The 55895-nt window shown below is 38.0% G+C and overlaps 1 protein-coding gene across 2 annotated transcripts; it reads left to right on the plus strand.

Moving 5' to 3' along the window:
* The first annotated feature begins 8900 nt into the window (after positions 1–8900).
* On the plus strand, positions 8901–46982 carry chico. Of its 2 annotated transcripts, none has more exons than XM_053486750.1 (7): positions 8901–9620; positions 29542–29639; positions 31916–31979; positions 38719–38763; positions 40240–40302; positions 41527–41601; positions 41967–46982. In XM_053486750.1, the coding sequence occupies exons 1-7, from the start codon at positions 9594–9596 to the stop codon at positions 42213–42215; spliced, it is 621 nt and encodes a 206-aa protein (XP_053342725.1). In that variant the 5' UTR covers positions 8901–9593; the 3' UTR covers positions 42216–46982. The 2 variants fall into 2 exon arrangements, with proteins under 2 accessions (XP_053342725.1, XP_053342726.1); XM_053486751.1 differs by having other exon boundaries at positions 41970–46982.
* The last annotated feature ends 8913 nt before the right edge of the window (positions 46983–55895 follow it).

A 55895-nucleotide genomic window follows, 5' to 3' on the forward strand; every position in this document is an offset into this window, starting at 1 on the left:
ACTTCAGCAGTGCACTCAGTAATACTCTGGATTATCCGATATCACCACAAAGTAGTGGCCTGACGCACACATTATCGCATATGTTTACTTTTTTTTTCTTTTTTTTTTTTTACGCAGAGACATCTTGTGAAATAAGACTTTGTGGAGACACATACATTAATTTAGCTTCGTTTGGGGTCAGGAGCAAGTGAAGGGGGGAACAGGAAGTCGCAAGTTAATTGCTTGTGTATATTTATATTTGTAAATACGTATACACTTTATTGCTTATGTAAAAAAAAAGTCTGTGGTACAGTATCTTTGGCAAAAAGGAAAAAACTTCGTAATTGTGTACGGTTTCGGTTGGTTTCTTATGAATTACAATATTATTGATACTGTGATATTTTTTTTTTCTTTCTTTCTTTAATATGATTATTCAGAACAGGGAAGCGGTTATGAGCAATAGTGTGAGAAAATTTAAAGAACAGAAAAAAAAAAAAAAGATTTTCGCGATTTTCTCGGGTTTAAACGAAAAAGAGTACGGCCCCTGAATGTTATTATTCTCAGTATATAAAGATACCTAAAGATTAACTAAAGTAAATAAAGAAGTGTTTATTTATCTAATTTATGGACCAGTTTTGAAGTCGTTGGGGTCTTTTTCTGCTGTACAAAAGTCTATGGATATATTAGCATTTATTGCGGGTTTTTTTTTTTTGTACCTTTTTTCCCCTTAAAAATATGACACATGATTTGCTTCCATATTTTTTTGTAAACTTTGCAATCGTCCAATTTTCATGTTCAATTTTTTTTTTAAGTCTTTATTGACCGATAGAACATCCAATCATCCATTTTTTTGTTTGTTTTTTTTAAGATATGTGTTTACACCATTGTACGAATGATGAACTGGTGGAGGTTGGGGGGGGGGGGGAGGTTACCGGGTTTCTACAGGTTTCCTTTCATAGTTTATCATCAAGGGCTAAATAAAAAATAAATGCATAAAACTCACACCAAATCAGGACAGGTGACGAGGCTTCACGAGCAAAGTGCAGTTCGATATACGAAGGATGGAGGATCAGACTATTTATTTATAATAGTTTTACGGTTCAACCGCACGCCCCATCACATTACATGTGCTGCCCTCCATTTTTACACCAGTATGTAAGGCACATATATGTTTGGGCTTTCTTTAAGAAGCAAATAAATTAGTACGTAATAATGCAAGATGAACAACTAAAACACTACGGTCCTGATTTACTAAAATGCCACCCTAATTTTCCTGCAGGTTGTTTAAAGCAACAAGTCAAAGGAGCAGAACTATACAGTGTTTGTGTGAAAAAATATACTCGCTTTTCATATAATAATAAATCTGCGTTTTGATCGAGTCTTGGAAATTAACGCAAGATGCATCCTGCATATAGCGGTAGGGACAGTGTAGTAGACAGGCACATTTAAAATGGTGTAAAGTTTCGATCAGATCTGCGATAAGCGCCATCAGTATGGTGTGTCTTTATCGCTACCCAGTGACACACATGCACGTCAGAACGGATGGTTGGAGACAAGTACATTGACATGGAAGCTAAACTCAAGTGTCACCATGATTGTTTACTTCATGCAAAAAAAAACAAAAAAAACGTATTAAATTCTCCGGCGTGCCCCCTACTGGAACAGTCCGGTTACACACATAGTATACAGGCAACAATATGCTCACGAAGTGATGCTTCACACCTTTTGCACCTTCTTTAACCCCTTGCTTTATCGTTACTGGACACACCTTAAAAACTATGCTTTTTTTTTTCTTTCTTTCAGCTAAAGGGCGGTTTATGCATTGTTCACATACTATACATTTGAAGAATTAATAGCAAGATATATTAGATGGAGGATTTTGGGTAAAATTTTCCTGTCTGTCTGGCTTCCTGGTAAAAGTTAAACACACTAAGTAGCTCTGTTTCTTCTTAAAACCGTCTGCCGTGTTTGTCATCATCAGCTGTTTAAAAGACTTAGTGTTTAAGTGTATTAAATCGTTTATCATTTACAATAATCTGATTTTAAATACGTCTCTGCTAGGCAAGCTGGTCATTTTCTATTAAACAAGAAAGACCTCAAATCTCCCTCGAGTGACTATCGATAATCCATTTGACAATTTTAAAAACTAAAACGCGCTCCCATTTAGCACGGCAGTATTTGCTCTGTCTTTACAAAGCCTAACAGTATTTACAGTCAGTCGCGAAACGGATTACCCAAAATGTACAAATTCAGATTCTGCATCAGTCACGACCTCGGTGTCTCAGTCCGTATAGTGTATATCTGTGATTTCAGTTTTTCGATTCACGGATCTAGATACTGAATTGACGTCAATTGCAATATGGACGGAAGTCTCAGTATAACAACACTATTAACATGTATTTGTTGAAAAAAAAAAAATAGTAATTGCAACGGATGTACATGCTTGATTATTTTATATGCACTCTTTTTATTTTTGTTGTTCTTTACATGCCACACCCACAAGCCCCTTCTATGAGCAAGTCAGGTAGTTACTCCTTTTATATATTGAATTAATGGAACGGACTCAGTTTGTCATAATTATAGCAGCGGTATTTATATGCGTATTCACATTTTTAAGTTTATTTGCCAGGCGTTTTTAGGAAAATGTCTACCTCGATGAGAATTTGTGCTGTTTTGGGGCATTTTCAGTATCAGGAGCGACACTAGAAGCACATGAAATGGTATTGCTGAAGATTAAAGCGGATTACTGATTGAGTATGTGTTTCTGGTAATTTGTTTTTAATTCCTGGTCTATAATCCTAAACAGTATGCAGTGTTGGCCATCATCACAGTAACCTTGCAGTTATTTAGCTATTTTTCTGTATTGTGCTGAGATTTCACATGAATCACGGTTTACACCTGGTTATACAAGATGAAAAACACATTAGCACAAGTGTACTTGGCGAAGCAAGCGGTACAGTGTGAGTGATTCATGGACTGTAAGTAATTCTATATGGAGAGGAATGAGTCAGTAACGCTTTGTAGTGGCAGGAGAGGATAGTGCTTTAAAATTCTGGTTCGGGGAGTCGATTATAGATGTATTCGGCTCATATTCCATCTCAAAGGATCACAGTAACGGATGACCGTTTTAACGGTGGGGTAATTACAGTTTGTGACGATTTATAGTTAAATTATAGTTAAAACGATTGTGTATATATGGCATGACAAATCCGAAACAAAATAAACGCATTAAAATGTAGTGTATCGTTAATGCAGAGTTAATTTCAGGGGCAATTTGATTTTTAACACCCTTCCAGTGTGTGTAAATTAATTTGCCACAGTGCAAATGCTACGTACAAACAAGTCATGCACTAAAAAATTAGACTTTCCTAAATCAGCATCGCATCAGTCTTTACAGTCACTAAAAAGCATTTTATACATCTTGTTTCTTTGTTTTTTTTTTAAACAATTTTCCCATTTCACAATAGGAATGATGCAGATTGGTGTGTGAAATATCAATTTCTCTTGATTTTTATTTTATTACTATTATTATTATTTTATTTTTTCCATCATACCAGATGTACATGTTGTATTATATCATGTGCCAATGCCCTCCATGGAGACTGACTTTATATAAGTGCCAACTGTTGTCCAAATCACAGGTACTTAAGGATGAGACATGGTGCCCTTTTTTTTAAAACTCAACCGAAACACTAAAAAAGATAAAAACCCAATGACTTTATTCTGTATTTAAGATTTGAGAAAAACTGCTGTTTTTTTGTTTTTTTTTTTTAGTTTTGTTAATTTTTAATAAATTGTAATTTTTAAACTGCATGTGCTCTGTGTTGGGGTTGGAGTTTATGGGATAAGAAAATATTAATATTAAAGCCCTCGAGGCGAGGGATCATATTGGATATTGATTTACATCGTTCTCACCATATTCTTTTTTTTTCTTCTCTTTATTTGTATCGATTCATTTCAACCACTGTTGCCTGAACCTCATTCGAACATGGAAAAGATTTTCATAACCGCCTTCTAAAAAAATCTATTAAAAAAAATAAAAAATAAAGTATCTGTTTTAAATTTAAATAAATTTGTTCCTATACTTGCTGCCTGTCTTGACTGTTTTCTTTGATCTCATTGCAGACTGGAGACCTGTGAGATTTCCATCAATTACTTATTTATTTTAACTTTTAATAATAGTAAGGAGTTGAATCTGGCTCAAAATTCAATTTGTTGGTCTACGCACTAAGCTCTACATTGAGCAGAAACTCACTGTAGCACTTATCATCTGTAGCACAGAGAAGCATGGTGGTGGTAGCTTTTTATCAGCTAGAACTAAGATTGAGGATAAGATGGACAGAGACAAACTATATCAGTAGAATTTTGACCAGAGCAAAAGTTCATCAACTTTAACACACTGTCAAAGCTACACTGGACACTCAAGTGATTGCATGAGAACCAAGTTGAATATGTTCGCAAACTGAATCTTTGGCAGTTCTTCTCCACTAACAGTCTCCACAATCGCTTGTGCAGTTTTGCCAAACAGAGTTCATCCAAAAATAGATCCAGGTTCAAGATCTGCAACTAAAATGTGACCTGAAGCCAAAGACAATAATGGAGCCAGAGTGTTGTTCTACCAAGTATTAACCGAAATGGTGAAAACTTGCACAACCGGCATTATTGCTCTTGGTTTTAGCAAAGTTAAATGTTGGCGTTACAGTTCCATTTATGGACATTTCAGCTTCAAGATTGTAATATAAAACTGAAACATTCAACAGGGGTGAATATAAAAAAAAAATGGTTACGTAATACACTGGGTGTTCAAGTCAAACCGGGACTTGTGGTGACACTTCAGAATTCATCCACAGTACACCGATGATCCTCTTAGCCGAAGTAAAACAATTGATGGTGCAAACATTTTAAAGAGCGCTGTACTTCCGTGAATGACGATCCTGGATGAGGTGTCTCAGAGCTCTCTCTCTGCAGTCGTTCGTCTAGGGAACTCCTGATACTTAAAAATCACCAAATAACTTTTCACCAGTTTGCAGTAGAGAAGTATCTGTGTGTGGGAACTGTACACACATTACAGGAACTCAGCTGTGCCACATCCCCTGTACAGTCCTGACCTCGCGCTGAGCCATTAAAGGAGTTCCTGGGAGGCCAATCCAATCATGGCTTTGACAGACTGAACAACCTTTCTACTTTATTGTTATCCAAGCACTAGGGAAACGCTGGGGAAAAGTCCCTGGTTGACTTGAATGCACCTCGTTGATGATAATACAGCGTAGTCTCCTGTACAGTATATTGAAAGATGTGACTGATATGTGTTCCTTGTTGCCCATGTATGCCCCATCATCAGAATGTAGGTAAAAGAGATTACATTACTGGGCAGAAAACCTGCAAAGTATTATGGGTATTACACTTTTGGTATGACGGTAACCTTACTTGATTAAAAGACAAATTTGTATAATATATTTTATAAAGTTTATGTTTGGAAATCAATTGTGATTAATATTAAATGCAGAACTAGAACTTTCTTCACTTATTACATTTACATATTTTTTTCTCAGTTGTATCATATTAACTCTCACTCATCGCCTATACCGCCTTATCTGCCTGGGTCACAAGGCGGGGAACACCCTGGATGGGGTTCCAGTCCCTCAGAGGGCTCTTACATATACACACACACACATGCTTATTCACAAACTACGGGCAGTTTGGTAATGCCATTTAACCTAATCTGCCTGTTTTTGCGCTATTGGAGGTAACCTACGAAGCACGGGGAGAACATGCCGAGACGGGAATTGAACACTGGGGGTGCAAGGCGACAGTGCTAACCACTACGAATCTGTGCCGCCTATAACGTTAAATACAAATATAATTATGTAATAAAATAGTTTTTTTTTTAAACTCATATGTAATATTTAGGCATTTGGCAGACGCTCTTATCCAGAGCGACTTACATTTGTATCTCATTACACATCTGAGCAGTTGAGGGTTAAGGGCCGCGCTCAAGGGCCCAACAGTGGCAACTTGGTGGTCGTGGGGTTTGAACCTGGGATCTTCCGAACCGTAGTCCAATGCCCTTAACCACTGAGCTACCTTTGGCCTAATATATATGTCGACCTGAGATTTTGTACATTTTAAAATCGAACATGTTAGAAGATGTCTCGCCTGCTCACCCTGGTCACCCTCTGTTGGAACTGTTACCGTCAGGCAGACCATACAGAACAATCAAAACCAGAACAAACAGACCGAAGAACAGTTTTTACCCAAGAGCCACACAAGCATTAAGCACTCTGTGAAATTTTCAGTACAATTATTTTTTTTGCGTGCATTTTGGTGAAATAGGCCTAACTGTTAATTGTGTTATTTGTATAAAGTGTGTGTAAAGGTTAATTTGCGTCTCCTGTAATATGTCTAAAGCACCTAATATCACAATGCTCCAATAACCAAAATATTCTATTCTATTTTTTTCAATTCTACTCTAAAAGACAGTATTGCCTGCATAATGTCTACAGAAATATGATCCAGGGTTGGGGGTTCAAATCCCAGCTCTGGTCTGTGTGGGTGGAGTTTGCACATTCTCCTCATGCCTGGTAGGTTTCCTCCCACAGCCCAAAGACATGCTGTAGGCCGACTGGCATTTCCAACTTGCCCTTAGAGAATGGATGGAAGTGTGTCTGTGCATGTGCTTGTGCCCTGTGATGAGTTGGCGCCCCACCTAGAATATACCCTATCTTGTGAATAAGTTTATTTAAAAAAAAAAAAAAAAGAATATTTTAACATTTTAAAACAAACAATAATTATTTGTTATAATATCACCTACATCTACACCTTACTTTATATTTAATCTATTTATTAACAATACAATCTGCCTGAAATACCCTGAACGGTGTAGGAAACGAGTGAACAACAGGTGTTCACTTCACCGGAAATGGGAATGAAAAATTTCCCATCAGTCATTGCGTCTCGCTGGAGCGTGAAAAAAATGGAACTCGAAAAAGGATTTATATATGCATTATCATTATTATCAAGGACGATATCTTGTTAAAAGGACACAAAAATTTACATTTTAATTTAATCAGGAAATCCTTAGTATTATATAGGCTAGTAATCTGTAAAAAAAAAAAAAAATAAATAAATATCCGTACATCTTTAATAAATTATTATTATAATTAACCATTAATTTATTTACAAGTTATAAACGTTTCAAAAGTATGCTTTATATGGGTATCAGATTTTGTTTTAATAAATATTAAATGTCTATAGTGTGAAATTTTCACGGCTACAGCCACAGTATCCGGGAGGCTTATGTTACCATGGTAACGCACAGAGGAAGTGACGTCAGCGCTGGCGAGTTCGCTGAGTGTTCCAAATGGTGCAATTTTGTCGAGGAATGTTCCCTTCAACGACATTTCCTGCAAACGGAGGAGGGAGTAGGGAGCACCCTGTGAAGTGCGCTTCGAAATGGAACGCAGCCAATGAGTCTTTCACATTTCTGTGGAGGAGTTTTGGCCCGGTTTTCTTTTTTTAATGATTTTAAAGGGTTTAACCTGTGTAAGGTCATCCCACAGCATCTTAATCGATTTATTCCAATTTCAAAAGAAGGAAGCAATAGTAGTCATAATAATGCAAAAACATTTAATTTTCTCATAAAAGCATGGGTGGTTAGCACTGTATAGACAACGAGTGAGAGTTAGTGGATATGGGTGTCTATTTATTTCTTGCATGTCTATGTACTGTATGTAAGTGTATGGTGCTCAGACGGACTGTGCATTTCCCATCTCACACAGAAAAAAAAATCTATAAAAAAATATAATAGGTACCTTAATTGGGTATTGCTTGTTATATCATTACAATAAACCAAATCTAAACTTATTAAACTCATTGCCAGCTTTTTATTTATTTTGAAACAATTTGAAACAGAAAATTTTCTGAATATTCTGCCTTTATTAGCAGTAAATGTGTAAACATCAGGTCAATTTTATTTATTTTTTTACCACTTTATGAAATCAAGATTTAGTTGATAAATAAATTGTTTCTAAAAGAAAAAAAAAGGAAAAGAAAATGTCAAATAGAAAAAAAGAGGGAGCTGCTGAAATTAAAGTGTTTAGCCAGAAGGGGGCAGCAGGAGATTGTACAATGATACAAGTCAGCTGCTAAACTTTTAACACAAAAGAAAACAGATCTTCATCTTTCCCATTTATTTTTGAACATGCATTCAAGTTTATTTGTAAGAAGAGTGTGCAGAATGTTTCTTAATAATTATTTACAGCTTCTTACAATTGGCACGTTTGGAAACAGTATTATTGTACCATACTACTACTGGAAGGTGTAGTAGCTTAAGAATAAAAGCCTATACTGCTTTATCCTGTATATTATTGTGTATCCTGCTCTATCCTTCTTAAATTATTATTATTTTTATTATTATTATTATTTACGACTACTACTAATATTAATAATATCATCATCAATATTAAACATGACTGGCAGAACATGGTGACATGGTGGTGAAGTGGTTAGCACTGTGGCCTCGTACCTCCAGGGTCCAGGTTCGATTCCTACCTTGGGGTCTGTTTGCATGGAGTTTGCATGTCCTCCCCAGGCTTAGGTTTCCTCCAGGTACTCTGGTTTCCTCCCACAATCCAAATACATTTAGGTCTAATTGACGTGTGTGCTCTGTGCTGGATTGGCACCCCATCTAGGGTGTGCCCTAAATCTCCTGGGATGGGCTCCAGACCCCACCACGACCCTGTAAACGGAATAAAGTGGCATAGACCATGAATGAAGATTGCCAACATTAATTATTATTATTATTATTAATCTATACTATTATTAGAGCTGGTTAAAGATGAACGTTAAGCACTTCCGGGCGAATCCGAGTACAGGGGGCTGAGCGTAGGGGCGGAGTTTGTGTAGAATGGGCGGGGCCGAACACGGCGGCACTTCCGCACGCTGAAATCTAATCCGTTTGACATCTAAACTGGGCCTTCAGACTCCGAGCGCCGCGTCCGTCCCGCGTCTCACGCTTACACACAGGAGAACCGCGTAAAGGCACGCAGCTCAGGAGCGGAAGCGGATAAACCAGCGGTTCGTCAACTTTTATCCGTGATTTCCGGTGTGAGCGCTTTTGCCGCGGGTTTGTTTTCCTTTCGTTGGCAGGCTGTTTTTGTGTGTGTTAACTTCCCCGGCAGCTGGATTCTGCTTAAAAAAACACAAACACATCGTGATTAGGATCGCTGCTTTGTCCGGACTGTGTACTGTGTTTTGTATTTCGCTGTCGGTTCTGAGCTAAATCTTAATCTTATCCTATCCTAGCTTATCTTAGCCGAAGTTAGTTTTCGATGCTAGCTGTAGCTGCGGGTTTTAGCTAGCAGAGTGAGCACGCGCTGATTTCGTTTCCATAGCATTGGCCTTTTTTTTTCTCCTGTTCCAGTCCTTAAGGAGAGAGGGAGCGCGCGCGTGAGAGATCGGGGTGCACACAGCCTCCATATAGATATAGGTATATATATATATATACAGAAAGAGAGATATATTTATTTACCCCCTACTCCTACCCCTACCCCGTGATCACAAAGGATTCGGGTTGAATTCCACTTGCAGAAGAAAGAATCAAGAAGAAACCTGACATGATGTTTCCACAAGCCAGACACTCGGTAAGCCTGCACTTACTACTCTACCATTTTATCCTTTCACACACTCGCTTTCTTTTTGTCCTAAATCCTCATTGTACATTTTCATATCTGCATGCATGCATTTGCATGCTTTTGGCTAAGCTTTGGGTGCATTACCTGGATTTTATTTCTTCCTCCATGCAGTTGTGCACCTATTCATTCTTTCTTTCATTCTTTTTTTTTTTATTCATTGATGTGGATCCATTGTATAACAGGTGTGTATGATTTCTCTGGAGGAAAACATCCATTGTCTATGCTGTTATTGTTGTTTTTTGTTTTTCAATCCATAATTTTGAGAAGAAGAAAAATTCAGAGAATTGCATGATTTATACACACTGGTTATACATGTGAATGTCGGGCGTGAAGTAGGAATACATGTCAGTACATTACAGGGCACCGTTCGTACGCTTTCAGACACTTGTTAGCCGTTACACTGGTGTGTTTTTCCGGAGAAACCAGTGAACCCTGAGGAAACCCCCTATTGGACCCTATTTAGGTGTTGAGAAAAACCTAACACCTAAACAGTTACACCCGGCTTTCCTAAGAGCTTAAAGGATAGAAAAGCGATTACGCTGATACCTTTACTCAGATGTATCATTTACTCAGATGTAAACACTGTTTACATTTACTCCGATGTATATTCGTTCAGATGTTACAAGATCAAAGATCAAATAAAGATGTTTACAAGATCAAATAACATTTGAATTACTAAAAAAAAAAGATTTTTCCTCAGTTTATTTATATCTATTTATTACAAGTACGATGCTGTTACCTTCTTACAATAGTCTGTGTCTGTATTGCACTGACTGCTGATATTTGTATACAAACTTTCTATATTGCATCGACAGTGTAAGCACTTAATGAAAGAGAAGAGAAACAGTATTTTGATTCCTCTGTAGGTCTGCACATATAGTGGCATCGACAAATAAACACCATGAACCTTGAAGGAAAAGCCGTAACCAGCTTAAGAATTGAAATTGTGCAAGAAATTTTCCAAGCATTTTCAAAATTTGTTTGCGAAACCCAAGGGAAGTAAGTTTACATGTTTTTACAAATTATTTTCTTTTGCATTTTGTGTGAGATTTGGTGAAGACATAGCACTATGGCTCGCAAGAAGAAAAATGATCCACTTAGTGGAAATTCAAAAAGAAATCATCGGTAAAAAAGCACCCGGTGCCGAAAGGAGTCATAAATTAAGGTTAAGTGAGGTTTAATGTCTACTTATTACGCATTTTACCCCATTTACATGTCTTTTCTAAATATTTTGTTTTTAGATGCAAAAATTGCATTTTAGCGTTGGAAATTTGGTAATTTTGGTCATATTTCTGCATTGCTGGAACGTCTGCATTTACGTTATTTCTAATAAGAAAATGAGTTTCGCAATAGGAATTTTCACCTTAAGAAATCAGTATTTGCTGAGGTACCTCTGTGCTTAGGTTTATAAAACCAGGAAGTGAGTACAAGATGCTTTTTTATTCATCTGGAGGTTAGTCTGAGAAAAATAAATAAATAAAGCACTTACAATGGAAAATAATTTTGAACAAAATAATTGATTTTACAAAAGAATGTATCATTTATCAGATTTTTCTGATAAAGATGAAATACTTCACTACTACTTTTAATTTTTTATCTTGCACAGACAAAGATACAGTTTAATGGCTGAAAAGGTCAAGTCTTTTTTTTTCTTCCTTTTATTATTTCCTTGCATGCTTCCCTTCCATCGCAGAGGCTCCCTGCACGCAGCACCGTGTTCTTTAATGAGTCCCCTGATGTTGGTTTGGTAGGTTTTCGAGCTCTCGTGGGGTCTCTAGCCGGCAACACAGACAGAGCTTTGTATACAAACACAAGGTCATTAAAGAGACTCGTAATTAATGAGGGGATCGTCTTGAGCTGCACCTGCAAACACGGTTCATTTCAGGCCACCCAAGATATGCCTTGGAATTTCATTTGCATTTTAAATTCGCTCCGTCTTTCAGGAGAGGGTTTTTTTTTTTTTCTTTTTCTTTTCCAAGTAGTAATAAATTGTCCTCCTGAATTCACATTGTTCAGAATTTCTAAAAGAATCTGCCATACTGACTTAAGTTTTCAAGATAAGTGTCGGTCTGGGATTATGTTCCACTTTTGCATAAAAGCACACTCTTTTTATCCTGGACAGCTTTTGAGACATGATCTGATCCACACTGAGACTTTGAAAGAGCTTTTATGCTGTGCGGCGATGCGAGTGTCGCAAGATTTACACATAAGAGACGAGTACAGAATAGTCGTAGATACAGTAATAATGCATCACTTCTTTAGTAAATGAAGACCGTTTTAATGGGAGGCATTTTCCAGACATGTTTGTCAAGTATAGCCCTATTCGGACGGGAGTAGTTTTCCAAACGACGTTTGAGTTAGAATTTTTTTCAGATGACATCTGTCAATTCATGTATGCATTTAGACGGGACCAACATCTCCATTACCCCTTTTCCACTGCTCTGGTTCCCGTGCCGGTTCCCAATTTTGGAACCAGTGCCGCGCTTTTCTACAGAAAAAAATTGGTGCCAGTGCCCTAAAATAAGCACCAAAACGGCCCCTACACTCTGCTGGTCTAGTTGCGAGAACCCGTGACGTCATGAGCGGTGGGCGGAGTGGTCGTTTCTGTTTAGTGGACGTGGCCTGTGATGTATTATCATGCAGCTCCCGCTGAGCTCCTGTTTAGTGTAAATGCAGGCCACTTCTCGGTGGTTCCCAGTCCAGCACCGTCCGAGCACCAGAACTGGCACCTGGCACCAGCACCAATGTAGTGGAAATGGGGTACGTGTTTATTACAGAGGTAGGAGTGTCTGTGTTTTACATGTGGCCGTTGTACAAGACAACATGGCCAGGATGCGTGGATTCTACATCCATCATTGGTGCGCAAACTTGAATACCGGCGCGCTAGAGATTACCGTGGTTCACGTTCACCAAAACACAAAAGAAAATGCGCTTTGGAAATAAACATTTTTTGCAATCACAGACATTCGCATTCGTACGGGATTAGATTTCTCAGAGGACCTCTGAGTTTGCTGAAAAACAGTAGGTAATTTGCTCTGGTATTTTTACAGAGGTCGTGTGAGAGAAAGACAGACATGGCAGATTCAGACGGGATTAAAGTCATAAAGCATGTCTGTGAAACAGAAATTTCTCTAACGATCCCCTGTAAAACTAGTCCCATCCGAATAGGGCTTATTATGTCTTGTGTTTTGGCTTCAACTGATCAGGTGCAAAAGTGGTAACCGTATATTAGAGATGGTGGAAAGAATCGTTTCGGTTATGAATCGCGATTCTTTCGTGTGATTCACGTATCACCACACTGACCCAAAAGTCCTACGTGTTAAAACCTCTGGTCTGCCTTTTTCTCCCAACTTTGTGAGCAAAGTAGTCACAAACCCACTCATTACACACTTATTAACCAGTCACAATTAGTTGAAAATCGCAACGTTAGAAGCATGCACATAAAAAAGCATGAGACTTTGGTGGTGCTTAAGGAGGTAAAACGTTGCTGAACTATTTACATATTTTCATCCTGTGAATTATTTGCAAAATGTATTTATATATGCGCTGCTTTGTAAAAATTTCGCTTTTTTGCTTAATTTAATTTGAAGTTAAATGTTAAACGCTTGTAATTAACATTAGTTTGTATTGTTTTTACAATTTAGTTTTGTACTTTCTTTAAGGTTTAGAAGTGTAACAAAATGGGGGTAAAATGGAATATCGAATTGGGATATTTATAAAATGGTGACGCTTATAGAATCGTGATGTTAATCAAATATTTTCTTCTTAAAACACACATTGAGTTTGTTTGTTTTTTCTTGATTTTTTCCCCCCTTAATTCATCTAAACGTGGCTGGTAGGGTCACTGTTATAGGTACGTGCTGTTACGTTTGAATAAATCGATGAACGAACCGCGAGATCTGTCTGCTGTGCTTCGGATCGGGAAAAAGACAATCATACACATAATGGAGCGTCGGAATTTTCTCTGTTTTATCCAACGAACAAAAAGGTATACAAGTTTAAAGCCAAACGCCCTGAGTAAACACAAAGTACATGCATATCACGTACATCCGCTACTTTATCAAAGAGCGCGAGCCGTTCTCATGTTCTGTAGAAATCAGAGAATCGAATAGAGACATTTTATAGATACCTGGCGGAAGTATTGCCATATAGGAAAGAAGGAAGGAAAAAAGAGAGAGGGAAGCATGTGAAAGTCAACAGACAAAGGAAATTAATTAGAAAACACTTGTATGTGCCATCTGCCCTTTTCCTCATACATGAGCGTTCAGATTTCCCTTTATTTGCCTAATAACGGCGTGATTGACAGGAGACCTATGAGATTTAATCAATTATTCATTTGCAATTTAATAGATCTTTTGTTAGTCGAGTCAGTTAGGTCACTTCTCGTAGAATTCACACTTGGGTAAACTTAGAAATGTCAAACGGTCCACTATTGATGAGTTTTGAAAAATATACCACAGCTTTTACTGTAAATACAAACTGCTTGCATCGTTTTTTTAAATACAGGTCTTTCCCGACTTACAAGCAAGTTCTGTTCCAGAAGCACGTTCATAAGTCGAATTTCTTCGTAAGTCAGACAGAGCGAGACTGGTACGCCTTTGACTCGATTATACAATATAAATCATACTCATCCACTTGACTAAATAAATCTGTCCCCTTTTCACACACTGCAATCATGTGGCTAAAAACCATAATCATGTCTAAGAAATTGAATCTGACATGTGAAATGTAACAGTGTTGTCTCTGCACCTTTAAATCACAAGAGGAATCCCTGGACGCCATTTTGTCTCAGAGCTGTTTTTCACTTTATTGGACTGTGAACTCGCTTTTGTTGAGGATTTACCGAAATTAGGATTATTCACCATCAGGACAGCTTTACAGGACAACCATTTTCTATCATCGTGCTTCCAGACTGCTTCGTTAAAAACGGTGAGGCAGACTCATTTCTACCGCACCCCCCACACGCGCACACCTACAATATACCAGACATTTTGTACGTTCACTTTCACACTGGAAATATTGTATATAATTGTAAATATTGGTATCTATTGCACTTAAGTGTCTTTTTTTTATTTTTACTATGCACATGAGCTACTTCCGTTATTTGTTCTCATCTGTAAATGTTTGTAGATCCATGGTTTGTTTTTATCTGTGGAAATTCATAACTCGAATGTAGTCGGAGACTACCTGTACTCGTGTTTTACAAAAGGGTTGCTGCTTCTTCTTTTGAGTTTATGGACAGTTGGTGCAATACTGCCACCTACTGGACGGGATTGTGGAGCAGAAGATTTACTCTCCTATAAAGAATGGCAATTCATGAAAATCAAATCGAGCTGACAGTCTACGGACAATTCACACTTCGAGCTTATGGTAGAGATAGTGTGCCATCCCTCCTACCCAAAGTGCACAACCAGTTTTGCTTCATTAGATGGGTGTGGAATCATCAGTGTTCACGCTTGCATTCTTTTGACAACAAGACAAGTGTTGTTTTTTGTTTTTTTCTCTTCCCCTTCCCCAATCGAGCCCTGTGTTTACAACAGTTTAGTGCTTGTTTTTGCAAAGATTAAGTTCTCCTTAATGATACCTTGGGGATGTGTGTGCTGCAGCAGGTGGTGGGAATCTTTAACAAGTAACTTGTGCCTTTTAGTTACACCGTCAAGGTGTGTTCCGCACTTGCGTCATGGAAATCTTATGCTTAAAAAAAATACGCTGCATGTCAAATGACAAATTTTATTTTGTAAAAGTCTAAAGTAGTAGAAGTTTTCATTTTTTGGTGGTTGAACGTCCATCTCCACTAAGAATCTGTAAATAAAAGGAGATTTAATAGACCAGACAGGCATCCTCTCTGTGCTGCATGCTAAGCTACTGATTTGAGCAACTTTACCAGCCTCAATTTTTTTCCCCGTCTAGTTAACAAAAATAAACCGCATTTTGTTGCATTATGGGAAAACCTTAAAAGTGCATGACTTGTTCAACATGATATCCCAATATGTAACCTAAGATAATAATGGATTTTGGCAAGAATTCTGCATTGAGCTCTTTAACTCGCAGTGTGACAGTAGCCTTATTTGCAGTAAGCTAACATACAGGGGATTATAAGGTCTAAATATGTTGATTGAAGAAAATTCCTCCAGCGTTTGGTGTTACAGTATATCATTCCAAGCTGCCTATAATTTGAAAATCCACTTTATTAAAAGGATCTAGTATCTTTGATTACTGCGCATACTTTCCACATCACAGAATCTGTAATCTGGCTCTACAGGCAGCTGTCCTGACTTCACGATTAAATCATCAGATTTTCAATTCCGCCTCGAACCCATGATCAGGGATAGATGGAATGGAAACGCAGTTGAATCGTGACCTCCTGGGACTTTGTCTGGCTTTGTAGAAAAGAGGGAGGAAAAGACAGGTCATGGATTCAGTCTGGCCAAAGGTTACCCTAGGGCCTTGAGAGGATGATGGGTAAATTGTTATGCTTTAAGCAGGCTGTTGAAAGGCCACCGCGCCAGAGGATTTGCTGTTCCTGTTTCCTGCCCGGTCCTGCCCGGGGTTGCTTCCTGTGTAAACAGATAATGCGAAAGAGATCAGTCTTCTGTGCTACATTGCGGGGGGCAATGTCTAAAACTTTATTAACAGTTCAGCCCTGTCTGAATTAGTCTATAAACTGATAAGGACTGCGTAATTAATTGAATATTGGAGGTAATTAAGATTAAATGGTTATTGTGGTGCATGCCGTTGTGTTAGAAATCCAGCGCGTTCTATTTGCTTTAGGGTGATGTGCTCTCGTCCCTCCTTAAAAGCCCAAACTCACTCGTGTTTAGTTCAGCCATCATTTTTATTTAGAAAGATAGCTCCTTGGGTGGCCTGGTTTAGTGGTGGGATGGTTTAATGGTTAGCACTGTCGCCTTGCACGGCCAAGGTCCGGGTTCGATTCCTGTCTCTGTGTGCATGGAGTTTGCATGTTCTTCCCCCGCTTGGTGGGTTTCCTCTGGGTACTTTGGTTTCCTCCCACAGCCCAATGACGTGCAGATTTGGCTAATTGGCGTTAAACCACTTTATCTTATGGAATTTTAAATGGAATTTATCTTATGGAATTTTAGATTCGCTTTGAGAAAAGATTGCAGAAAAAAAGGTTTATCTTAATTAAGCAGTGTAACAACACCGGTTTTAAGGAGGTTAACGAAGAATACCAAAGCGCCGTCATCAGTTGAGGACTCTCTTTTATGATGCGACCTTCATCCCGTCCAGCTCTCAGTGGTAGAAAGAAACAACAGATGCCGTCGAAGTTTTCTAAGCAGAAGACGTGCCGATTAAGCACTATTCGTGATAAGGGATTTAGGAAACTGTGGAACACTTTAGAAGGCGTTGTCATAATTAAAGAATCAGCCTAGTCTGAGAAATGGCACAGACTGACTTCAGTTAGCATCAGTTAGCCTAAACCTTGGCACAAAAAAAGAAGTGGTTGCTAGACGGAGACACTGACCTTGTTTTTGTTTTTTGTTTTTTCGTTTTTGGATCGCGATATCCTCACGTACTGGGGATGTGTGATGTGTATATATAAGATATAAGATGCCAAAATCTTGCCCGCGGGCGAGAACATGAAAGCCTGTTATCCTTTAGAAAACTTTCTAATTCTGGCATCAATTAGCTGACCCTTGAACTCTGACTTTAAACACCAAACGCTTTCCGGTTGTCCATGGTGCTATGACAACTTTATCAAACAGGGAAATTATTACGTTTAGCCTTAAACAGTTTATTGACTTGTTGCGACCAGTGTCCTGACATTTAAGAAACGCTGCCTTATACAGTTTATAGCGATAAGTGCAAACGATCAGATGCCCTGGCAACTTTAACCCTGACCTCTGCACGTCCATGCTTGGATGGTAGTAGCCAGTCTGTCTATATTTTGTAATTTAGTTGTTATAAGCTTAAACCAGAAAATCAAATCCACCGCAAATTCTGCATTAAAAAATTCCTGGGAATCTACCCACACCTAGTCTGACAACAGATGATTTCCTGAGTTAATACTGAATAAAATGTGATTATAATTGACTTAAATGCATCACTGAAGTCTGCAATTCAGAACGCGATCATTACGAGAGGCTGAAGCAGAAGATCTTATGCGGAAACGATCTGCTTTACTGATTACACTGAAATTATCTGTTCTGCTGGTGTTTACTGCAAATAACTGGCTGTGATGAAGGAGGTGACGTGAGCTATGGTGATGATCCTGCTGCGATCAAGAGGTCACGTCTCCATATTTCTTTTCTTTATAGCTGCCTGTGACACTGATGTCTGCACAGACGAATGTTCTGAAGGCTATGTGCATCATTTAGAGGGAAGACGGATAGCTACAGACACTCAGAAGGGGAAAAGATGCATATTTGGAAGCCTGGATAGCTAGATCATGGGTTTTTTATTTATTTTTAGGCCTGCAAGTAATATTGCTATATAGGGAGTTACAGGATGAGAAAAACAAATAGTAAAATAACTCCATGTTCAGAATGAAACAGCAAAAAGTAAATGTGTTGGCTCACTAACTTTTTATGTAGATTTTTTTATTATTTTTTTATTTATCTGTGTTTGCAGTTGGGAAAGTAAAATGTTGCTGTTCCTCACTGCTTCCTGGTAGTATTAGCAAATTTTAACAAAAAGGTTGTTTGCTAAGTGTTTAGAAATCTAAAAAATTTTAGTCCTTGACTTACAAACATCCAAGTTACAAAGTTTTTTACAGATACAAACAGACCGCGGTTCTACTTCCGGTTTCATTACGGAAGTAGCTCACGTGTGTTGTACAAAAAATAGATGCACCAATATTTATTATGTAAAATATTTTCACTATGTAGGATTCGAGACTCAGAGAACTTTATTAATCCCAGAGGTAAATTAAATATTCTTGGTTACAGTTGTTATCGAATGGAAAGAGAAAGTAATAAATAACTCCAAAAATAAAATAAAAAGAGTTCTAAAACAGTAAGTTCCATATTGCACACCAAAAATCATGCAAGTTGATGTATAAAATTTTGCTTAACATTATACATTCATGTCAAATGCATATAAGGCTCACTTTGTCGGACTTAAGAACAAATCCGACTTACAAACATTCTCCCGGAATGGAACTCGTTCGTAGGCCGAGGACTACCTGTATTGCATTATGGTTTTTATAAAATCGTGATATTAAAAAAATCGCATTATAAATCGAATTGCCATCTAGGTATCGTGATGTGATATATCAGGAGGTCCCTGGTGATTCCCATCTCTAATATTACTAATTAACTGCTTACTTGATGCCAGTAAATTATATATAACATCTTAGAACATAAAAGAGCACATAATTCTGGAACTGCATTCTTTATATCAGCCATATCAAGAGAACAAACTAAAGTTTTTAGTCTTCCGTTTTTCACCGTGTATTTGGGCATCCATGGTTTTAATGGTTTTGTCCAGCCTGTTGGTACACAATCATATTTAAGTTGTAATCGCACATTTTAATGACATAAGCTTCAACAACTATGTGAGGACTAACGCTGCTTTCGATGTTGATCAAAATTAACTCCTGAGCTTTTTTTTTCTTCTTCTCTTTAAACAAATCCCTACTCAAGAACTTGATCTCCTCAACTTTGACCTTCTCAGATTTCAGCAAGCGGCGTCAAATGAACAACTAGCACCAGCAGTAAACAGTGTAGCGTTATTTGTTTTTTACCCGGATGAAAACCCACCAAACACAGGGAGAACATACAAAATTCATGCACATGGACCTGAGGCGGGAATCTAACCCTGGATCATGGAGGTGCGAGGCGACAGTGCTAACCGCTACGCCACCAAGCTGCCTACGCCGCGCTATTAATCAGACAGAAATCTAAATCACGATACGGACCTGTGCAATGATTTACTTGCAAAAGTGTGCAAGTATTATACGCATAGTCAGGAATTTATGTAGCGTTAGTCAGTAATTTAACTTTTTGTCTCTTTTATTTAGTCTTTTTAGGCTAAAGTTGCCATCTTTAAATTTGTCCCAACACGTTGCCTTTATCTAGTTCGTAACGGCTACTAAAAGAGCTGTCTTTGTTTTTTTCCATTTTGTTAATTTAAACATTATTTATTTGCCCAAATTCATTTGTCATTTTTAGTAGAAGTATCAATTCGTTTTCCTTTTATTTGATTCTTTTATTTGATTGATTTATTTATTTATTTATTTTTTTTGGTTCAACAAAAACGAACATTCTTTTTAACACCATCTTTGACAATGACCCGTTTTTAATAATTTTGTCCACCCTTTAACCTGTAGCGCATAAAGCACACCGTTGGTTTTTTTTTTTTTGGTAAACCATTCATAAAGTGTAGCTTCAGTGATGCAACAGGATGAGAGGCGGAAGATGTAAGGAGACCTGTGGAGATAAAAGACGATGCACGATCACACGCCTACGCTCTCATCGATGTGCGTAAACACGCGCACGCACACACATTTACACCTATCCAGCTGTGTGCAAAAAGCTTCAGCGCACAGCCTACACACATCTATCCCCTCTCCCTCCCTCCAGCTGTGTTTCTCCATCATACCTCCTCAGTGTGTGCACCGAGGGGGGTTTTTCTTGCTCTTTTGTCTTTCCAAGACATGCACAAGCACACGACACAGACTCACACACACACACACACACACACACACACACACACACACACACACACACACACACACACACACACAGGGTAATGAGCCTTGGCTATGCGCGCGTGTGTGTATGTGGTTGGGGGAGGGCTGAGAGGGCAGTGCCGGAGGACATTATTAAGGCAGGTTGAATTAACACCGCTGCCCTGTGACCGCACTACAAAACCCTCAGCAGGACGGGAGGTTAATCCCCCGCGGTCCCCATCAGCACTAAACAAACACAAACACACACGCACGGACAAACTGAGGCACATTCAGACCTCCTGTTTCTTTTCTCCCCCTCCCATCCTTTCACACTTCCTCCTTATTTAGGCACAGAACAGAATGACAAATGGGCTGCGAGATGAATCTCTGCTTTTTGTAAAAAAAAAAAAACAAAAAAAAAAGTACACATTCTAGATTTAAAAAAAAAAAAAAAAAAAAAGATCACAAAGTCCGCTTTTTTGATCGTTTCTAAGAACTTTATTTCGTATTTCATTCATTTCAACGAGTATCTTGGAAACGGGCAGGTGAATAAGTATTTTAATTGCTACCTGAAATTCATGCGGACAAAAAAAATTATTTGCACAAAAGAGGTTCATACACTTTCACAGAAAAAAAAGGTGCTCATCCATCCATACACTAGGACGATGTGATTTAAGACTTGCTCGTTTCTACCTGTGGAGGGCATTGTGGAAACAGGAAGAGTCCATCTAATGTAGCCTGTTTTTAGACCAGATTCTGAAGGGAATTGAATGTGTTCCATTAATTCTAAATTATGCCTCTTAAACTATCATTTTAACGTTTTGTGTGTATTCACATTATTATATTAAAGATGAGTAAAGCTGTAAAATGGTTGAGTTTAGAACCCCGGTTACAACAAAACAGAGTCTAATACTTTTTTTACTCTTTTTGGAGACTTTGTGTGTGTGATAATCACAATTATTCAGCTAATATTTTAAAATAAAATAAAAAGGTGTCATTCCTTTTAAGTTAAGTCGTATACGGGTAGTCCCCAAGTTACAAACTTCCACAGATATGAACGGACCACGGTTCTACAAACATTCGTAGATGCAAACAAATCGCGGAAATAGCTCATGTGTATTGTAGAAGAAATAGACACTGCAGTGCACCAGATACCAATATTTACAATTATATACAATATTCTCAGTGTGAAAAAGTCACACTGAGTCCGGTATATTGTATGTGTGTTTTGGGTGTGGGAGAAATGAGTCTGCCTCACTGGTTTCAATGAATCAGTCTGGGAGCATGATGATAGAAAATGGCTGTAATCCTGTAACGCTGTCCTGATGGTGAATAATCCTAATTTCGAAAAATCCTCAATCAAAACAAAGCTTGCAGTCAAATACAGTGGAAAACAGCTTTGAGACAAAATGCTGTCCGGGATTCCCCTTGTGATTTAAAGGCGCAGAGACAGCACTGTTGAATCTCACAGTGAAATGTGAAATCTATTTTCTTTGGCGCGATTGTTTTTTTTTTTCATTGATTGAGTTAAGTGGATTGGTATGCTTTACGTTGTGTATTCGCGTCAAGGCGTACAAGTCACTTTGTCTGACTTAAGAACAAATCCGGCTTACGAACATGCTCCAAGGACGCAACTCATTTGTAAGTCAGGGACTACCTGTAAACACACTGGGTTCTCATAATTTCCGGTTTTGCATTTACGTTGAAGGCTTCCATTAGACCCTCTGATCATTTGTGCAGGTTTATGCATTTCAAACAAAAGTTTGCAAGAAAAAGTTTTATATAATTTATTTATTGATTCATTTGTACCAAGTGGAACTATTCTTGTGTGAACGAAAAAATTGCGAACTTACGATGGCTTGGCAAGCATTTCTCCTGTTTATTATTACTAGAAAGCAGCTGCCTGTTGCATATTGACCAAATCTTTATTTATTTATTTATTATTTATTTTTGAAGACAGCAGACACAAACTTTTAGTTGGTCGTGATAATCCCCCTCCCCCCCAGCCCCTGACCCTGTAACCAGTTCTGTTGTAAGCGGATGTGTTGGTGCTGCCATGGAACAGGTTTTACTGTCTAAGGGGCTAAATTAAGTTCAGTAAATCAGAAACCATGATGATCTTTTTCCTTTGTCTTTATCATGAGAGAGACGATCCAGTAACTCGCACCTGAAGGAGAGATGAAAGATAGAAGCAAAAACAGGAAACATGAATATGTAAAACGATACCACATCCATTGTTGACTGTCTCCGGTGCTCCTTCCTTCACCTCCGTCTTCTCCTCCTTCACTTCCATCTTTTATCTTCTTTCTTTGCCTTCTTCTTTTGCTTCATAAATGTTTTGCCTTCTTTTTATGCCTCCTCCTTTGCCATTACTTCACCATTTAACTCACCATCTCCTTTACTTTCCTCACTTTTTTTTTTTTTTTTTCGTTTTTCTTGACCCTCTTATTAGCCTTCTCTGTTCTTAGCTCTTATTCTTATTCCTCACCTTTTTTCTTCACCATCATCTTCACCGTTTAAACCTTGGAGTTTTTTTTTTTGCCTCGTATTTTCCTTCTTCCCCGACTTCCTCTCATTATTTTCTGTTGTTGTTTTTTTTAATGTGCTTTACATCCTCTTTTCTGTCTCAGTGCCGTGTTTGATAAACGATGCCTTCATCATGCAAATGTCTCGCTGTGATTAAAGAGCTTCGTGTCAGGCTGTTGTCAGGTTTTATTTCTAATTGCTCGCTGATTATCGGTCTTGCTGTAAGTGTAGTACAAAAAGCATCTGCTGTAAAGTTGTGAGAGACGTCAGACGCATGTCAGAGCTGATTTTTATGTAAGGAAAACATCCAGCACTGTCGCCTTGCACCTCCAGGGTCCGGGTTCGATTACGGGCAGGCTCGATTCCCGTCTCTGTGTGCATGGAGTTTGCATGGTGGTTTTCCTCCGGGTACTCCGGTTTCCTCCCACAGTCCAAAGAAATGCAGGTTAGGCTAATTGGCATTCTCAAATTGCCCATAGTGTGTGAATGAGTGTGTGAGTGTGTATATGTGTGTGTGCCCTGTGATGAATTGGCACCCTGTCCAGGGTGTACCCTGCCTCGTGCCCTAAGCCTCCTGGGATAGGCTCAAGGTCCCCGCAACCCTGAATACAGGATAAGGCGGAATAGAAGACAAATGAGTGAGTAAAAACTCGACATGACGGCGCTTTTTTCTGTTATAAATAGGTAATGAATGATCGAGCGGTGGCGGTTGCTTTTTATCCTCCATCGTGAATTTAACAAGACGGGAAAACACAGCTCGTCATGTTGCTGAGAAAAGGAAGACGATCTTCAAACCTCATCGTCTTCATGACTCATTGTATCAGAACAAGGTTATAATAATAATAATAATAATAATGTTTTAATAAAACAAAAAGATTTTATTCCATTGTTGGAGGACCTGTACAAGTAGTTAGTACGGAAACAACAATGTATAAGCACAAGCAATTAATGATTTGTTTTTTATTTTAATTGAAGTTTGTGCTTTTTATTAAAAAAAAAAAACATTTTTGAAAGATTGGAAAATGAACAAATTTGCCAATTGTTATTAATTGTCCATAACATTTAATAAAACTCACTGAACTCAGTGTTGGTAGCCATGTCTTTGGTTTTATAAATAAAAAGAAAAGCATATGTTACAAGCAAACTTGTTGAAAAACGCATTTTTATACAGGAACTCCTGTGGCAAGTGCCTCTCTCTCTCTCTCTCTCTCTCTCTCTCTCTCTCTCTCTCTCTCTCTCTCTCTCTCTCTCTCTCTCTCACACACACACACTCACGCACACACAGGACTTTCTCCACAGTGAAAAGGGTTGAGGGTTGAGTACCTTAGGTTGCTTTGTACATAGTCCTTCCAGTGTTTTTGCACCCACACACACAAACACACACACCCCACAAGCAATAATTGCACCAAGATCATTCATCCTGTCAAAGCAGGGTGTGCACACACACATGCATGCTGCGTTCAAAAAGAGTAATTACTCAAGGATTTCCTTCTGTGAAAGTGTGTCTCCCCCCACCCCCCTCTCTTTTCCAACACACACACACACACACACACCCTTATTTGATAAAACAAAGGAGTCGTCAAGAACATGGAGGCGCGTGTGTGTGTGTGTGTGTGTGTGTGTGTGTGTGTGGTTGTGTGTATGCTTGACACACAGTGCAGCAGCAGATGTCTGGGTCACACAGGCCAAAGCCCTTCATTAGCATGAAAAAAGGACACGCAGGAAAACAGCAATCTCAATCTCTCCATCTCTTTCTCTTTCATATGTAAGCTCTCTACATCTTGCATTTAGTCTCGCTTACTTTCTTCCTGGCAATCCCCCCACCCTCTCTCTCTATCTCTCTCTCTCTCTCTCTTTTATTCTTTTCCATTCCTTTCTTTGACACAGGAGTGTGTGGGTCACAGGTGAGGCTGATGATTTTTTGCAGCACGGCCCTCTAATTGATTTCTAATGGTAGGAGAGCAGGAGTGGGATTACCCAGGGTTTCAGCCAGATCACCTAGCAACACACGCACGCACACACACACACACACACACACACACACACACACACACACACACACACACACACACACACACGCACATACCTTTTGCTTCCCTCTTCTAGCCACCAAGCTTATACCTCATAATAGACACACACATCAAATTTGTCGTCCCTCTGTTCCACAGAGTTTGTTCCACTGTAAATTTTAAAAACGTTTAGAAATGAATAAATTAAATCAATAGAATTTTTTTAAAGAGAAAAATAAAGATTTTCCTTACTAGTTCCATTTCTTTTTCTCAGTCAGTCATGAGTAGAACGTTTTATCGTAGTTGTGATAGTCCCTTTATTTATTATTACCGTCTTTTATTATATATTTGTGTTATTATGCAAGTCTTTCAAAACATGAATTCTGACTATAGAAATACTAATAGAAAACATTCTACTTATTTATTGCTTTCATTTGCAATATATTGTGTATTAATGTTTATTATTATGATGTGTTGCATGATTTGGATTCTAATATGAATGTTTGAAATTCTTGGGTAAAACTTGGGTACATGCTTGCATAAAAATATACTGTACACTTAATTCCATGTGTGTTATGTCATAGTTTTGAAATTTCCAGTATTTATCTAAAATGTAGAAAATAAATCATAATACAAATAACATTGAATTAGAAAATTCGTCAAAACTTTTGAAAAGGACTGTACGTTCCTATTTACTTTACTTACTTACTTGCTTAAGTACTTATTTCTGTACTTATTTTCTTACATACTTTTATACTTACAAGCTTACTTACTTACTCGTATATCTTTGTATATACTTGATTACGTAGGTAGTCATTTACATAATTATTTTGCTGTGCATTCGTAATTGCTGCATAGATACTTGCGTAATTACTAAAAAACTTCTGTATTTACTTACTTATCTACTTTCTTGCATATTTGATTACATAAATTCTTACAGACTTATGTTCTTAGTAAATTCCTTACTTAAGAACTAACTTACTAACTTCCATATGTACTTATATACTTGCCTATATACTCATTTTCATGTATCTGTGTTTACATGCATACTTATATACTTGTTTACAAACGTATGTACTTTCATACTTGGGTATTTCTTTCCTTTACCTCCTTTATGTACTTACTTGTATGCCTATGTACTTTTGTACTGTACTGTGTGTCACATGGGCACATACAAAGTACTGCAGGAGAGCAAGGATGTCTTTTTGTTATAATTTTATAAGGAAATTAGCTGCTTAGTTTTACTGAACATGATGCAGAACCAGCCACAGTCATTCTCAGGACCCCACTGAGTCGCACCTGCTTCTTTTTCATGCATGCAAACCCTGGAAGTTTTTTTCCATGCATGCAAAACCAAACAAAAAACAAAATGGTCTTTTACATAATATGCTTAATTAGGATGTTGTTGTGCTGTCTTAATAATAAAAGCACAACTAACATGTATAACAAAGATTGTATAAAACTTTTGCACAGTACTATACTTTTATACCTACGAAATTATCTACAAATGTGATACTTAAAAATTTAGACTTCCTACTTGCCAAACTACCTCATTACTTGTGTACATGGGAATTTACATATATTTATATTTAAGTAATTACATACATCCTTGCTTGCGTGTATACTTGCGTGCTTGCTTACTTTTTTTCCAGATGTGATTTGAAATGTAAGTAGGTCAGTTCCAGATATATTGCAGTTGCTTTTCCGTGGCTGAATCTCAAACATTTTTTTCATGAATTCTTAACATTGCCATGATGTCACACTTTTTGTGTGACAAGTTAAAACTGAACATCTGGGTTTTGACCACAGGTAACAAGCTTACATTAAAAAAAGAAATTGTTTATTGTGGTGGATGTATACAGGGCAGCATCAGAAATGTAAAACTATAAAACATCTACATTTAATTAAAAATTACATGATACAGTCTAACTGGGGTTTTGTATCCATGCGATAATGCCCAGGGTAACGTTATAACATGGGAATTAATCAAATCTTTTAATGTAATTTAAAATCTTGATTTGACACCAAACTGTCATACAGATTGTGTGTGTGTGTGTGTGTGTGTGTGTGAGAATCTTTGCAATACTTGATCATATATTTACATCAGAGCTGCAGGCTTTGTGAATGTTGACCATAAAAGATCTCTGTGTGTGTGTGTGTGTGTGTGTGTGTGTGTGTGTGTGGTAACAAAACAGTTTATCCCCTAGAGTGTTCTGTTGTGTAGCCCACAGCTTCTCTGGGAGCCCATTGTTCTCACACACACACACACGCGCACACACACGCGCACACACACGCACACACACACACAGATTTGGCCTATCTAGCAATTACAGGTTCATATGAAATCAGATTTCTGCACATACACTGGAATGATGGTTTGGCAGATACATGCTCTCTGGCTGCACTCGCGCGCAAAAAAAAAAGAAAAAATCTAATAATGTTTTTCAAAAAGAGCAAAAAGGATATTTTCTGACAGGTAACTCAATTTCTGATGACTTAATTAAGCGATTGTCAAGGCCGTTTATAAATATAATGCAGCCTTTATTTTGACTTATTATGTTTATTAGAGAGAGAATCACCAGGGACCAGCCAATGTGAGTGCAATGTCTCCGACTTAGGAACATTTGAGTTACGAATGGACCTTGGTATTACTAACATTTAACAAGTCACGAAAGTAGCTCATGTGTATTGTACAAAAATTGACACTGCAGTGCACCAGATGCCAATATTTGCAATTATATACAGTATTTTCAGTGTGTAAGGGAATGTATAAAATGTCCAGTATATTGTATGCGTGTGGGTGTGCCAGAGACGTGAGTCGGCCTCACTGGTTTCAATGAATTAGTCCAGAAACATGATGAAAGAAAATGGGTGGATTTTTAAGCTATCCTGATGATGGTAAATAACCCTAATTTCGGGAAAATCCTCAACAAAACAGAGCTGAGACAAAATGGCGCCCGGGATTCCCCTCGCAGTTGCAGAGACAACACTGTTAGATTTCACATGTGAGATTCATTTCCTGATGTGCAAATATGGTTTTTGTGTGGGGAAAGGGGACAGATTTAGTCCAAGTGGATTGGTTTGCTTTACATTATAAATTTCTGTCAAGGACTCACTTTGTCGGACTTGAGAACAAATCGGACTTACGAACATGCTCCCGGAATGGAACTTTGTTTGTAATATGGGGACAACCTGTATTATGATTCTGTTAGTGTCACAATTCTGTACTATAATTTTTTTCTTTGGATTGTGGTACAGTTCTAAACAAACGTATCAAATAATTTACTCCTCTCACACAGGATGCTGTGCTGCCTGCCCATGTGTGAATAGTTTAGAGTGCGCCATCTGGATTCTGGATTCTGGATATAAAAAATATTTTGGAGTCTACACGTACAAAAGAATTGCGATACATCACGTAGCTCATCTCTAATGTGAAGCAGTCAATGTGATTGAAGTGTAGTTTTTTTAATTGCATTTCAAATATTGCATCTAGGAATTACAGCTAGGAATTGTGGACTATCACAGTCCCTCGATTTTTCGCAGGCTCAAAAATAATTAACCAACTGGCTGATACTAGAAGTTTGATGGCCAGTTGTGACCAAGTTTCTTAGTTTTTTAATGACAGATTGGGAAGATAAAAGGTTCTGGTTTTGATTGCAAGTATTAAATGTGACTTAGGTAGCTAGTTATGGAAACGCTCGAAATGCAGTCCAAAGAGATGTTGATAGAAGTGGCCCTGAATAGACTGGAGGAAAAAAAAAAAGATCCATCAGAGAGATAAATTTAGGAGTGGCCAAATAAAAAATTACACGCATTTTTACAAAGGAGGAATGCACTGGCAACACCAAACACCAAAAGTCCTCGAAGGCCACAGATGAATCACAGAATTCTTCACTTAATGGGGAAAAAACTTACACAATATTTAGCCAAGTCAAGAACATTCTGGAAGGAAGCAGGCATCATAGTCAGTGCCAATGCCTCTGATCGAGAGGCACCATCATGAAATTTGAATTCTAATTTAAATGTAGACTATTTACCTCAAAATGCAAACAGCTGGGAACACTTAAGAACAGAAAGGTCAGATTAGACTTTGCTAGAAACCATGTTACATAAAAAAAAAATTAAAAAAAAGATTGTCCAGTTCTGATACGAGATGAACTTGTATGGGATTGACTGAAATGGAAGAATATGGAGAAGGAAAGGAAAGGCTCATGTCACACACTAATCTCTTGTGTCTGACATGACAGGAAGAAATATGACTACTGTAATTCCTAATTGCAATATGTTCGTTAAACCCCTTGAATCACGGTTCACCTCGGATCTACTGTACATTTCAATTACACCTTGATTTCTTCATTTCAAATACACTTGGTGTACAGAAACCCCAAGAAAATATCGTTCAAATACTTATGGACTATGGTTTGTAATATATCTGTGAATATTTATGATAGATTAACAGATCTGCTAAGTGTATATTTCATTATGCAAAACAAACAAAAACATATTTCAAGCCATTTTTCCGTGTGAAAGATGGAGCAACTTTAGGTGCGAAAAATAACTTTGCAGTCTATCCAAGGCAGCAATTACAGAGATAATTTAATCTGTAATAATAATAATAAAGTTTCGAGCTGCATAGTTTGTTGACAGTGTGTCTGAATTCCAGTGGTCTCTAAAGTCTAAAATTCTTGTTTTTGCTCTTTCCCAGGCCGCGTCTCAATCAGCACAACCGCTTAAGTTCACCACCTCGGACTCCTGCGACCGCATCAAAGACGAGTTCCAGTTCCTCCAAGCACAATATCACAGGTATGCAAGTCAGGATTCTACCCGAGCGTAAAAGTCGAATGCCATTTAAATCTCTTACGTATGTAAAGTTTACCCATGTACTTATATTTAACTTGTATATTTTGCATTTGAATATTCATAAACCTGAAGCTTTACACTGCTCCAGAGAGAGGGAAGAATATCAGCAGAGACGCAGATGTTTTTTGTGTAAAACATGGAAAATTCTAATTATAGAAGCTATCTTCGAGTTTAATCCTATTTATTTAATATTGAATTTTAAATCAGGCAATATTAAACACTTTTGTTGTTCCGGTACTGTGCATAAGCTTTAGGCACATGCAAATCATAAAGAGAAATAAACTGTAGTAATCCAAACATGGTCAATATCTGATATGATAACTGCTTTTTAAAAATGTAAAAATCAGTAGCCTTAAGTACAACTTGTGCGTTTTATCTGAGAAATTATATGAGAGGAATCTGCTGCAATTTTTCTGGAGGCTTTCACACTTGAATTCTTGTCTTATGTCTTTGCAGTCATAAAAACAATTTTTTCTAACATTTTGTTAGTCATAAAATGAACATGTATAAATTTGGGAGTTTCCACAAAAATGTTTACATAGAATTATGGTACATTTGCTACACAAATGTGTGGAAAGTTTGATCAGCAAAGTTTGACTTCATGTATAATACGGTGGTGGTCAAAAGTGTTGGAACAAAAAGAAAATTTCAATGTTTTGATGACAGCCTTTTTTTTTCTTCTTTTTTTTTTTTAAATACAATAATCGAGATGATAAGAATTATTTGTTGTTTTATTGGTGGCATAGTGGTTAGCATTGCCGCCTCTGTCCTCCAGGGTCAGGGGTCGATTAGGGATCTGTGTGCATGGAGCCCCGGTGCTATTTGGGTTTGCTCCAGGTAATCCGGTTTCTTCTCACAGTTTAAAGACATGCAGGTTAGCCCAGTTGGCATTCCCAAGTTGCCATAGTGTGTTTGTACTCTGTGTTGTTGTACAATCAACATTTAGTATGAAGTCCTTTATTCTTTAAAACCTGCTGGATCCAGCTTAACGACATCTGCAGTACTCTGGTGTCACTCGGTCAGTCATTTTTTTTTCCTGCAGAGGTGGACACACTGTCTTCACGATGTGAAAGTCGTGTCTCACATTCATTCTACCCGTTAACTTAACAAGCTCATTCTAATCAGCACAACTCTTTAGCCAGATAAGTGAGAACTAATCATAACTCATCAATGGCCTCCAAAGTCTCAAAACTCAACTTCACAGTGTCCAGCTTCTAATGCGGACAAGCAGGGGTTCTAACACATATGATTTTAGTGCACGCTCCTATGTGTGGGTGTAATTGATCACGTATTCCTGTGGGTTAATTAAAATTTAATAATAAGTTGAAATAAAGTTAAAGTTCAGGACGTTTAGAGCAAAACAAAATTATTTTGAATACTACTTTGAATTCTCAGCTTTTTTTTAGATACGAGAGACAGAAAATATGGGTCACTTTAAGGAAGAAAAAAGCAAACTCAGGTTGTTTTTTATTCTTCTAAGTCACTGAAAGAAGAAGGGTGTTTGAGGGGCTGCTTCAGCTTGAACGCCACCCAACCATGACGGACGAGCGGAACGATGAAAGAAGGCATGGAAGAAAGGATAAACGGAGCGTCGAGATGTCAGATCTGCTGCGGCGTTTCAGTCGGCTCTGTGATACGTTTAAGGCTCCGAAGTTGTAAAGAAAAAAGTAGCACTCGGTTTTGTTCCTTATCTCTATAAACATTTACATTCTTAGCTCGACCAATCGCGTCTCGTTTGTTTAGTACCAACCAATCAGGTGCCAGAAGCAGCGAGACCCGGTTGTCATGGTGATAGAAACATTTTTTTTTCTCTTTCTCTTGCCGAAGAGGGATTAGGTGAAGTGGAAATGACAGCCTGAAGAAAAGTAAGTGTGTGTGTGTGTGTGAGAGAGAGATAGAGAGAGGGAGCAAGAGCGAGCAACACCTCCCCCTTCACAGTAACTTCAGGCTGGAATGTAAATATTTTACCTGATACGCATACACACCGGCACGGTCCGTTTCAGCCGTGCCTCACACACACTTACACACACTTGCACACAAATCCAGATTACTATTCAAGGCTTTTCACCCGGTGTAGACATATTACTCTATTTACTATATGTGCTGACTTGGCAAACAACCTTGTAAAAACGCTTTCTCTCTTCTTCTTTTTTTCCCCCTTTTTGTGTGTGTGTGTGTGTGTGTGTGTGTGTGTGTTTTCATTACTACCTCTCTTGCAGTCTAAAGCTGGAGTGTGATAAACTGGCCACGGAGAAATCAGAGATGCAGCGTCATTACATCATGGTGAGTAAATCCCGCAAATGAAATGAAAGGAAACTTGTACCCGAAGAGGGACGGCATTTTGGCAGTAAAGATTGGCAAAATCCAAGTCTTCCCACTTTTATGATTTTTGTAGCACATTGCTACGGTTTCAGAAATTGTCTCTTGCCATGGCTCTGACTCCATCTGCTACAGCGGTGCAATGACTTGCTTAAGAAGCAACGAAACACCATGTGAGGGCACGGAAAAGCCGATAATGCCAGTTGCTTATTAATAGTTTTCACAAGGGTCACGTAACTCTCCGCCCTATGGCTGCCCAGAATTAATTACAGAAGGCCACGGGTGATCAGAGGTAGACCGTACGGTGAACCTCAGGCAGATTTACTGGTCATAAAATGCCAAAGCTCTTCTGCTTGAGTCACCCTGATACACCCTGGTAAGCCACGATCCTACCATACGACTACCTGAGACTCATAAGCGACTCGAGCATCAAAAAAATCATGAAAGTTAGAACTGAGCTTTATCGTCCAGTGCTGTGTCTATGGCTCGTTTCTTTCATGCACCTGTGTGGCATCAAGCTTAAGAATCTGATGGGGGGCGGTAAACGTTTTTACCTTGTTGATGCAATAAGCTTTTTTAAGGCTGGAAATAGTCAGGGGATTTTAAAGAAATAAAGGTAAAAATCTTAAGAAGGCACTTTTTGTTCATGGGTATTGGGGGAAGAAGATGTGAACTCTACCGTAACGTGTAAACTGAGTAAAATTGGATAAAAACAGGCTTGAAAATTTACAAAGTGAATGAAATGTGTTCAGGTACCAGATCTTCCTCAGCAGCAGGTTGAGACATGTATCAGTCTTATCAGTTAGAAAGCACCACTGGACAGTTTTGTCTTTGTACTTTGGTCGGGTAATTTGAGGCCATCAAGCTAAACACAAAGAAGCAACAAGATTTTTTTATTGTTAATGAATTCTTACAAGACTTCGAGGATTGAGTTGAGACGAATTGAGTCCAGACGTATTTGACTTTTTTTCATCGTTCAATTCAAATTTAAGAGCTGAGAGGGAAACCTACTTTTTTCTTTAAAAAAAAAAAAAAAAAAAGCCATGATGCAATAATCGCATCATACCGTAGTACATACTGTCTTTCACAGCAACTATTCCAAATCCTGGACAGTACACTCATCAGCTCCTCATTAGGGTTTAACTGTTCAAGTCAAATATTGAAACAGCCAATCAAATGGCAGCAACTTAATGCATTTAGGCATGTAGAAATGGTCAGGACAATTTGCTGAAGTTCAAACCGAGCATCAGAACGAGAAAAAACTGCGATTTAAATGTCTTTAAAAAGGCTGGTGTGGTTGTCGGTACCAGACGAGCTAGTCTGAAACTGCTGATCTACTGGGAGTTTCGCACAAAACCATCTCTAGGGTTTACAGAAAACGGTCTGGAAAAGAGAAAATAGACAGAGGTCGGAGAAGAATGGCCAGACTGGTTCGAGCTAATAGAAAGGCAACAGTAACTCAAATAACATCTCAGTACAAATGAGGGATGCTGAAGAGCATCTCTAAAGAAACAACATGTTTCCATTGACTACAGCAGACTACAGAAGACCACGGAAACTGAGGCTGGAACTCACATGTGCTCAGCGAAATTGGACAATAGACGATTGCTCTCAATTATGTCTCAATTTCTGCTGCGACATTTAGATGGTTGGGTCAGAATTTGACGTAAAATAAGCTGAAAGCATGGATCCATCCTGCCTTGTATCAGCGGTTCAGGGTGGTGGTGGTGTAATAGTGTGGAAAATATATTTTTTGCCACAGTTTAAGCCCCTTGGTACAATTTGAGCATTACAGTCACCAGATCTCAATCCAAAGGCGCACCTATGGGATGTGGTGCAAATTCACATTATGGATGTGCACTTGAGGAATCTGCAGCAAAGTGCATGTCAATGTGGAACTAAATCTCGAAAGATTTTGTTTTCAGCACCTTGAATTCATGGCATGAAAAATTAATCTTTGGAAGGCTCTGGAAGGCTACAAGCGCGCACATGTTCCATTTACATGGATCCATTTGATGGACACTTTTCTCTCAAAGTCATTTGCATGAGAGGCAGAATGCAAACCAAGCTATTAAAGAAACATTTAAATATTGAGAGAGCTGCGTTAACATTGGTCCAGATTCAACCCCTTACTATGCCAGAGTTGGAATTATTTAACTATCAGTTAACAATCGTCTGTCCGGCTGGTGTAGTCACCATTAAGAGTGACTCCAGGTGTGCGGATATCTTTGGCAGCACATCTGTAATGGGGTTTAATAAAGCGTACTGAAATTAGGCTGAAACTGCTTTTTTTACCTGTATAAAAGGTAACACTTATCCAGCATTAAAGTCTTTTTAAATGTCAGTTATTGTACTGGTCCAGCAGTTTTATATGCCTCCACAGATGGTGCACCTTTATTCCACATATATTTTACACGGAAGGCTAATTAAGCCCGGCTTACTAGTTCTCGCAGACATGGTTGGACAAAAAAGTTATGGCGTATGGGACAAATTATCAGGCTCCATCAAGCAAAGAAAACAACTAAGGTTATTTGAAATTACTAGAACTGGGTTAAAAACAATTTAACACATGAAAAACCTGGAAGCATAGTGAGAAACTGTCAACTTTAAAAACAAACAAAAAAAAACACAACAATCATAAAACCATGTCTGAACCATGTTCAATAGTGATGAGAACTCTCGGGATTGGGACTAAACAGCTGTGTGTCCATAAGAAAACCACTTAAAAAGAAAAGCTCCCTTTATGCTAGGACACATACAAATTTAATTCTGAGGCAATGAAAAAGGTCACGTGGTCTGATGAGTCCAGATTAAACCTACGTTTAAACATACGTTGTGCCATTATGTACAAGCCTCTGGAGACAGCGTTATGATCTGGGGTTGTTTCAGTTGATCAGGTTTAAACTTAGCCACATAACGTGCCAATAAAAGAAGTCAGCTGACGACGTGAATGACCAGGTTATCACATCTATGGAGTTTTTCTTCCCTGATGGCACGAGGCATATTCCAGTACAATTGGAAAAATTGTGAAAGCATGCTACTGGGAGTATGAGGAATCAATTCACACATGAACTGGCATCCAGATTAGTAATCAAAGCTAAAGGTGATTGAATAGAGTCTTTTTATTGGCCAGGTAGTATAGTTCTTGAACTTCTTCAGGTAGGATTGTGTGAATAGCGAATGCATTACTCTTAAATTTTAGAAGGTCTTGGTTTTAATTTTTATAACTACACCCCTAAAAATGATGCTCTTCTATACAACTATACATAGTTGTTTCTATAGTAACCGCTTGTTAATAGGGACCTGTATAGCTTACATAATCTTTTCACATACACTAAGGCTAAAAGTAGACTTAAAAATCATATTATTTAACAAAGAAACCTATCTACTTAATGTTTCTTATTTATTTAAAGACATTTATTACACTGTATGGACGGAGTCTCTAGTGTCAGAGCATTTGAACAACCTATAATAAGTTTCCAACACACTTTCTTTTTTAAATCAAGATCAAAAACTATTTTTCATTGCTTCCTGTTTAAGGCTTATAAAACATCAGCTAAAGCATAAAAAAATTTTTTTAAGATGTTCAGTGGTTAATAATAAAAAAAACTTTGAAATTAAAATGAACCATTAAGCATGGTATATTTTTTATCTTTTGTTTAATATTCAAAGGAGGAAAGTATTGACCTTTTTTTGATCAATAATGAATCATGAAGTTTATCATCAAGAATAATGAAAAATAAATAAATTAAACACAAAGTCGCCCCAAAACCAGCCGATCGGAGCAGCCGGCTTCAATCTGATTTGCTGTTTCAGTTCGGAAAGGAAACAGCCATTCAGAGTTGATCTTGTTCTTGTCTCTGATTGGCTGGGTTCGTGGCACATTCATCATGCCATGTCAAGTTGTATAAGCTCCAGTGTTCCCAGTTGGGCTCCTCTCGTCAAAACATGTCTTATAAAAATTTGGCTAATTTAAGTGAGAGGAAGGATGTCCATTAATAATTGAGCTTCAATATGAGATCTGTAACTGATATTATAGTTTGGTCTGTTTTTGGACTGGTTTTCAGCAGTGCCTTGTGGAGTTGTTAAGACATGTAATTCAACATCCTGTGTAAGGACAAAGTGAGCTTTTTTCACTCAGGAACGTGACCCAAATGCAAGTCTTGGGAAAAAAAAGATTACACACATTTCGAGCGATGATGGTTAAACTTATTGCGGTTTACTGTTGGGGAGAGATCTGTACGGATCGTGGATCAATTACAGTCTGTTCACACCAGTAGTCATGCCACATCACACCACCCAAATCATCATTGATTATTTTCCCTGATTGTGGTCCATGCCACGACGTGTTCTTGCATGCTTAACCTCGTATTCAGACGTGCCGTACGTATAATTGGAAATGACGTCTATTTATTTATTTATAGCTGTTGGACCTCTTTAGGAAATTCATCAGTAAGAAGGTTTCTGTTTAATCATAGTGTTAGTCTGAGCACCATCTAGTGCTTGCATATCTCCCGCAATCAGACCCTCACTGTGAACCGGGTCTCCTCCAGTCAATCTTTTTTTTTTTTTGTCCATCGCTATAATGTGTTTTCTGCATGGGAGGGGACAGGAGGCTTCTCTTTGTTTCTTTGTGTTCCCTTCTTTGCATATATACCTGTATTCGTTACTCTAATATAACTGCTCGTAAAGACTCATGTCGCACTTAAACGCGAATTTTGCTGTGAAAGCTGCTGATTTAAGATGATCTATGCATCATCATGCTGGCACTAGACATCTGATTAATAGATTTTTTTTTTTTGGGGGGGGGGGCGCAGTAATTCCACTATGCTGCTGTTAGTTTCATGCATCTCTGCATCTCGCACTTTTCTTTAACACAAAACCCTGGAGCATTTCTTTTTCTTCGCACCGAAACACACTATCGATTGGCTTTAAATATGAGGTCTATAAAGTCAGCTCATAACCGATCGATAAGAGGCAGTATTGTAACGGCAGCAGACCAACGTTGCGACCGCGTCTCAGGGGAATACGCGAGGCGCTCTGGTTTACAATGCATGTTTTGCCTCCGAGCAAAAACACTTGGCTTGTTGCCACAGCGGGAGGCAGAGGCGGCTCGTCTTTGTTTAGCTTTTTTATATATATATATATATATATATATTGTAAATAGCATTTAGAAAATAATTAAGCCTTTTAGAGTAAAATCATTTAAATAGTCGGAAGAGATATTCAATGAATAAAATGTTGGACAAAAAAAAACAATCTGCAGTCTCTTCTGGCTTATCGAACAAACAGGGTTGTATATTTAATCCTCCCTTTTTTTTCAAATATTATTGTTAATACTTTCATTGGATAATAATTTTAATTTAATATTTGGTGTTTTTTATTTTTACATCTCTAAATTTCTTCTATGTATGTAACTCCAAAAGCATGACGTTCATATCGAATATTGATTTTCTCTTCTTTCTTAAATAATTTTAACATTGTTACTGACAGCATTAATGCATCAACCCTTGTTTTAATAAAAAATCCTTAACGTGTTAAATCACTTGATGCAAATAAATTCTAATTTGGTTAGCATCGTGGCCGGGTCAAGGGTTCGATTCTGGGACTCAGCTCTGTTCTCGTGCTTAGTGGGTTTCCTCCGGGTACTCCGGTGAATGTAGGAGACGTGTAGATGAGTGTACATGTGTCGTTGCAGGGGACAGCCGCGTTCATATTTCCTTTAGCGTGTGAGTGTGTATTAAGGGTGTATTCTGGGATAAGCTCCAGACATCAGGTGACCTGTATAAGATAAAGCGGTATAGAAATTGAATGAGTAAATAAATGTAATTGCACAAGCCTAAAGCGGGTCTGAGATCAGTTCTCGAGTCTATCCGGTTAAACCTGATTTTAAACTGTTCTTAGAACTGTGTGTTAGCGCATCCCTGACTTCCGGTTGTCGAATTTGTCGAGTGCAGACGCACAAGCGACACTTCATCAATGTATTTCTTTGGTGACTGAAATGATAAGGTCGTCTTTCATAAATCCTCATAACCTCAGACAGAAATACCATCTCAAATCTCCTGTACATGTGTCTGTATAGCGCGCACTCTCGCATGGTGTGAGCTAATGGATGCTCGTGTGCCGCTATTTGATCGATCTGCTGTTTTTAACCTCATCTAATCAAGGCCTGTTCTTGTCATGACGCATTACACATTGTGTTATCGTGCACGGGTCCACTTTACTGACACGTGATATTGGGAATTGGTACAATAACAATATTAGCCTAAAGCGAGTCAAAGCTTATTTTTATACCCTAATGTGGCACAGATCAGATTTTTCCTTTTTTTTTTCATTTTTGCAATATTGTATGTAGTCCTAAATTTGATACATATCCGATAATATGCAGTCATGTGACTTGAGTGAGAACACCCCAAGCATTTTTGCTTAAATCAAAAATATACCGTATTTTAACCTAAATGACGTGAGCAAAGACGGCTAGAGAACAGCCGCATCCACAGCGAGGTCAGATAAAAGTCATGACATGCAAATCCGATCTGAACAAACAAATCAGAATTAAGCAACGTGTCTGGAGTGATATGAACGCAGTCTTTCGAGCTCATTCAGTGTGCTGTTTAATGAAGGGTTGTATACAGTGTGCATACGGCTTTGCTCTAAATGCAGCCTGTTTAATGCGATCTCCTCTTTCTCGCCTGTGTTGCAGTACTACGAGATGTCGTATGGACTCAACATCGAGATGCATAAACAGGTAAGAGACTAAAGTGTTGTCTGAGTGAATGTCTGGGTAGAAGGTAAGTGTGTTGTGGTACATTTGTGAACATGATGTATTGATACAGTAGGTAGGCCATACTGCTAATAACTTTTGATACATGTTCAGATTCGTACTTATAATAACATTTGTGCATCTGAGATAAATGTAGGGACATGTGACCTCACAAGAGACTCCCCAGGTTATTCCATAATTGCTAAAGTAGCAAAGTACTCCTAATCATTAACAACAATCATACGACTTTTGATTGCACAGAATAATAAAACAAAGTTTGAGAGTAAAAACTCCCTTTATTTCTCTATTTAATCTTCTGTTGCAAAAATATATTCATCCCAGCGTTTCACTAGTGATTGGATACTATCAAGGTAAAAAGCTTTCTCAGTACGCCGCAGCCGACTGCCTCCTTTTTTTAATGTCTGAAATGTTGGCCTCCCAGGAACTCCCAAACATGTGGATATAGCTTGGAGCGAGGTCATGCTTCGTAGATGAGATAAAAATTCTTATAACCAATCATAATGCAGGATTTTATACAGTATATATAATACAGTACATACCAAAATATACAGTACTGAAATAAAAAGACGAACAATATCACCTTGTTGTCATCTGTGAGTTTATTTCTCCTGAAAGAAACTAATATACACACAATTAGCGTGTTGATTTACCGCGTTATGCGTAATGTCAGAGTTCGAAATGTGTGTGTGCCGCCTCGCTGTAGACAATGTTCATATAGTTCACGCAGATTCTCAACCCATATTCCTGGAACAAAGGTTCGCTGCAGACTCCTACAAAAGGAGATGATTTGCTCGTGTAAAGCAGATACGGCTCTTGGCGCATCTTCACAGTTGAACACACACTCCTTAACATTCAGCACAAGTAGGCATCAGGTGGAGTAAGATCTGGGAACGGGGCGCGTATGAGAAGGAATGTGTTCTGCGCCTTTTCCAAACTCCCCCAAAAGTCCCCATTCCTGACCACTTCTGTATGAGCGGGAATAAAGCTCAACTATAAATACTTTTTCCTTCGTCCGGAGACGAAGACGACGACGACGACAACAACAACAACAAACAAACAAACAAACAAACGCAAATGCATGTCTGAAATGCACGAATTTCAGTACTGTATATTTAATAAACATATATAAAACATTTAAAATTATTATAACATTTATATTTTTTTTATATATTAATGATTACAGTAATATTACACCTTACACACTGATTGTAACATTAATGTATCCAAACCAGCACCTTTATTCAGTTACTAACCTGTGACCAGCTGCTGTTTACATTTCTGTTGTGGAAAACTAGTCCAGATGTTCTGACCAATCAGTGTTGAGAATTAAACATGGGTGTATAGAATGGCTCATTATTTTTTTAGTCACCCAGTTGATAGGTAGGCAGTACTGCTCATAATGTAATAATAATCTCTTTTTTGTCTCGTCTCTTTGCTCAGGCTGAGATCGTAAAGAGGCTGAACGCCATCTGCGCTCAGGTGCTGCCCTACCTGTCCCAAGAGGTACGAAGTGTATTTATACATGTTTCTCGTATAAGGTCTTGTCAGCTTGAAGTGTAGAATCTGATTAAATCTACAATAATGTTATTTGTTCACACAAGTCATGATATATTTTTAGATGTTAGAGCTGTTGGTATTAGTATTATTGTTTCAGTGCTAGACGTCGTTTCTGCGCGAGATTAAGAGCGGATTGTATCTCGTTTCACTTTTTTTCCAGGATAAAAGCTTTTGCTAAATGAACGTCTGCTCTGACATATAATAAAGAGGGCTTTTTGCTTCTCATTTCATCCGGAGTATCTCATTTGTCCCAGACTGCCTGAACTTTTCAACTCATCGTAACAGATACAGGTCGAGAGCTCTAGTTAATGTTCACGTCAGAACCGCGTCGACCGTGGAGCGGTCATTATTCATCAGTGTCTTGTTTCTCGCTAATCCTCAGCGGTGCAGTTTAGGTGACCGTGTCATTAGTGTAGCCACACGTTCCTGTCCTTGGCTGACAGGAACCCAGGTGTAGCTCATCCTCCTGAAGGCTTTGATATCCTGAGATGCTTTACAGGATGTTACAGTAGATTTTATGTCCTTTCTTCCAAAGCGAACAACCCCAACAACAAGGTGTTTGCATCTGCAAACACTGGATGTCTAGAGTCTACTGGGAATGAGATTTCTAGGAATAGGGACTTGCTGAAGTCCTGGAAACAGCCACGCAGTTTTGACCTACTGTATAACTTGTGGTGGTATAAAGTTCATCTTACTCGGGTTCAAACCTCAGTACCTCCAAGCCGCACTGTTGGGCCCTTGAGCAAGGCCTTTAACCCCTACCTGCTCAGATACGAGATAAAATGTGCGTTGAGATTTAAATATAAATCTTATTACATTACAGTACATCACTGGATCCGCGCTTTCCCAGTGCTTCATGCTATCTGATATTAATGACAGATGAGTCTAATCTTCACAATCTGGACATCTGCCTGGTCCCCATACGGAAAACATTTTTTTTTTCTTCTTCTTTTTTTTTTTTAATGCAGATTTTTTCTTTACACAGCTATAAGAGTAAAACGCTTTCCTTTTGGTTACTAGAGTAGATTAGATCTAATGATAGGAATAACATTACAGCCGCATTAATAATTATGTCAAGGAAAGTTCCTCACAAGGATATTAAACGTGTGTGTGTGTGTGTGTGTGTGTGTGTGTGTGTGTGTGTGTGTGTGTGTGTGTGTGTGTGTGTAGCATCAGCAGCAGGTCCTGGGAGCGATTGAGAGAGCCAAGCAGGTCACTCCACCAGAGATGAACTCAATCATTCGGGTAGGCTGTCTGCTTTATACCTCTCACATCTCCTGTGTGTGTGTTTGTGTGCGTGTGTGTGTGTGTAAATATAGGAGCATCTGTTTGTTGCCTCTCTCCATCTTGTTCCCTCTCTGGCTATTTGTTCACCCTCTGCTTTTCTTGTTTGTTGTTATGTATATTTAACCTTCAACCGTGTGTGTGTGTGTGTGTGTGCGCATACGCACGCGCACCATCTGTAACCTCTCTGCATGAGTGGCCCATTTAACCTGTGTGTCTGTTGGCTGGATTTCTAACCTGTGTGTGTTTGCTCACTTTTTTTTTTTTTTTTTTTATCTGTGTGTGTGTGTGTGTGTGTGTCGGTGTGTCGGTGTGTTTGTGCACAGCAGCAGCTCCAGGCCCACCAGCTTTCTCAGCTGCAGGGTTTGGCTCTGCCCATGACCCCTCTACCCCTGGGCTTGACCCCCCCAACCTTGCCTTCCTCTTCCTCCTCGTCCTCCACCGCTCCGGGTCTCTTCTCTCTTTCCAGCATCTTGGCGTCACACGCTCACCTCGCCAAGGAAGAGAAGAACGCCCGTGACGCCGCCAACAGCGCCGACACGCACCGCGACGACGACGGGGACAAATCCGACTGAGTCCACCTTCTCTTTCGCCGAGAGCACAGAGACAATGAAAAAGAGCACAGCATTGTTTTTCATTTTCATTTACCTCCCGCATCGTTCTCCTTATAAAAGCCTCTCGCTTTCCTGCATGCAAGCCTTAGTTTAAATAAGTCCTTTATAGTTGCGTTAAAATCTGCCCTTTTTTTTTTTTTGCCGTTCCTGCTTCCTCCTTTTTTGTTCGGGGTTGTCGAGCGCTTATTATTCCACTGCGGGATCCCTGGCTTCCTGCACGTTTCCTGCGCTCCTTCTCGTACAAGCTAGTCCTCAGACTAAACAGAGCAGCTTCTGGATTAAGCAGAGGAGACGATCCTCTTTCCAGACGCTCAGACAATCTGTCATTCCTTTAATTCCCTCTTTGCAGACGTGGCAAAATCGGATAGAGTTTGAAAGATCTTGTGAAAGCACAATTAACCAAATCAGCAAAATCAGTCATTGTATAAATACTGTACAACCCAGTTGCTCTCTCTCTCTCTCTCTCTCTCTCTCTCTCTCTTTCTCTTTTTCTTTATCTTTCTATATCTGCTTGAAGCTTTGCTTTTCAAAAAATGTTAAAAGATGAAGCTTGCGAAAATAAAAAGAGGTTTTTCATCTATAATAATTCTAGTTTTAAAGATGCATTACTTTATTTCCAGATTTTTTTGTAGTTTTTTTTTTTTATTTTCTTTTTTTTTCACCCTCATTTTCTTTTCTTTTTTTTATAGTAAGACGATATATATCGTATGTAATATGGTACAATGTCTTGCATAAAAATCATTCCTCTTGAACTCTTCCGTTTATTGTAATTTTACGACCTGAGCAACGTCGTGGTTGTAGCCTTATTTTGGGTCGGGAGGTTATAAGAAAAGCGAAAAAAACAACCGAGAGGCTGAGATCTCCGTGCATAACTGGAGCTACCACCACCATGCTTCAGTCTGTGGAGAGTCATTATTTACTCCTAGTTCCATCTTATTTCAACCGAGGTTTAAGAGCTAGCGATTTAACCGGTTGCTGTAATTTAATTGATATTTTGTTGGTCGTTAAATCAGTGGATTAGTTTTTGATTTGGAATCAATTCACACTTTGTGAATTATCTAGAAAAATTTACTAATTTACTTAAAATTGATAAATTCTTTAAAAACTTTTCATGGTTTAAAAAACAAATTCCACTTTCTGCAAATACTCTTGTTTTGCTAGAGTATCGCTTTTGACTTCCATGTGCAGCCGGTGCAAAACCTCCACCTACTTGATAGGATTGTGGAGCAAAAGATTAACAGGGAAATATATATATATATTAAAATCACTTTGTTCGAGACACGACATTTAATAAAAATAAAAAAAAGTATTTTAATTCGTTTCAAATACTTAAAAAAAAAAGTTTTTGCTTTGTTAATGCTTCAAAACCTATAAGAAGTCATTGCTTTAAATAAACGAGGCAGCAAACTTTTTTGCTATTAAATCAATATTTAAAAAAAACCTTAACGTTCATAAATCGAATTGAATCAACAGTTTATCTGTGATTCACATCTGTCACAACCGCCGACAGAAGATAACAGCCTGCAAATGTTAGATTTCCCACAAACGTAATACAGTAGTAATAGCTGTTAAATGTGTCTGGATTTCTCACATTTGTGGTAAAAGTAAAAAAGCTTAAGCTTTCGAAATCTTCATGACGTCTCACGTTAGTGAGATTATTACATTAAAAACCTGCAGATTTGGTTTTATGTTTGTGGTTTATTACGTTTGTGGGTTGATATTGCGTTGGCGGGTGTTACACACACGCACACACGGCTCTAGTCAGCACTACTTACCGTCACATGAGTCAGACAAACACCAGCTTGAAAAGATTTTAGGCAAGCTTTAGTTTACAAGTCTGATATTTGATGGAAACTTCAGCTGTTTTTTATGTCTCTTAGACACATGAAAAAGTCTTTAGGAGGGGATTATGTGCTTTTGCATATTTTTTGCATTATTTTCTTTCTCTTGTTACCTTTAAGAGACAGGCTGAACAGCTGTTTATTGCTGCTATATCATCATATTAATATTAATAGGTCATGACAGAAGCTAATTGGTTTTATGGACTTTCCAGAACATTAAACTGGATTAAATGGATGAAAAGTAAAATGTGGTATTCATCAATTAATAATTTTTTTTTCAGACATAATAATAAAAAGCCGTCATTGATTAGTTTCCTAGAACAGCGTGCCGCACTGTTGCTGTTTATTCCTCACACGTATCAATGCTTACTTTTGACTTTCCCCCCTGTGGTGCTTTTCATTTATAGCCTTTTTGAAAAGCAGACATGAAAGCGCAACTCTTGCTTCTCTGTTTTCATTTCAGTCTCCTCACGCTTTGCTGCAGGCAGGCGCTTTTCAGAGCGACTAATGGAGTGTGTGAGCTCGAACATGTTTTCCTCTTCTGTTACCTAAAGCAGGTATATTGTTCTGCTTCTCTCTCTTTTCCCCTCTTCCTCCGTCCGCGCTCTCTTTCTCTAAGATTTGTGCACATGGGACCTGCGTTGTGAACGGTGAATTTGTGCCATATACAAATAGGAAGAAAATTCGTCCAAAGTCCGAACGATTGGAATAGCGTGCAGGCTTTGCTTCGACATACCCAGAATGCACTTCTCACGTTCGAGAGTGTGTTGTTGTTGGGAAGAGTCGAGATTTCTAGATCGAATCATTTTTTTTTTCCCCTGACTCAGATGCTCTAAATAATGGTCTGTATTGATCCTGTTTTTTTTTTGTTTTTTGTTTTTTTTTGTTTTTTTTTTCCCCTCTCTCTTAGAGAACGAAATAAACACTGAGACAGACGCTTTAAAGATCAGGTGCCATCTCGGAGCCGCTTTGCACAAAAAAAGTACAGCAAGATCTGTCCCAACTGAGAGAGATGTCAGGATTCGGAATGCAAGTATGGCTCATGTACAAAAGAACAGGTGATGGCTTGTGTGTTAAATAAGGAAGTACAGGGGAAAATGCTTAAAGGGTCCAATCTTAAAGTCTTTCTGGAGAATTTCGCTGTTGAAACACTCATAAAATGGATCCTTATGTAAACCGAAACTAAATTTAGTCATGGGTAAGATCCTGTTGGTAGTTTTGTCACTTTAAATTTGCTAAATGGGGGGACGAGTGTTACAGAAAAGCAAACTCGCACCAAATAATAATTTTATTGATTTTATTTTATTTTTTTTGTTTTTTAAAAAATGCATCATGCTTTATTTTTTCAACTCCCCCCAATTTTTTATCTTCTGTTAAATCACCACAGGGTGGCAGAATTTCCTTGAGAACATAATCCTTGAGTCTTGGACCTGTTTGACTTTTAGGAATTTACTACCTAAATAACAAGAATTTGTTTTGATTTGTTTGAGAACGAGGAAATGATCAAACTCCAGGTCTTAAGGATGGAAAAGAGAAGAAACATGATGTGTGCGGTGCGTGGTAATATATTTGGGGATGAAAGAGTGTGTGTGTGTGTATGTGTGTGTAGAATAGGATGGAAAAGTATAGTTTGTAATGTATGTATTTTAGACACGCTTTTAATCTTTGTCAGTCAACAATAAAAACGGAAAAGGACCTTGACGTCAGTGTGTCCTCGCTTAAAAAAAAAAAAAAAAAAAAAAAAAGGATTATTTTACGGGGGAAAAAAATAAATTTTCTCATAGTGTAGTCATCCAGCTTGGGGAAAAAATGACTAATCATGATGTAAAGAGAAAAATCTACTAGTACGTGCAACACACAGCTTGCTTTTCTATATTTTGGATTTTACATACATGAGGTTAGAGTAACTGATCACCTTTTTTTTTTTTTTTTTTTTTTGCTCTTAAACATTTGTATTTTAACTAGTTCTGTTAAATGCACTTGATCTAAATCATGTCACCATGAGGGGGAAAAATAAAAAATAGTCAAACAAAGTACACCTTACTGGAAAGATCTGGATCAAATCAAATCAAATGGTTTGAGTGTGAGTTTGTGTGTTAATGTTGTGAAGGGACATTTTCTAATATATGTATAAATATAACAATATACATATAATTTTGTAAACATTTTCTATGTATAAAGCTACATTTATCATATATGTGTGTGTGTGTGTGCACACGAAGGACATGTTGTAGTGTATGCAGTTTTGATGACTGACTGACTGACTCCGAGACTGTCCAGTATATTGATTGAGATGTACGTCTGCTGAAATACTAAGTTGTATTTCAGATAAAAAAAAAAAAACTAATAAAAATTGAAAAAAATTGTCTGTAGTTGTTAAAGTAGCTAGCGATCAGCCCATCTTGTTGGGACCTGAAGTATTTTTCCTTTACACTTCTTTAAAAAAAAAAAAAAAAAAAAAAAAAATTTATGTTTAATGAGTTAACCAAGCTAAGTAGTCACGCAGGTCCAGATGATGGTTGATTATAAATTGTAAATACAATATCAGTTTTTTCATCACCTGTAAAGTTAATGTCTGTTTTTGATCAGACATTAAAAACAAGTTCAATCCTTCTGGTTTTGTTCCCCACCATAATTAGTACGTTTACTTTTACTTCTCCTTTTTGTGATGTGTGTTAAACTTTTGAGTGTGTTCTTGCTGAAAGTGTGTCAGTTGTGTTCTGAAGATCAATGTTGCGCTTTTTTTTTCTTTTCTTTCTTTTTTTTTAAATGAGGAAAAAAAAAACAATTGTGAGACTCAAATTTGTTTCATTATTCAAGACTGGGATTCTGCAGTAAGGAAATATTTATGGTGCCTTACAAATAAAAGCTTCAGTGTACCTCCTGAGCATGTGTCCGTCATTATTGTTTGTTTAAGAGTATGAGTGACTGTAGGATATCAGTGATGGCAGGTTTATTTATTTATTTGTTTTTTGATCTTATGTCCAATAGATGGAGCTCTATTTTAACAAACTTGTATAGCCATTATAAATGACAGTGTATGACGGTACAACACATACAGAATGAGGACTGCATTTATGAATCATTTAGATCATCTTTGTGATTCATAAAAAAAAAAACCTAATTAAGACTGAATCACTAAGCACATTAAATTGTTTCAGGATTTAAATGAATCATTTCGACTTAATCATGAATCACTTGTATTACTTGAGCAGATCATAATTTAATTTATTATTTATACAGAAAAATTGGCTAATCAAATTTATGGTTTAAGTGTACCATTTAAACTAAATCATGATTCACTTAGACAAATCATTTACATGAATTATTTTAACTCGTTTCAGGATTTAAATAAATGGTTGGGACTGAATCATCGTCTCTAATTGCTATACCGCTTTATCCTGTATTCTGGAGTCGGGGCACGAGGCGGGGTACACCCTAGACAGAGTGCCATTCCATCACGGGCATACTCGCACACTATGGGCGATTTGGGAACACCAATCAGCCTAACCTACATGTCGTCAGACTGTGGGAGGAAACCCACCAAGCACACAGAGACGAGAATCGAACCCAGACCCTGGAGGTGCAATGCGACAGTACTAACTAAAAACGTGGTATTGGTGCTAAAAAGTGTCTCACCTACTCTAGGTGAGGTAGTGTGTAACTTTTTCAATTCAATTCATTAATTGATTTTAATTGATATTCAGATGCCACTATTTAGATTTCGCATGAGAAGACATGAAAAAAACTGAAAAAGTGTATTATTCTAAAATGCAAAATTGATTTAATTGATAATATCAAAAAAGATAAGCAATGATTTTTATAGGTCATATGCTTCTAGAACTTTCCACCAATTTTAGTATCAATACTCAAAGAAATATTACTATGAATTGCATTTTAAATTATCATTTGAAGAGAAACAGTATAACGCTAAAAAATGGCCATTTTTGTGGCACATATAAAAGTATCTCTCAAACGGCTGAATTAGCAACTTGAAATTATTAGGGAAGCAAGACTCATCACTTCCACTTACACATTTTCTGTATATGTACAACATTAAAAAAAAATCAGCACTAATACAGTTTAGTCTGAAAGCAAATCATAATTTAAAATTATGCACAAGTTATTATACACAAAACACAAATCATAATTTAAAATTATGCACAAGTTATTATACACAAAAAATATTTTTTTTATTATGAAAAAAAAAAGTTATTTCACTTATTCGAATGCAAATCATGATTTAAATAAATTTTTTACACCAAATCATAAATCACTTAAACAACATTTTATCAATGCTTAAATGAATCATACAGAACGAATAATGAATCGATAAGACAAAATCATATCGTGATGTAAATTAATTATTTATTGGAAACATGAATCACTTTTACAGAGTAGCAATCAGATCAGTGTTTCAATGTAATCGTGATTCACTTACACAAATCACTTCATGATTTCGCTGAAGAATTTCAACAGAATCACGTGTCACTTGGACGTCCTTGACCACAGCATGAATCACTTAGACAAAATCATTCCATGATTTAAACAAATCGTTTACACTGAATCATCAAAAACATTTGGTTTGACTCTCAAGAGGTAGAGACACGTTGACAATATACTCCACAGTACACACAAGAAATACATTCAAACACTATATGATACAGATTGAATCAAAGAAAACAACAAAATACAAAGTATAAAAATACATTAGTAATGTACATAAAGTATTAGAGTGCATAGTTGTGCAAAAAACAGTATTGTTCATATCAGATATGATAAGAAATAGTGTGTATGACCATGCAAAATATTAAGCAATATCAAATGAGATGAAAACATGATGTACTGCTGGATATAGCCATCACAGCCATGCTATATATACGGCATTACGGCACAACCTCCAGTGTGACATAGCTTTTATGCAACACTTCCACATGCACCGTTTATTATCAACAGATGATTCGTTATTTTGCTCCACCATCTCATATCTATCAGCGACTGGCAGAGCTGACGACCGACAGTTAGTGTAATTAACACGGGTGAAAGCAGTTTTAAAATACAGTGAAACCTTGGATTGCGAGTAACGGGGTTTGCGAGTGTTCCGCAAGACGAGCCAAAATTTTTAATAATATTTTACTTTTGACGAGCATTGTCTTGGTTTACTAACTTTGTATGTATCACGTATGCGCTTCTTGTTTTGACGCAGAGCGTCACGTGATCACAACTGAGCCAACGTTTTTCCTCTTACTTGCGCTGTGGAAGTGGGTAATCGTCGGCTGGATTTAAGTGCGCATCTCTTACTGGTATAATCAACATCCACGTAATTTGACACTGTGCTGTTTCACACTCTCTCTCTCTCTCTCTCTCGTCTTTAGTGTGTGTGTGTTTTTGAACCAGCACAGTGTCAAATTATGCGCGCACACACACACATAATGACAGACCCAAACACACACAGCGCCTGCGCGCACAAACAGAAACACTTATCTGTCTGGATTTATCTTTACATTTTAAGGAAAAGTGCAGGTTAATTTTTATTTTTACTTTATTTTTTCTATTAATTATTTTTTATGCATTTATTTTTTGGGGCTGTGGAAAGAATAACTTGTGTTTCCATTATTTCTTACGGGACAATTTAATTTGGTTTACGAGTATTTTGAAATACAAGCCAACTTCCAGTATTATGCTCGTAATCCAAGGTTCCACTGTACAAGCAGCATGTAGCCAAAAGGTGAAAAGAATAAACCATGGAGGTGGTGGACAGTCCAGTAAATCTGGTAAGGTTCTCTTTAAAGTTCCATTTCTGTTGACTTCCAGATCCAGGTTTGAATCTCAAAGTGGGAGGGTGTACAATCCCCCATACACCTTGATCAGGGGTTAAAGAGACATTTGGAATTCAGTCTTGTGCTAGGAGCTGGTTAGCTTTGTAGCCTGAAATATGAGAACTCTGACGGTTCAGATGCTACTCAGAACATCAACTACAACGATGTAGTTTTTATGTAAAGCAGGACACTGGAAGATCCGGCTATACAAATAAAGACATTGTATACAATATGTACTTTTATCTCCACACCGAAATCATTCGCTTTATCCTGTCATACGGGCCTGGAGCCTATCCCAGGAGACTGCCTCCCATACTACATTCACACACTACAGGCAATTTGGGAACAACATTTAGCTTAATCTGCATTTCTTTGGACTGTGGGAGGAAACCGGAGTACCCAGAAGAAACCCACCAAGCAAGAGGTGAACATGCAAACTCCAAGCACACGGAGATGGGAATCGAACCCGGCCGGGAATCGACCCCAGACCCTGGAGGTGCAAGGCGACAGTCATTTGTACTTAAAACCCCAAGTTTAAAGTTTTTTTTCTTTCTTTCAGTACTATCTACTTTATTTGTGGTGTGTAAGGTGTATTCGACAATACTGTAGATTCACTTTCCTTCTTCTCCCTTGCACCCTTTCATTTTCTCTCTTTTTATATTGTTCATATCTATCGGTTGTTCCTGGAAACGGTGACGGTGCACTTCTCGAGGCAGTGTACTTCACTCTTTCATTCCTCCACCTTTTCTGCATCCTTCTGCCTTTTCTCTGTCTTTCTCGCTGTCATTTTCTCTTTCACGCTCCTTTTTCTTTCACTCCCGACCCTCTTTCTCTTCCTCTTTTCTCTACAGTGAGTTTTTCATGTGTATCACTTGTCAGTCTCTCAAACACCCTAGTGCTCATGATAAGAGGTTTTGCACACAGAAGAAAATGAATCAATGACAGGGTCATGTGATGTTACCTGATGCACATCTGTTCCTGCCTTATAGTTACACAGCATATATAGGAGTCTTTTATTCCTCATGTAGTTGGTTAATTCCAACCACTTATAATTTATAAAATGTTATGTTCTGGAACAGCCATGACGAACCAACCTCTAGTTTTTATTTGTATTACAGAATCTGAAAAAAGAAATCATTCCACCAGCCTATTTTCTCCTTTAAAAGCTTGTCATATTGCCAAGAAAACAGAAAGCACAAAGTCATCTATCATGGAGGCTTTCCCAAGAAAGAAACAAGAATAAAAACTTATCAGAAAACACTAACACTACAGACTCCTTCCATACATTTTTTCCAGAACTTGTTTTACTTGCTCGTTTATTCATTCATTCATCATCTATATCACTTTACCCTATGTACAGGGTTGCAAGTGGGCCTGGAGCCTATCCCAGGGCACAAGGCGGGGTACACACTGGTTGGAGTGCCAATCCATCACACACACACACAGTCATTTAAACACCATGGGCAATTTGGAAACACCAGTTAACCTAATTTGCATGGACTGTGGAAGAAAACTGGAAAACGCACAGCAGGGAGAACATCTAAACTACATGCACACTGACCCGAGGCGGGAATTAAACCTGGACCCTGGAGGTGCAAGTCGACAGTGCTAACCACTAAGCCACCGTGCTGCCTAGCTGTTAATTATTAATTGAATAATAATAAAAAGCATTGTTGTGGTAAACACAGTGATAATTATTATATCACTATATACATACTGTAATAGTGAGATAATAATTATATATATACAGTGAGCTCAATAAGTATTTAATCACCCTCTAAAGTATTCTTACTTAGAAATCATGGAGGAGTCTACAATTGTCGGCATAGGTGCATCTCCACTGCGAGAGACAGAATCTAAAAAAAAAAATTCGGAAATCACACTGTATGATTTTTTTTTAACAATTTATTTGTGAATTACTGTGTCAAATAGGTATTTGATCACTTGCTTAGGACCCAGCCACGACATATCTTTAATGCTCTGACTGAGGGAAGAAGCTCCTTAATACAGTGTAGTCGTTCTGTCCCCTGTGCAAAAAAACACCCCCAGAGCATGATGCTTCCAGCCCCATGCTTCACTGTAGGTATGGTATTATTGGGATGATACTCATCATTCTTCTTCCTCCAAACACGGCGAATGGAGTTAAGACCGAAAAGTTCTACGTTGGTCTCATCTGACCACAAGACTTTCTCCCATGACTCCTCTGGATCATCCAGACGGTCCCTGGCAAACTTTAGACGGGCCTGGACTTGGGCTGACTTAAGCAGGGGAACCTTCCGTGTGATGCAAGATTTTAAACCATGACGTCCTGGTGTATTACTGATGGTAGCCTTGGAAACGATGGGCCCAGTTCTCTTCACGGCATTGACCAGCTCCTCCTGTGTAGTTCTGGACTGATTCTGCACCATTCTTAGCATCATTGATACCCCATGTATCTACTTAGACTTTGGCTGATTGTGGGGTGAACAGGTGTCTTTATGACAGCTAACGACCTCAAACAGGTGCAGATGAGCAGAGTGTAGCTGGACCCTTAAAAAGGTAACAAAATAACAGGGTCTTTGAGGTTCAGAAATCTGGCTGATAAGCAAGTGATCAAATACTTATTGACCTCACTGTCTATAGAATATCCTCTCGCCTTGTTGACTGTGGATGCTCCTCTAAAGCCCTTCCATGGTGGTCAGTTGCTGGGTAACATTGTGATGTAGCTGCCTTTTAAAAAGTGTTCTGAATCAAATTCGCATGTCCAGTCACTCACATTTTGTGTAATTTCCGTACCCGAACTCTGTGAGTTTTGTTGTCTGATCTATTTTGATATCACACTCGATTCTCCAGACTGCCTGACATGAACAGCTCTAACTAGGGAGATTTCCAGGGCTTGCAACAGCTTAGTATTACCATGTTTGTGACTATTTTTATTCCCCTGACTCAATGATATACATAAAATTCATTTTCAACACAATCTTGTGCAGGCGCTGTCGCTGGCCCTAAAGCTAGACTCCTCAGAAAATCACAAACATCTTCTAAATTGCTGTTATATGTCAGAGTGAAAAGCTTCCTTTCTGAGGGTTTCCTTTCCTAGAGCTTCCTGTATCACTTCAGCAAATTGCAGTCCCACAAAAATCTATTAAACAGTAGCATTAACAGATTTCAAAAACATTCTACTAGTTAAAGTGCCAAAACCCAAAGGAAACTACACTGAAAATCTTTATTAATCGTCCCCTACCAGCTAAAAGACACATATTTCTGTGTCTCGCCCTCTTACAAATAATCATTCATAGTAAATGAGAAGCCTCATGACCCTAAGGCTGAAATATTTTTGCACAGCTGGATTTGGAACACCTCTGCATCTTCTTGCCAGCTTATCCCAGCATATGTCCTTCATGCTTATGAACAAGCTCTGAATCCCAGGCTGTAAATGATAACAGATTGTTTTCATCTAACACATGGCTGGAGTGCTTCTCCAAAAAAAGGAACATTTCCTTGGACTGTCTCAAACAGCTGAATCACTGAGCTAAGGCTGCTTGGAACCGTTCAAAGTAATTTAGGGTTAATGTAAATTTGACATCACAAAATTGCTGTTGGGTTTAAGCAATACTCCAGTGTTTTTATATTTCAACCTCATCTCAAATCTATTGCATTTACAGTATAGTCTTTATTTACGTTAACTATTTATTTTTTTCCTTTTTTTTAGTTTTTGCTAAGCACAATTCCTCCAATGGACTGACAGTGCTTTAAGTTCTTCTGTTAGGCCCCAAGCACTATGACATCAGCCCTATGAGGTCATATTCTGTGATTAGGCCCCAAGCACTATGGCATCAACCCTATGATGCTATAATCTGTGAAGTGGCCTCTTGTTTTTCTAAAGGTTTTTTTCTAACATGTGGGGCTTTTTTGGGTCTTATAACACACTCAATAGATTTTTATATACTCCTACTAGAGGACGTTAACAGTCAAATCAAACTGGGCCGAGGAGGATGCCATATTGCCAATGGATTTTTAATATCTCAAATCATTTAGCCATAAAGATGCCAAAAAGTGGTTAATAACTTCCTGAGCGACATCATATTGTGTGACATCACATTGAGTGACATCACAGTGTTATGCTTTGTTCCAGCATCCCGGGTTTTTTCGAGGTCCAAACATGCTCAAAATGCTCACAGGTTGTGTGGTATATAAAATAGGTGCATGGGCCCAATCATCGTTGAACTATATTTTTGATTGAATTTATGTAAAATCATCGACACAAGTCTTAATAAGGTCTTTAAAACTTTGGAATAAATTTTACAAAACATTGGAGCTAAATAAGTAGATGAGGGGGAGTTTTTTTTGTGGTAGAGTCCATAAAGCTAATCAGGGAAGACTTTTGTACTGATTTAATTTTGTACCTATTTGCTGTAAGGACACACACAGACTCAAACCATTGCAGCGAAATGCAGCAGCATAAAAGAGCCACAAGTTTTAATTTGTCATTTGTGGGATTGTTAATTTGTCAATCCAAACCTATTTCTAAGCAACATTAACGTCTGTTAACTATAAATAAAGCTTTGAGTTATTACGAGTGTTCGACCATCAGGAAAATGCAGTGTCGTAAAATTCCATTTTAATGACTTAAGTACAAAATACTGACTTTCAGCTATATTTTGAATTTTGCTTTACTGAGACTTTTGGCAGTTAAACACAAGGCATGAATTTTATTGACACTATAGCAGTGTTTCAGTGTAATGATTGCAATATTACATTACATTTCCACTAGTGATTGCATTAGCAGAAACTCAGATATACAGTTTAAATAAAATATGTATGCACAGGGATGGCTGGGCGAGTAGGGCTTTCAAAGACAATATATGCTTTTAACAAATAATTAAAGCGGATAATTTTTTATTTAAAAGAGCAGCTGCACCATCAATAATAAATCTGTCTATCTATCTATCTATCTATCTATCTATCTATCTATCTATCTACAGTATCTATCTATCTATCCATCCATCCATCCATCCATCCATCTACCCACTACAATTCATTCACTCCATTATTGTTCTAGAATGTACAGAAAGTCACAAAAAATGTATACACACTTGGACAGTTGTAATAAAACTCTAATTGAATTATGGCAGCAATGTGTAGTATTATGTTTAATCTTTACCCCGTGTTTGTTTTGGGGCCGTTTATATATATATATATATATATATATATATATATATATATATATATATATATATATACATGCACACACACACAATGCAGTATCAAAAGGTTTAAGGATTAGCTCTGTTTACAAGCTCTGTTATTAAATGCTTTGGTTGTCCTTCCTCAGACATCTTAAATCCTGGCAGTAGAATTTGTTATTGACGGTCTGGTCCATGTGGACAGATTCTTGAAGCAAAATGCCACAGATTCCGAAACAGATGATGAGTATGCAATTGGTCGAGCTGCAGACCTGCCTCGCCTTTTTCTGTCATGGGCTCTTCCACTGTGAAGACTGTTGCTTCGACTCAGGGTCACCGGTAATGATCCTCGACATGAAGGACGGGTCATCCACGGCATGCCGACAGTTCTGAGTTCTTGGCAGACTTCACGTTCGATCTTTGTTCTAACTTGCTGTCCATGATGAAATAGCAGACCTGGTAACCCACGTGGTCAGAATAGCAGCAGTTGCACAGCTCCCAATGTACACAGGACGATGTGTGTATGTATATATGCATAGTATGATAGATATAAGATTTTTTCATATATATTTGTAATTGCTTTTTGATTTTATTTGCAGTATTTGTGATCACTTAGTACATTTCATGGGGCTGGAAACACTAGGCCTGGCCTAGTTATCTGTGTCACACACGTGATTTTGATAAGCACGGTTTAGTAATGAAAACCACATTAAAAAAGAAAGCAAATTAATCCACATAATACAAATTCTTGCTGTGGCTTGTTATATCTTCGTGATGGGACATGAAATGGGAGTTTAGCTTAGTCAGCGACTCTGT

The sequence above is a fragment of the Clarias gariepinus genome, chromosome 25, assembly GCF_024256425.1.
Source record: "Clarias gariepinus isolate MV-2021 ecotype Netherlands chromosome 25, CGAR_prim_01v2, whole genome shotgun sequence".
Lineage (NCBI taxonomy): Eukaryota > Metazoa > Chordata > Actinopteri > Siluriformes > Clariidae > Clarias > Clarias gariepinus.

Coding starts and splice junctions, on each gene's coding strand:
- chico (XM_053486750.1), top strand. CDS start 9,594: ATGATGTTTCCACAAGCCAGACACTCG. Junction 29,640..31,915: donor CTCCAAGCACAATATCACAG/GTATGCAAGTCA, acceptor CCTCTCTTGCAG/TCTAAAGCTGGAGTGTGATA. Junction 38,764..40,239: donor ACATCGAGATGCATAAACAG/GTAAGAGACTAA, acceptor CTCTTTGCTCAG/GCTGAGATCGTAAAGAGGCT.